At 36.0% G+C, this 72,089-nt stretch overlaps 5 protein-coding genes and 1 long non-coding RNA gene across 6 annotated transcripts in view; 5 read left to right on the top strand and 1 right to left on the bottom strand.

Moving 5' to 3' along the window:
• Positions 1–32,581: 32,581 nt before the first annotated feature.
• LOC130054169 (uncharacterized) lies at positions 32,582–34,156 on the bottom strand. Its single transcript, XR_008802450.1, has 2 exons — positions 33,276–34,156; positions 32,582–32,663 (listed from the first exon to the last, which is right to left on the bottom strand). It is a non-coding gene; the product is annotated as an uncharacterized LOC130054169 (long non-coding RNA).
• A 3,366-nt stretch (positions 34,157–37,522) lies between these two features.
• Positions 37,523–38,476, top strand: LOC130053806 (uncharacterized). Its single transcript, XM_056161388.1, has one exon. The coding sequence runs from the start codon at positions 37,523–37,525 to the stop codon at positions 38,474–38,476; it is 954 nt and encodes a 317-aa protein (XP_056017363.1).
• An 8,307-nt stretch (positions 38,477–46,783) lies between these two features.
• LOC130054168 (neuronal acetylcholine receptor subunit beta-2-like) lies at positions 46,784–48,553 on the top strand. Its single transcript, XM_056162771.1, has one exon. The coding sequence runs from the start codon at positions 46,876–46,878 to the stop codon at positions 48,268–48,270; it is 1,395 nt and encodes a 464-aa protein (XP_056018746.1). The 5' UTR covers positions 46,784–46,875; the 3' UTR covers positions 48,271–48,553.
• A 276-nt stretch (positions 48,554–48,829) lies between these two features.
• Positions 48,830–50,320, top strand: LOC130054167 (acetylcholine receptor subunit alpha-1-B-like). Its single transcript, XM_056162770.1, has one exon. It carries the CDS (start codon positions 48,880–48,882, stop codon positions 50,158–50,160), a length of 1,281 nt encoding a protein of 426 aa, XP_056018745.1. The 5' UTR covers positions 48,830–48,879; the 3' UTR covers positions 50,161–50,320.
• An 805-nt stretch (positions 50,321–51,125) lies between these two features.
• On the top strand, positions 51,126–64,200 carry LOC130054166 (uncharacterized). Its single transcript, XM_056162769.1, has 2 exons — positions 51,126–52,479; positions 62,777–64,200. The coding sequence occupies exons 1-2, from the start codon at positions 51,165–51,167 to the stop codon at positions 64,057–64,059; spliced, it is 2,598 nt and encodes an 865-aa protein (XP_056018744.1). The 5' UTR covers positions 51,126–51,164; the 3' UTR covers positions 64,060–64,200.
• Positions 64,201–70,253: 6,053 nt separating this feature from the next.
• The window catches only part of LOC130054164 (neuronal acetylcholine receptor subunit beta-3-like), a 14,016-nt gene continuing 12,180 nt past the window's right edge, over positions 70,254–72,089 (top strand). The window contains exons 1-2 of the mRNA XM_056162768.1: positions 70,254–70,998; positions 71,120–71,863. Of these exons, the coding sequence (XP_056018743.1) occupies positions 70,465–70,998; positions 71,120–71,863 (1,278 nt within the window). The 5' untranslated portion in view covers positions 70,254–70,464. The remainder of the gene's footprint in view (positions 70,999–71,119; positions 71,864–72,089) is intronic.

Raw genomic sequence — 72,089 nt, 5'->3', positions numbered from 1 at the left:
TGCTCATTGTGTGTTGGTTTCTGCGTACTATTCATTGTGTGTTTGTTTCTGAGTACTGTTCATTATAATGTTTCTTTCTGAGTACTGTTCATTATATGCTTCTTTCTGAGTACTGTTCATTATGTGCTGGTTGTCATGCTGCTTATTGTGTTCTGATTTTGGAGTACTTTTCATTATGTACTGGTTTCTGAGTGCTGCTTATTTTGTGCTGGTTTGTGAGTTGTGTTCATTTTGTGCTGTTATCTAAGTGCTGATCATTGTGAGCTTCTTTCTTAGTAATGTTCATTGTGTGCTGAACTCTGAGTACTGTTTAATATGTGTTGGATTCTGAGTACTATTTATTCTGTGCTGGTATCCGAGTGCTGCTTATTGTGTACTCGTTTCTGAGTACTATTCATTGTGTGCTTGTTTCTGAGTACTGTTTGTTGTGGGCTAGTTTCTGAGCACTGTTTATTGTGTGCTGTTTTCTGATTACTTTTCATTGTGTGTTGGTTTCTGCGTACTATTCAATATGTGCTTGTGTCTGAGTACTGTTCATTATAATGTTTCTTTCTAAGTGCTGCTTATTTTGTGCTGGTTTGTGAGTTGTGTTCAATTTGTGCTGTTATCTAAGTGCTGGTCATTGTGAGCTTCTTTCTTAGTAATGTTCATTGTGTGCTGAACTCTGAGTACTGTTTCATATGTGTTGGATTCTGAGTACTATTTATTTTGTGCTGGTATCCGAGTGCTGCTTATTGTGTACTCGTTTCTGAGTACTATTCATTGTGTGCTTGTTTCTGAGTACTATTCATTGTGTGCTTGTTTCTGAGTACTGTTTGTTGTGGGTTAATTTCTGAGCACTCTTTATTGTGTGCTGCTTTCTGATTAATGTTCATTGTGTGTTGGTTTCTGCGTACTATTCATTGTGTGTTTGTTTCTTAGTACTGTTCATTATATGCTTCTTTCTGAGTACTGTTCATTATGTGCTGGTTCTCATACTGTTTATTGTGTTCTGATTTTGGAGTACTGTTCATTATGTATTGGTTTCTGAGTGCTGCTTATTTCGTGCTGGTTTATGAGTTGTGTTCATTTTGTGCTGTTATCTAAATGCTGGTCATTGTGAGCTTCTTTCTTAGTAATGTTCATTGTGTGCTGAACTCTGAGTACTGTTTAATATGTGTTGGATTCTGAGTACTATTTATTTTGTGCTGGTATCCGAGTGCTGCTTATTGTGTACTCGTTTCTGAGTACTATTCATTGTGTGCTTGTTTTTGAGTACTTTTTATTGTGTGCTGCTTTCTCATTACTCTTCATTGTGTGTTGGTTTCTGCGTACTATTCATTGTGTGTTTGTTTCTGAGTACTGTTCATTATAATGTTTCTTTCTGAGTACTGTTCATTATATGCTTCTTTCTGAGTACTGTTCATTATGTTCTGGTTGTCATGCTGCTTATTGTGTTCTGATTTTGGAGTACTGTTCATTATGTACTGGTTTCTGAGTGCTGCTTATTTTGTGCTGGTTTGTGAGTTGTGTTCATTTTGTGCTGTTATCTACGTGCTGATCATTGTGAGCTTCTTTCTTAGTAATGTTCATTGTGTGCTGAACTCTGAGTACTGTTTAATATGTGTTGGATTCTGAGTACTATTTATTCTGTGCTGGTATCCGAGTGCTGCTTATTGTGTACTCGTTTCTGAGTACTATTCATTGTGTGCTTGTTTTTGAGTACTGTTTATTGTGTGCTGCTTTCTGATTACTGTTCATTGTGTGTTGGTTTCTGCGTACTATTCATTGTGTGCTTGTTTCTGAGTACTGTTCATTATATGCTTCTTTCTGAGTACTGTTCATTATGTGCTGGTTCTCATGCTGCTTATTGTGTTCTGATTTTGGAGTACTGTTTATTATGTACTGGTTTCTGAGTGCTTCTTATTTTGTGCTGGTTTGTGAGTTGTGTTCATTTTGTGCTGTTATCTAAATGCTGGTCATTGTGAGCTTCTTTCTTAGTAATGTTCATTGTGTGCTGAACTCTGAGAACTGTTTAATATGTGTTGGATTCTGAGTACTATTTATTTTGTGCTGGTATCCGAGTGCTTTTTATTGTGTACTCGTTTCTGAGTATTATTCATTGTGTGCTTGTTTGTGAGTACTGTTTATTGTGTGCTAGTTTCTGAGTACTATTTATTGTGTGCTGCTTTCTGATTACTGCTCATTGTGTGTTGGTTTCTGCGTACTATTCATTGTGTGTTTGTTTCTGAGTACTGTTCATTATAATGTTTCTTTCTGAGTACTGTTCATTATATGCTTCTTTCTGAGTACTGTTCATTATGTGCTGGTTGTCATGCTGCTTATTGTGTTCTGATTTTGGAGTACTTTTCATTATGTACTGGTTTCTGAGTGCTGCTTATTTTGTGCTGGTTTGTGAGTTGTGTTCATTTTGTGCTCTTATCTAAGTGCTGATCATTGTGAGCTTCTTTCTTAGTAATGTTCATTGTGTGCTGAGTACTGTTTAATATGTGTTGGATTCTGAGTACTATTTATTCTGTGCTGGTATCCGAGTGCTGCTTATTGTGTACTCGTTTCTGAGTACTATTCATTGTGTGCTTGTTTCTGAGTACTGTTTATTGTGTGCTAGTTTCTGAGTACTGTTCATTATATGCTGCTTTCTGAGTACTGTTCATTATGTGATGGTTCTCATGCTGCTTATTGTGTTCTTATTGTGTTCTTTCTTAGTAATGTTCATTGTGTGCTGAACTCTGAGTACTGTTTAATATGTGTTGGATTCTGAGTACTATTTATTCGGTGCTGGTATCCGAGTGCTGCTTATTGTGTACTCGTTTCTGAGTACTATTCATTGTGTGCTTGTTTGTGAGTACTGTTTATTGTGTGCTAGTTTCTGAGCACTCTTTATTGTGTGCTGCTTTCTGAATACTGTTCATTGTGTGTTGGTTACTGCGTACTATTCATTGTGTGTTTGTTTCTGAGTACTGTTCATTATATGCTTCTTTCTGAGTACTGTTCATTATGTGCTGGTTCTCATGCTGCTTATTGTGTTCTGATTTTGGAGTACTGTTCATTATGTACTGGTTTCTGAGTGCTGCTTATTTTGTGCTGGTTTGTGAGTTGTGTACATTTTGTGCTGTTATCTAAGTGCTGGTCATTGTGAGCTTCTTTCTTAGTAATGTTCATTGTGTGCTGAACTCTGAGTACTGTTTAATATGTGTTGGATTCTGAGTACTATTTATTCTGTGCTGGTATCCGAGTGCTGCTTATTGTGTACTCGTTTCTGAGTACTATTCATTGTGTGCTTGTTTTTGAGTAATGTTTATTGTGTGCTGCTTTCTGATTACTGTTCATTGTGTGTTGGTTTCTGCGTACTATTCATTGTGTGCTTGTTTCTGAGTACTGTTCATTATGTACTGGTTTCTGAGTACTTCTTATTTTGTGCTGGTTTGTGAGTTGTGTTCATTTTGTGCTGTTATCTAAGTGCTGGTCATTGTGAGCTTCTTTCTTAGTAATGTTCATTGTGTGCTGAACTGTTTAATATGTGTTGGATTCTGAGTACTATTTATTTTGTGCTTGTTTCTGAGTACTGTTTGTTGTGGGTTAATTTCTGAGCACTCTTTATTGTGTGCTGCTTTCTGATTACTGTTCATTGTGTGTTGGTTTCTGCGTACTATTCATTGTGTGTTTGTTTCTGAGTACTGTTCATTATATGCTTCTTTCTGAGTACTGTTCATTATGTACTGGTTCTCATGCTGCTTATTGTCTTCTGATTTTGGAGTACTTTTCATTATGTACTGGTTTCTGAGTGCTGCTTATTTTGTGCTGGTTTGTGAGTTGTGTTCATTTTGTGCTCTTATATAAGTGCTGATCATTGTGAGCTTCTTTCTTAGTAATGTTCATTGTGTGCTGAACTCTGAGTACTGTTTCATATGTGTTGGATTCTGAGTACTATTTATTCTGTGCTGGTATCCGAGTGCTGCTTATTGTGTACTCGTTTCTGAGTACTATTCATTGTGTGCTTGTTTCTGAGTACTGTTTATTGTGTGCTAGTTTCTGAGTACTGTTCATTATATGCTGCTTTCTGAGTACTGTTCATTATGTGCTGGTTCTCATGCTGCTTATTGTGTTCTTATTGTGTTCTTTCTTAGTAATGTTCATTGTGTGCTGAACTCTGAGTACTGTTTAATATGTGTTGGATTCTGAGTACTATTTATTCAGTGCTGGTATCCGAGTGCTGTTTATTGTGTACTCGTTTCTGAGTACTATTCATTGTGTGCTTGTTTGTGAGTACTGTTTATTGTGTGCTAGTTTCTGAGCACTCTTTATTGTGTGCTGCTTTCTGAATACTGTTCATTGTGTGTTGGTTACTGCGTACTATTCATTGTGTGTTTGTTTCTGAGTACTGTTCATTATATGCTTCTTTCTGAGTACTGTTCATTATGTGCTGGTTCTCATGCTGCTTATTGTGTTCTGATTTTGGAGTACTGTTCATTATGTACTGGTTTCTGAGTGCTTCTTATTTTGTGCTGGTTTGTGAGTTGTGTTCATTTTGTGCTGTTATCTAAGTGCTGGTCATTGTGAGCTTCTTTCTTAGTAATGTTCATTGTGTGCTGAACTCTGAGTACTGTTTCATATGTGTTGGATTCTGAGTACTATTTATTTTGTGCTGGTATCCGAGTGCTACTCATTGTGTACTCGTTTCTGTGTACTATTCATTGTGTGCTTGTTTCTGAGTACTGTTTGTTTTGGGCTAGTTTCTGAGCACTGTTTATTGTGTGCTGCTTTCTGATTACTGTTCATTGTGTGTTGGTTTCTGCGTAATATTCAATGTGTGCTTGTTTCTGAGTACTGTTCATTATAATGTTTCTTTCTGAGTACTGTTCATTATATGCTTCTTTCTGAGTACTGTTCATTATGTGCTGGTTCTCATGCTGCTTATTGTGTTCTGATTTTGGAGTACTGTTCATTATGTACTGGTTTCTGAGTTCTGCTTATTTTGTGCTGGTTTATGAGTTGTGTTCATTTTTTGCTGTTATCTAAGTGCTGATCATTGTGAGCTTCTTTCTTAGTAATGTTCATTGTGTGCTGAACTCTGAGTACTGATTAATATGTGTTGGATTCTGAGTACTATTTATTCTGTGCTGGTATCCCAGTGCTGCTTATTGTGTACTTGTTTCTGAGTACTATTCATTGTGTGCTTGTTTTTGAGTACTGTTTATTGTGTGCTGCTTTCTGATTACTGTTCATTGTGTGTTGGTTTCTGCGTACTATTCATTGTGTGCTTGTTTCTGAGTACTGTTCATTATGTACTGGTTTCTGAGTACTTCTTATTTTGTGCTGTTTTGTGAGTTGTGTTCATTTTGTGCTGTTATCTAAATGCTGGTCATTGTGAGCTTCTTTCTTAGTAATGTTCATTGTGTGCTGAACTGTTTAATATGTGATGGATTCTGAGTACTATTTATTTTGTGCTTGTTTCTGAGTACTGTTTGTTGTGGGTTAATTTCTGAGCACTCTTTATTGTGTGCTGCTTTCTGATTACTGTTCATTGTGTGTTGGTTTCTGCGTACTATTCATTGTGTGTTTGTTTCTGAGTACTGTTCATTATATGCTTCTTTCTGAGTACTGTTCATTATGTACTGGTTCTCATGCTGCTTATTGTCTTCTGATTTTGGAGTACTTTTCATTATGTACTGGTTTCTGAGTGCTGCTTATTTTGTGCTGGCTTGTGAGTTGTGTTCATTTTGTGCTGTTATCTAAGTGCTGGTCATTATGAGCTTCTTTCTTAGTAATGTTCATTGTGTGCTGAACTCTGAGTACTGTTTAATATGTGTTGGATTCTGAGTACTATTTATTTTGTGCTGGTATCCGAGTGCTTTTCATTGTGTACTCGTTTCTGAGTACTATTCATTGTGTTCTTGTTTCTGAGTACTATTCATTGTGTGCTTGTTTCTGAGTACTGTTTGTTGTGGGTTAATTTCTGAGCACTCTTTATTGTGTGCTGCTTTCTGATTACTGTTCATTGTGTGTTGGTTTCTGCGTACTATTCATTGTGTTTGTTTCTTAGTACTGTTCATTATATGCTTCTTTCTGAGTACTGTTCATTATGTGCTGGTTCTCATACTGTTTATTGTGTTATGATTTTGGAGTACTGTTCATTATGTACTGGTTTCTGAGTGCTGCTTATTTCGTGCTGGTTTATGAGTTGTGTTCATTTTGTGCTGTTATCTAAATGCTGGTCATTGTGAGCTTCTTTCTTAGTAATGTTCATTGTGTGCTGAACTCTGAGTACTGTTTAATATGTGTTGGATTCTGAGTACTATTTATTTTCTGCTGGTATCCGAGTGCTTCTAATTGTGTACTCGTTTCTGAGTATTATTCATTGTGTGCTTGTTTGTGAGTACTGTTTATTGTGTGCTAGTTTCCGAGTACTATTTATTGTGTGCTGCTTTCTGATTACTGCTTATTGTGTGTTGGTTTCTGCGTACTATTCATTGTGTGTTTGTTTCTGAGTAGTGTTCATTATAATGTTTCTTTCTGAGTACTGTTCATTATATGCTTCTTTCTGAGTACTGTTCATTATGTGCTGGTTCTCATGATACTTATTGTGTTCTGATTTTGGAGTACTGTTCACTATGTACTGGTTTCTGAGTGCTGCTTATTTTGTGCTGGTTTGTGAGTTGTGTTCATTTTGTGCTGTTATCTAAGTGCTGATCATTGTGAGCTTCTTTCTTAGTAATGTTCATTGTGGACTGTTGAATATGTGTTGGATTCTGAGTACTATTTATTTTGTGCTGGTATCCGAGTGCTGCTTATTATGTACTCGTTTCTGAGTACTATTCATTGTGTGCTTGTTTTTTAGTACTGTTTTTTGTGTGCTAGTTTCTGAGTACTGTTTATTGTGTGCTGCTTTCTGATTACTCTTCATTGTGTGTTGGTTTCTGGGTACTATTCATTGTGTGTTTGTTTCTGAGTACTGTTCATTATATGCTTCTTTCTGAGTACTGTTCATTATGTGCTGGTTCTCATGCTGCTTATTATGTTCTGATTTTGGAGTACTGTTTATTATGTACTGGTTTCTGAGTGCTGCTTATTTTGTGCTGGTTTGTGAGTTGTGTTCATTTTGTGCTGTTATCTAAGTGCTGGTCATTGTGAGCTTCTTTCTTAGTAATGTTCATTGTGTGCTGAACTCTGAGTACTGTTTAATATGTGTTGTATTCTGAGTACTATTTATTCTGTGCTGGTATCCGAGTGCTGCTTATTGTGTACTCGTTTCTGAGTACTATTCATTGTGTGCTTGTTTTTGAGTACTGTTTATTGTGTGCTGCTTTCTGATTACTGTTCATTGTGTGTTGGTTTCTGCGTACTATTCATTGTGTGCTTGTTTCTGAGTACTGTTCATTATGTACTGGTTTCTGAGTACTTCTTATTTTGTGCTGGTTTGTGAGTTGTGTTCATTTTGTGCTGTTATCTAAGTGCTGGTCATTGTGAGCTTCTTTCTTAGTAATGTTCATTGTGTGCTGAACTGTTTAATATGTGTTGGATTCTGAGTACTATTTATTTTGTGCTTGTTTCTGAGTACTGTTTGTTGTGGGTTAATTTCTGAGCACTCTTTATTGTGTGCTGCTTTCTGATTACTGTTCATTGTGTGTTGGTTTCTGCGTACTATTCATTGTGTGTTTGTTTCTGAGTACTGTTCATTATATGCTTCTTTCTGAGTACTGTTCATTATGTACTGGTTCTCATGCTGCTTATTGTCTTCTGATTTTGGAGTACTTTTCATTATGTACTGGTTTCTGAGTGCTTCTTATTTTGTGATGGTTTGTGAGTTGTGTTCATTTTGTGCTGTTGTCTAAGTGCTGGTCATTGTGAGCTTCTTTCTTAGTAATGTTCATTGTGTGCTGAACTCTGAGTACTGTTTAATATGTGTTGGATTCTGAGTACTATTTATTTTGTGCTGGTATCCGAGTGCTTTTCATTGTGTACTCGTTTCTGAGTACTATTCATTGTGTGCTTTTTTCTGAGTACTGTTTGTTGTGGGCTAGTTTCTGAGCACTGTTTATTGTGTGCTGCTTTCTGATTACTGTTCATTGTGTGTTGGTTTCTGCGTACTATTCAATATGTGCTTGTGTCTGAGTACTGTTCATTATAATGTTTCTTTCTAAGTGCTGCTTATTTTGTGCTGGTTTGTGAGTTGTGTTCATTTTGTGCTGTTATCTAAGTGCTGGTCATTGTGAGCTTCTTTCTTAGTAATGTTCATTGTGTGCTGAACTCTGAGTACTGTTTAATATGTGTTGGATTCTGAGTACTATTTATTTTGTGCTGGTATCCGAGTGCTGCTTATTGTGTACTCGTTTCTGAGTACTATTCATTGTGTGCTTGTTTTTGAGTACTTTCTATTGTGTGCTGCTTTCTCATTACTCTTCATTGTGTGTTGGTTTCTGCGTACTATTCATTGTGTGTTTGTTTCTGAGTACTGTTCATTATAATGTTTCTTTCTGAGTACTGTTCATTATATGCTTCTTTCTGAGTACTGTTCATTATGTGCTGGTTGTCATGCTGCTTATTGTGTTCTGATTTTGGAGTACTGTTCATTATGTACTGGTTTCTGAGTGCTGCTTATTTTGTGCTGGTTTGTGAGTTGTGTTCATTTTGTGCTGTTATCTAAGTGCTGATCATTGTGAGCTTCTTTCTTAGTAATGTTCATTGTGTGCTGAACTCTGAGTACTGTTTAATATGTGTTGGATTCTGAGTACTATTTATTCTGTGCTGGTATCCGAGTGCTGCTTATTGTGTACTCGTTTCTGAGTACTATTCATTGTGTGCTTGTTTTTGAGTACTGTTTATTGTGTGCTGCTTTCTGATTACTGTTCATTGTGTGTTGGTTTCTGCATACTATTCAATGTGTGCTTGTTTCTGAGTACTGTTCATTATATGCTTCTTTCTGAGTACTGTTCATTATGTGCTGGTTCTCATGCTGCTTATTGTCTTCTGATTTTGGAGTAGTGTTTATTATGTACTGGTTTCTGAGTGCTGCTTATTTTGTGCTGGTTTGTGAGTTGTGTTCATTTTGTGCTGTTATCTAAATGCTGGTCATTGTGAGCTTCTTTCTTAGTAATGTTCATTGTGTGCTGAACTCTGAGAACTGTTTAATATGTGTTGGATTCTGAGTACTATTTATTTTGTGCTGGTATCCGAGTGCTTTTTATTGTGTACTCGTTTCTGAGTATTATTCATTGTGTGCTTGTTTGTGAGTACTGTTTATTGTGTGCTAGTTTCTGAGTACTATTTATTGTGTGCTGCTTTCTGATTACTGCTCATTGTGTGTTGGTTTCTGCGTACTATTCATTGTGTGTTTGTTTCTGAGTACTGTTCATTATAATGTTTCTTTCTGAGTACTGTTCATTATATGCTTCTTTCTGAGTACTGTTCATTATGTGCTGGTTGTCATGCTGCTTATTGTCTTCTGATTTTGGAGTACTTTTCATTATGTACTGGTTTCTGAGTGCTGCTTATTTTGTGCTGGTTTGTGAGTTGTGTTCATTTTGTGCTCTTATATAAGTGCTGATCATTGTGAGCTTCTTTCTTAGTAATGTTCATTGTGTGCTGAACTCTGAGTTCTTTTTAATATGTGTTGGATTCTGAGTACTATTTATTCTGTGCTGGTATCCGAGTGCTGCTTATTGTGTACTCGTTTCTGAGTACTATTCATTGTGTGCTTGTTCCTGAGTACTGTTTATTGTGTGCTAGTTTCTGAGTACTGTTCATTATATGCTGCTTTCTGAGTACTGTTCATTATGTGCTGGTTCTCATGCTGCTTATTGTGTTCTTATTGTGTTCTTTCTTAGTAATGTTCATTGTGTGCTGAACTCTGAGTACTGTTTAATATGTGTTGGATTCTGAGTACTATTTATTCAGTGCTGGTATCCGAGTGCTGCTTATTGTGTACTCGTTTCTGAGTACTATTCATTGTGTGCTTGTTTGTGAGTACTGTTTATTGTGTGCTAGTTTCTGAGCACTCTTTATTGTGTGCTGCTTTCTGAATACTGTTCATTGTGTGTTGGTTACTGCGTACTATTCATTGTGTGTTTGTTTCTGAGTACTGTTCATTATATGCTTCTTTCTGAGTACTGTTCATTATGTGCTGGTTGTCATACTGCTTATTGTGTTCTGATTTTGGAGCACTGTTCATTATGTACTGGTTTCTGAGTGCTGCTTATTTTGTGCTGGTTTATGAGTTGTGTTCATTTTTTACTGTTATCTAAGTGCTGATCATTGTGAGTTTCTTTCTTAGTAATGTTCATTGTGTGTTGAACTCTGAGTACTGTTTAATATGTGTTGGATTCTGAGTACTATTTATTCTGTGCTGGTATCCGAGTGCTGCTTATTGTGTACTCGTTTCTGAGTACTATTCATTGTGTGCTTGTTTCTGAGTACTGTTTGTTGTGGGTTAATTTCTGAGCACTCTTTATTGTGTGCTGCTTTCTGAATACTGTTCATTGTGTGTTGGTTTCTGCGTACTATTCATTGTGTGTTTGTTTCTGAGTACTGTTCATTATATGCTTCTTTCTGAGTACTGTTCATTATGTGCTGGTTCTCATGCTGCTTATTGTGTTCTGATTTTGGAGTACTGTTCATAATGTACTGGTTTCTGAGTGCTGCTTATTTTGTGCTGGTTTGTGAGTTGTGTTCATTTTGTGCTGTTATCTTAGTGCTGGTCATTGTGAGCTTCTTTCTTAGTAATGTTCATTGTGTGCTGAACTCTGAGTACTGTTTAATATGTGTTGGATTCTGAGTACTATTTATTTTGTGTTGGTATCCGAGTGCTGCTTATTGTGTACTCGTTTCTGAGTACTATTCATTGTGTGCTTGTTTCTGAGTATTGTTTTTTGTGTGCTAGTTTCTGAGTACTGTTTATTGTGTGCTGCTTTCTGATTACTGTTCATTGTGTGTTGGTTTCTACGTACTATTCATTGTGTGTTTGTTTCTGAGTACTGTTCATTATATGCTTCTTTCTGAGTACTGTTCATTATGTGCTGGTTCTCATACTGTTTATTGTGTTCTGATTTTGGAGTACTGTTCATTATGTACTGGTTTCTGAGTGCTGCTTATTTCGTGCTGGTTTATGAGTTGTGTTCATTTTGTGCTGTTATCTAAATGCTGGTCATTGTGAGCTTCTTTCTTAGTAATGTTCATTGTGTGCTGAACTCTGAGAACTGTTTAATATGTGTTGGATTCTGAGTACTATTTATTTTGTGCTGGTATCCGAGTGCTTTTTATTGTGTACTCGTTTCTGAGTATTATTCATTGTGTGCTTGTTTGTGAGTACTGTTTATTGTGTGCTAGTTTCTGAGTACTATTTATTGTGTGCTGCTTTCTGATTACTGCTCATTGTGTGTTGGTTTCTGCGTACTATTCATTGTGTGTTTGTTTCTGAGTACTGTTCATTATAATGTTTCTTTCTGAGTACTGTTCATTATATGCTTCTTTCTGAGTACTGTTCATTATGTGCTGGTTGTCATGCTGCTTATTGTGTTCTGATTTTGGAGTACTTTTCATTATGTACTGGTTTCTGAGTGCTGCTTATTTTGTGCTGGTTTGTGAGTTGTGTTCATTTTGTGCTGTTATCTAAGTGCTGATCATTGTGAGCTTCTTTCTTAGTAATGTTCATTGTGTGCTGAACTCTGAGTACTGTTTAATATGTGTTGGATTCTGAGTACTATTTATTCTGTGCTGGTATCCGAGTGCTGCTTATTGTGTACTCGTTTCTGAGTACTATTCATTGTGTGCTTGTTTCTGAGTACTGTTTGTTGTGGGCTAGTTTCTGAGCACTGTTTATTGTGTGCTGTTTTCTGATTACTTTTCATTGTGTGTTGGTTTCTGCGTACTATTCAATATGTGCTTGTGTCTGAGTACTGTTCATTATAATGTTTCTTTCTAAGTGCTGCTTATTTTGTGCTGGTTTGTGAGTTGTGTTCAATTTGTGCTGTTATCTAAGTGCTGGTCATTGTGAGCTTCTTTCTTAGTAATGTTCATTGTGTGCTGAACTCTGAGTACTGTTTCATATGTGTTGGATTCTGAGTACTATTTATTTTGTGCTGGTATCCGAGTGCTGCTTATTGTGTACTCGTTTCTGAGTACTATTCATTGTGTGCTTGTTTCTGAGTACTATTCATTGTGTGCTTGTTTCTGAGTACTGTTTGTTGTGGGTTAATTTCTGAGCACTCTTTATTGTGTGCTGCTTTCTGATTAATGTTCATTGTGTGTTGGTTTCTGCGTACTATTCATTGTGTGTTTGTTTCTTAGTACTGTTCATTATATGCTTCTTTCTGAGTACTGTTCATTATGTGCTGGTTCTCATACTGTTTATTGTGTTCTGATTTTGGAGTACTGTTCATTATGTATTGGTTTCTGAGTGCTGCTTATTTCGTGCTGGTTTATGAGTTGTGTTCATTTTGTGCTGTTATCTAAATGCTGGTCATTGTGAGCTTCTTTCTTAGTAATGTTCATTGTGTGCTGAACTCTGAGTACTGTTTAATATGTGTTGGATTCTGAGTACTATTTATTTTGTGCTGGTATCCGAGTGCTGCTTATTGTGTACTCGTTTCTGAGTACTATTCATTGTGTGCTTGTTTTTGAGTACTTTTTATTGTGTGCTGCTTTCTCATTACTCTTCATTGTGTGTTGGTTTCTGCGTACTATTCATTGTGTGTTTGTTTCTGAGTACTGTTCATTATAATGTTTCTTTCTGAGTACTGTTCATTATATGCTTCTTTCTGAGTACTGTTCATTATGTTCTGGTTGTCATGCTGCTTATTGTGTTCTGATTTTGGAGTACTGTTCATTATGTACTGGTTTCTGAGTGCTGCTTATTTTGTGCTGGTTTGTGAGTTGTGTTCATTTTGTGCTGTTATCTACGTGCTGATCATTGTGAGCTTCTTTCTTAGTAATGTTCATTGTGTGCTGAACTCTGAGTACTGTTTAATATGTGTTGGATTCTGAGTACTATTTATTCTGTGCTGGTATCCGAGTGCTGCTTATTGTGTACTCGTTTCTGAGTACTATTCATTGTGTGCTTGTTTTTGAGTACTGTTTATTGTGTGCTGCTTTCTGATTACTGTTCATTGTGTGTTGGTTTCTGCGTACTATTCATTGTGTGCTTGTTTCTGAGTACTGTTCATTATATGCTTCTTTCTGAGTACTGTTCATTATGTGCTGGTTCTCATGCTGCTTATTGTGTTCTGATTTTGGAGTACTGTTTATTATGTACTGGTTTCTGAGTGCTTCTTATTTTGTGCTGGTTTGTGAGTTGTGTTCATTTTGTGCTGTTATCTAAATGCTGGTCATTGTGAGCTTCTTTCTTAGTAATGTTCATTGTGTGCTGAACTCTGAGAACTGTTTAATATGTGTTGGATTCTGAGTACTATTTATTTTGTGCTGGTATCCGAGTGCTTTTTATTGTGTACTCGTTTCTGAGTATTATTCATTGTGTGCTTGTTTGTGAGTACTGTTTATTGTGTGCTAGTTTCTGAGTACTATTTATTGTGTGCTGCTTTCTGATTACTGCTCATTGTGTGTTGGTTTCTGCGTACTATTCATTGTGTGTTTGTTTCTGAGTACTGTTCATTATAATGTTTCTTTCTGAGTACTGTTCATTATATGCTTCTTTCTGAGTACTGTTCATTATGTGCTGGTTGTCATGCTGCTTATTGTGTTCTGATTTTGGAGTACTTTTCATTATGTACTGGTTTCTGAGTGCTGCTTATTTTGTGCTGGTTTGTGAGTTGTGTTCATTTTGTGCTCTTATCTAAGTGCTGATCATTGTGAGCTTCTTTCTTAGTAATGTTCATTGTGTGCTGAGTACTGTTTAATATGTGTTGGATTCTGAGTACTATTTATTCTGTGCTGGTATCCGAGTGCTGCTTATTGTGTACTCGTTTCTGAGTACTATTCATTGTGTGCTTGTTTCTGAGTACTGTTTATTGTGTGCTAGTTTCTGAGTACTGTTCATTATATGCTGCTTTCTGAGTACTGTTCATTATGTGATGGTTCTCATGCTGCTTATTGTGTTCTTATTGTGTTCTTTCTTAGTAATGTTCATTGTGTGCTGAACTCTGAGTACTGTTTAATATGTGTTGGATTCTGAGTACTATTTATTCGGTGCTGGTATCCGAGTGCTGCTTATTGTGTACTCGTTTCTGAGTACTATTCATTGTGTGCTTGTTTGTGAGTACTGTTTATTGTGTGCTAGTTTCTGAGCACTCTTTATTGTGTGCTGCTTTCTGAATACTGTTCATTGTGTGTTGGTTACTGCGTACTATTCATTGTGTGTTTGTTTCTGAGTACTGTTCATTATATGCTTCTTTCTGAGTACTGTTCATTATGTGCTGGTTCTCATGCTGCTTATTGTGTTCTGATTTTGGAGTACTGTTCATTATGTACTGGTTTCTGAGTGCTGCTTATTTTGTGCTGGTTTGTGAGTTGTGTACATTTTGTGCTGTTATCTAAGTGCTGGTCATTGTGAGCTTCTTTCTTAGTAATGTTCATTGTGTGCTGAACTCTGAGTACTGTTTAATATGTGTTGGATTCTGAGTACTATTTATTCTGTGCTGGTATCCGAGTGCTGCTTATTGTGTACTCGTTTCTGAGTACTATTCATTGTGTGCTTGTTTTTGAGTAATGTTTATTGTGTGCTGCTTTCTGATTACTGTTCATTGTGTGTTGGTTTCTGCGTACTATTCATTGTGTGCTTGTTTCTGAGTACTGTTCATTATGTACTGGTTTCTGAGTACTTCTTATTTTGTGCTGGTTTGTGAGTTGTGTTCATTTTGTGCTGTTATCTAAGTGCTGGTCATTGTGAGCTTCTTTCTTAGTAATGTTCATTGTGTGCTGAACTGTTTAATATGTGTTGGATTCTGAGTACTATTTATTTTGTGCTTGTTTCTGAGTACTGTTTGTTGTGGGTTAATTTCTGAGCACTCTTTATTGTGTGCTGCTTTCTGATTACTGTTCATTGTGTGTTGGTTTCTGCGTACTATTCATTGTGTGTTTGTTTCTGAGTACTGTTTGTTTTGGGCTAGTTTCTGAGCACTGTTTATTGTGTGCTGCTTTCTGATTACTGTTCATTGTGTGTTGGTTTCTGCGTAATATTCAATGTGTGCTTGTTTCTGAGTACTGTTCATTATAATGTTTCTTTCTGAGTACTGTTCATTATATGCTTCTTTCTGAGTACTGTTCATTATGTGCTGGTTCTCATGCTGCTTATTGTGTTCTGATTTTGGAGTACTGTTCATTATGTACTGGTTTCTGAGTTCTGCTTATTTTGTGCTGGTTTATGAGTTGTGTTCATTTTTTGCTGTTATCTAAGTGCTGATCATTGTGAGCTTCTTTCTTAGTAATGTTCATTGTGTGCTGAACTCTGAGTACTGATTAATATGTGTTGGATTCTGAGTACTATTTATTCTGTGCTGGTATCCCAGTGCTGCTTATTGTGTACTTGTTTCTGAGTACTATTCATTGTGTGCTTGTTTTTGAGTACTGTTTATTGTGTGCTGCTTTCTGATTACTGTTCATTGTGTGTTGGTTTCTGCGTACTATTCATTGTGTGCTTGTTTCTGAGTACTGTTCATTATGTACTGGTTTCTGAGTACTTCTTATTTTGTGCTGTTTTGTGAGTTGTGTTCATTTTGTGCTGTTATCTAAATGCTGGTCATTGTGAGCTTCTTTCTTAGTAATGTTCATTGTGTGCTGAACTGTTTAATATGTGATGGATTCTGAGTACTATTTATTTTGTGCTTGTTTCTGAGTACTGTTTGTTGTGGGTTAATTTCTGAGCACTCTTTATTGTGTGCTGCTTTCTGATTACTGTTCATTGTGTGTTGGTTTCTGCGTACTATTCATTGTGTGTTTGTTTCTGAGTACTGTTCATTATATGCTTCTTTCTGAGTACTGTTCATTATGTACTGGTTCTCATGCTGCTTATTGTCTTCTGATTTTGGAGTACTTTTCATTATGTACTGGTTTCTGAGTGCTGCTTATTTTGTGCTGGCTTGTGAGTTGTGTTCATTTTGTGCTGTTATCTAAGTGCTGGTCATTATGAGCTTCTTTCTTAGTAATGTTCATTGTGTGCTGAACTCTGAGTACTGTTTAATATGTGTTGGATTCTGAGTACTATTTATTTTGTGCTGGTATCCGAGTGCTTTTCATTGTGTACTCGTTTCTGAGTACTATTCATTGTGTGCTTTTTTCTGAGTACTGTTTGTTGTGGGCTAGTTTCTGAGCACTGTTTATTGTGTGCTGCTTTCTGATTACTGTTCATTGTGTGTTGGTTTCTGCGTACTATTCAATATGTGCTTGTGTCTGAGTACTGTTCATTATAATGTTTCTTTCTAAGTGCTGCTTATTTTGTGCTGGTTTGTGAGTTGTGTTCATTTTGTGCTGTTATCTAAGTGCTGGTCATTGTGAGCTTCTTTCTTAGTAATGTTCATTGTGTGCTGAACTCTGAGTACTGTTTCATATGTGTTGGATTATGAGTACTATTTATTTTGTGCTGGTATCCGAGTGCTGCTTATTGTGTACTCGTTTCTGAGTACTATTCATTGTGTTCTTGTTTCTGAGTACTATTCATTGTGTGCTTGTTTCTGAGTACTGTTTGTTGTGGGTTAATTTCTGAGCACTCTTTATTGTGTGCTGCTTTCTGATTACTGTTCATTGTGTGTTGGTTTCTGCGTACTATTCATTGTGTTTGTTTCTTAGTACTGTTCATTATATGCTTCTTTCTGAGTACTGTTCATTATGTGCTGGTTCTCATACTGTTTATTGTGTTATGATTTTGGAGTACTGTTCATTATGTACTGGTTTCTGAGTGCTGCTTATTTCGTGCTGGTTTATGAGTTGTGTTCATTTTGTGCTGTTATCTAAATGCTGGTCATTGTGAGCTTCTTTCTTAGTAATGTTCATTGTGTGCTGAACTCTGAGTACTGTTTAATATGTGTTGGATTCTGAGTACTATTTATTTTGTGCTGGTATCCGAGTGCTTCTTATTGTGTACTCGTTTCTGAGTATTATTCATTGTGTGCTTGTTTGTGAGTACTGTTTATTGTGTGCTAGTTTCCGAGTACTATTTATTGTGTGCTGCTTTCTGATTACTGCTTATTGTGTGTTGGTTTCTGCGTACTATTCATTGTGTGTTTGTTTCTGAGTAGTGTTCATTATAATGTTTCTTTCTGAGTACTGTTCATTATATGCTTCTTTCTGAGTACTGTTCATTATGTGCTGGTTCTCATGATACTTATTGTGTTCTGATTTTGGAGTACTGTTCACTATGTACTGGTTTCTGAGTGCTGCTTATTTTGTGCTGGTTTGTGAGTTGTGTTCATTTTGTGCTGTTATCTAAGTGCTGATCATTGTGAGCTTCTTTCTTAGTAATGTTCATTGTGGACTGTTGAATATGTGTTGGATTCTGAGTACTATTTATTTTGTGCTGGTATCCGAGTGCTGCTTATTATGTACTCGTTTCTGAGTACTATTCATTGTGTGCTTGTTTTTTAGTACTGTTTTTTGTGTGCTAGTTTCTGAGTACTGTTTATTGTGTGCTGCTTTCTGATTACTCTTCATTGTGTGTTGGTTTCTGGGTACTATTCATTGTGTGTTTGTTTCTGAGTACTGTTCATTATATGCTTCTTTCTGAGTACTGTTCATTATGTGCTGGTTCTCATGCTGCTTATTATGTTCTGATTTTGGAGTACTGTTTATTATGTACTGGTTTCTGAGTGCTGCTTATTTTGTGCTGGTTTGTGAGTTGTGTTCATTTTGTGCTGTTATCTAAGTGCTGGTCATTGTGAGCTTCTTTCTTAGTAATGTTCATTGTGTGCTGAACTCTGAGTACTGTTTAATATGTGTTGTATTCTGAGTACTATTTATTCTGTGCTGGTATCCGAGTGCTGCTTATTGTGTACTCGTTTCTGAGTACTATTCATTGTGTGCTTGTTTTTGAGTACTGTTTATTGTGTGCTGCTTTCTGATTACTGTTCATTGTGTGTTGGTTTCTGCGTACTATTCATTGTGTGCTTGTTTCTGAGTACTGTTCATTATGTACTGGTTTCTGAGTACTTCTTATTTTGTGCTGGTTTGTGAGTTGTGTTCATTTTGTGCTGTTATCTAAGTGCTGGTCATTGTGAGCTTCTTTCTTAGTAATGTTCATTGTGTGCTGAACTGTTTAATATGTGTTGGATTCTGAGTACTATTTATTTTGTGCTTGTTTCTGAGTACTGTTTGTTGTGGGTTAATTTCTGAGCACTCTTTATTGTGTGCTGCTTTCTGATTACTGTTCATTGTGTGTTGGTTTCTGCGTACTATTCATTGTGTGTTTGTTTCTGAGTACTGTTCATTATATGCTTCTTTCTGAGTACTGTTCATTATGTACTGGTTCTCATGCTGCTTATTGTCTTCTGATTTTGGAGTACTTTTCATTATGTACTGGTTTCTGAGTGCTTCTTATTTTGTGATGGTTTGTGAGTTGTGTTCATTTTGTGCTGTTATCTAAGTGCTGGTCATTGTGAGCTTCTTTCTTAGTAATGTTCATTGTGTGCTGAACTCTGAGTACTGTTTAATATGTGTTGGATTCTGAGTACTATTTATTTTGTGCTGGTATCCGAGTGCTTTTCATTGTGTACTCGTTTCTGAGTACTATTCATTGTGTGCTTTTTTCTGAGTACTGTTTGTTGTGGGCTAGTTTCTGAGCACTGTTTATTGTGTGCTGCTTTCTGATTACTGTTCATTGTGTGTTGGTTTCTGCGTACTATTCAATATGTGCTTGTGTCTGAGTACTGTTCATTATAATGTTTCTTTCTAAGTGCTGCTTATTTTGTGCTGGTTTGTGAGTTGTGTTCATTTTGTGCTGTTATCTAAGTGCTGGTCATTGTGAGCTTCTTTCTTAGTAATGTTCATTGTGTGCTGAACTCTGAGTACTGTTTAATATGTGTTGGATTCTGAGTACTATTTATTTTGTGCTGGTATCCGAGTGCTGCTTATTGTGTACTCGTTTCTGAGTACTATTCATTGTGTGCTTGTTTTTGAGTACTTTCTATTGTGTGCTGCTTTCTCATTACTCTTCATTGTGTGTTGGTTTCTGCGTACTATTCATTGTGTGTTTGTTTCTGAGTACTGTTCATTATAATGTTTCTTTCTGAGTACTGTTCATTATATGCTTCTTTCTGAGTACTGTTCATTATGTGCTGGTTGTCATGCTGCTTATTGTGTTCTGATTTTGGAGTACTGTTCATTATGTACTGGTTTCTGAGTGCTGCTTATTTTGTGCTGGTTTGTGAGTTGTGTTCATTTTGTGCTGTTATCTAAGTGCTGATCATTGTGAGCTTCTTTCTTAGTAATGTTCATTGTGTGCTGAACTCTGAGTACTGTTTAATATGTGTTGGATTCTGAGTACTATTTATTCTGTGCTGGTATCCGAGTGCTGCTTATTGTGTACTCGTTTCTGAGTACTATTCATTGTGTGCTTGTTTTTGAGTACTGTTTATTGTGTGCTGCTTTCTGATTACTGTTCATTGTGTGTTGGTTTCTGCGTACTATTCAATGTGTGCTTGTTTCTGAGTACTGTTCATTATATGCTTCTTTCTGAGTACTGTTCATTATGTGCTGGTTCTCATGCTGCTTATTGTCTTCTGATTTTGGAGTAGTGTTTATTATGTACTGGTTTCTGAGTGCTGCTTATTTTGTGCTGGTTTGTGAGTTGTGTTCATTTTGTGCTGTTATCTAAATGCTGGTCATTGTGAGCTTCTTTCTTAGTAATGTTCATTGTGTGCTGAACTCTGAGAACTGTTTAATATGTGTTGGATTCTGAGTACTATTTATTTTGTGCTGGTATCCGAGTGCTTTTTATTGTGTACTCGTTTCTGAGTATTATTCATTGTGTGCTTGTTTGTGAGTACTGTTTATTGTGTGCTAGTTTCTGAGTACTATTTATTGTGTGCTGCTTTCTGATTACTGCTCATTGTGTGTTGGTTTCTGCGTACTATTCATTGTGTGTTTGTTTCTGAGTACTGTTCATTATAATGTTTCTTTCTGAGTACTGTTCATTATATGCTTCTTTCTGAGTACTGTTCATTATGTGCTGGTTGTCATGCTGCTTATTGTCTTCTGATTTTGGAGTACTTTTCATTATGTACTGGTTTCTGAGTGCTGCTTATTTTGTGCTGGTTTGTGAGTTGTGTTCATTTTGTGCTCTTATATAAGTGCTGATCATTGTGAGCTTCTTTCTTAGTAATGTTCATTGTGTGCTGAACTCTGAGTTCTTTTTAATATGTGTTGGATTCTGAGTACTATTTATTCTGTGCTGGTATCCGAGTGCTGCTTATTGTGTACTCGTTTCTGAGTACTATTCATTGTGTGCTTGTTCCTGAGTACTGTTTATTGTGTGCTAGTTTCTGAGTACTGTTCATTATATGCTGCTTTCTGAGTACTGTTCATTATGTGCTGGTTCTCATGCTGCTTATTGTGTTCTTATTGTGTTCTTTCTTAGTAATGTTCATTGTGTGCTGAACTCTGAGTACTGTTTAATATGTGTTGGATTCTGAGTACTATTTATTCAGTGCTGGTATCCGAGTGCTGCTTATTGTGTACTCGTTTCTGAGTACTATTCATTGTGTGCTTGTTTGTGAGTACTGTTTATTGTGTGCTAGTTTCTGAGCACTCTTTATTGTGTGCTGCTTTCTGAATACTGTTCATTGTGTGTTGGTTACTGCGTACTATTCATTGTGTGTTTGTTTCTGAGTACTGTTCATTATATGCTTCTTTCTGAGTACTGTTCATTATGTGCTGGTTCTCATGCTGCTTATTGTGTTCTGATTTTGGAGTACTGTTCATTATGTACTGGTTTCTGAGTTCTGCTTATTTTGTGCTGGTTTATGAGTTGTGTTCATTTTGTGCTGTTATCTAAGTGCTGATCATTGTGAGCTTCTTTCTTAGTAATGTTCATTGTGTGCTGAACTCTGAGTACTGATTAATATGTGTTGGATTCTGAGTACTATTTATTCTGTGCTGGTATCCGAGTGCTGCTTATTGTGTACTTGTTTCTGAGTACTATTCATTGTGTGCTTGTTTTTGAGTACTGTTTATTGTGTGCTGCTTTTTGATTACTGTTCATTGTGTGTTGGTTTCTGCGTACTATTCATTGTGTGCTTGTTTCTGAGTACTGTTCATTATGTACTGGTTTCTGAGGACTTCTTATTTTGTGCTGTTTTGTGAGTTGTGTTCATTTTGTGCTGTTATCTAAATGCTGGTCATTGTGAGCTTCTTTCTTAGTAATGTTCATTGTGTGATGAACTGTTTAATATGTGTTGGATTCTGAGTACTATTTATTTTGTGCTTGTTTCTGAGTACTGTTTGTTGTGGGTTAATTTCTGAGCACTCTTTATTGTGTGCTGCTTTCTGATTACTGTTCATTGTGTGTTGGTTTCTGTGTACTATTCATTGTGTGTTTGTTTCTGAGTACTGTTCATTATATGCTTCTTTCTGAGTACTGTTCATTATGTACTGGTTCTCATGCTGCTTATTGTCTTCTGATTTTGGAGTACTTTTCATTATGTACTGGTTTCTGAGTGCTGCTTATTTTGTGCTGGCTTGTGAGTTGTGTTCATTTTGTGCTGTTATCTAAGTGCTGGTCATTGTGAGCTTCTTTCTTAGTAATGTTCATTGTGTGCTGAACTCTGAGTACTGTTTCATATGTGTTGGATTCTGAGTACTATTTATTTTGTGCTGGTATCCGAGTGCTTTTCATTGTGTACTCGTTTCTGAGTACTATTCATTGTGTGCTTTTTTCTGAGTACTGTTTGTTGTGGGCTAGTTTCTGAGCACTGTTTATTGTGTGCTGCTTTCTGATTACTGTTCATTGTGTGTTGGTTTCTGCGTACTATTCAATATGTGCTTGTGTCTGAGTACTGTTCATTATAATGTTTCTTTCTAAGTGCTGCTTATTTTGTGCTGGTTTGTGAGTTGTGTTCATTTTGTGCTGTTATCTAAGTGCTGGTCATTGTGAGCTTCTTTCTTAGTAATGTTCATTGTGTGCTGAACTCTGAGTACTGTTTCATATGTGTTGGATTATGAGTACTATTTATTTTGTGCTGGTATCCGAGTGCTGCTTATTGTGTACTCGTTTCTGAGTACTATTCATTGTGTTCTTGTTTCTGAGTACTATTCATTGTGTGCTTGTTTCTGAGTACTGTTTGTTGTGGGTTAATTTCTGAGCACTCTTTATTGTGTGCTGCTTTCTGATTACTGTTCATTGTGTGTTGGTTTCTGCGTACTATTCATTGTGTTTGTTTCTTAGTACTGTTCATTATATGCTTCTTTCTGAGTACTGTTCATTATGTGCTGGTTCTCATACTGTTTATTGTGTTCTGATTTTGGAGTACTGTTCATTATGTACTGGTTTCTGAGTGCTGCTTATTTCGTGCTGGTTTATGAGTTGTGTTCATTTTGTGCTGTTATCTAAATGCTGGTCATTGTGAGCTTCTTTCTTAGTAATGTTCATTGTGTGCTGAACTCTGAGTACTGTTTAATATGTGTTGGATTCTGAGTACTATTTATTTTCTGCTGGTATCCGAGTGCTTCTTATTGTGTACTCGTTTCTGAGTATTATTCATTGTGTGCTTGTTTGTGAGTACTGTTTATTGTGTGCTAGTTTCCGAGTACTATTTATTGTGTGCTGCTTTCTGATTACTGCTTATTGTGTGTTGGTTTCTGCGTACTATTCATTGTGTGTTTGTTTCTGAGTACTGTTCATTATAATGTTTCTTTCTGAGTACTGTTCATTATATGCTTCTTTCTGAGTACTGTTCATTATGTGCTGGTTCTCATGATACTTATTGTGTTCTGATTTTGGAGTACTGTTCACTATGTACTGGTTTCTGAGTGCTGCTTATTTTGTGCTGGTTTGTGAGTTGTGTTCATTTTGTGCTGTTATCTAAGTGCTGATCATTGTGAGCTTCTTTCTTAGTAATGTTCATTGTGGACTGTTGAATATGTGTTGGATTCTGAGTACTATTTATTTTGTGCTGGTATCCGAGTGCTGCTTATTATGTACTCGTTTCTGAGTACTATTCATTGTGTGCTTGTTTTTTAGTACTGTTTTTTGTGTGCTAGTTTCTGAGTACTGTTTATTGTGTGCTGCTTTCTGATTACTCTTCATTGTGTGTTGGTTTCTGGGTACTATTCATTGTGTGTTTGTTTCTGAGTACTGTTCATTATATGCTTCTTTCTGAGTACTGTTCATTATGTGCTGGTTCTCATGCTGCTTATTATGTTCTGATTTTGGAGTACTGTTTATTATGTACTGGTTTCTGAGTGCTGCTTATTTTGTGCTGGTTTGTGAGTTGTGTTCATTTTGTGCTGTTATCTAAGTGCTGGTCATTGTGAGCTTCTTTCTTAGTAATGTTCATTGTGTGCTGAACTCTGAGTACTGTTTAATATGTGTTGGATTCTGAGTACTATTTATTCTGTGCTGGTATCCGAGTGCTGCTTATTGTGTACTCGTTTCTGAGTACTATTCATTGTGTGCTTGTTTTTGAGTACTGTTTATTGTGTGCTGCTTTCTGATTACTGTTCATTGTGTGTTGGTTTCTGCGTACTATTCATTGTGTGCTTGTTTCTGAGTACTGTTCATTATGTACTGGTTTCTGAGTACTTCTTATTTTGTGCTGGTTTGTGAGTTGTGTTCATTTTGTGCTGTTATCTAAGTGCTGGTCATTGTGAGCTTCTTTCTTAGTAATGTTCAGTGTGTGCTGAACTGTTTAATATGTGTTGGATTCTGAGTACTATTTATTTTGTGCTTGTTTCTGAGTACTGTTTGTTGTGGGTTAATTTCTGAGCACTCTTTATTGTGTGCTGCTTTCTGATTACTGTTCATTGTGTGTTGGTTTCTGCGTACTATTCATTGTGTGTTTGTTTCTGAGTACTGTTCATTATATGCTTCTTTCTGAGTACTGTTCATTATGTACTGGTTCTCATGCTGCTTATTGTCTTCTGATTTTGGAGTACTTTTCATTATGTACTGGTTTCTGAGTGCTTCTTATTTTGTGATGGTTTGTGAGTTGTGTTCATTTTGTGCTGTTATCTAAGTGCTGGTCATTGTGAGCTTCTTTCTTAGTAATGTTCATTGTGTGCTGAACTCTGAGTACTGTTTAATATGTGTTGGATTCTGAGTACTATTTATTTTGTGCTGGTATCCGAGTGCTGCTTATTGTGTACTCGTTTCTGAGTACTATTCATTGTGTGCTTGTTTTTGAGTACTTTTTATTGTGTGCTGCTTTCTCATTACTCTTCATTGTGTGTTGGTTTCTGCGTACTATTCATTGTGTGTTTGTTTCTGAGTACTGTTCATTATAATGTTTCTTTCTGAGTACTGTTCATTATATGCTTCTTTCTGAGTACTGTTCATTATGTGCTGGTTGTCATGCTGCTTATTGTGTTCTGATTTTGGAGTACTGTTCATTATGTACTGGTTTCTGAGTGCTGCTTATTTTGTGCTGGTTTGTGAGTTGTGTTCATTTTGTGCTGTTATCTAAGTGCTGATCATTGTGAGCTTCTTTCTTAGTAATGTTCATTGTGTGCTGAACTCTGAGTACTGTTTAATATGTGTTGGATTCTGAGTACTATTTATTCTGTGCTGGTATCCGAGTGCTGCTTATTGTGTACTCGTTTCTGAGTACTATTCATTGTGTGCTTGTTTTTGAGTACTGTTTATTGTGTGCTGCTTTCTGATTACTGTTCATTGTGTGTTGGTTTCTGCGTACTATTCATTGTGTGCTTGTTTCTGAGTACTGTTCATTATATGCTTCTTTCTGAGTACTGTTCATTATGTGCTGGTTCTCATGCTGCTTATTGTCTTCTGATTTTGGAGTAGTGTTTATTATGTACTGGTTTCTGAGTGCTTCTTATTTTGTGCTGGTTTGTGAGTTGTGTTCATTTTGTGCTGTTATCTAAATGCTGGTCATTGTGAGCTTCTTTCTTAGTAATGTTCATTGTGTGCTGAACTCTGAGAACTGTTTAATATGTGTTGGATTCTGAGTACTATTTATTTTGTGCTGGTATCCGAGTGCTTTTTATTGTGTACTCGTTTCTGAGTATTATTCATTGTGTGCTTGTTTGTGAGTACTGTTTATTGTGTGCTAGTTTCCGAGTACTATTTATTGTGTGCTGCTTTCTGATTACTGCTCATTGTGTGTTGGTTTCTGCGTACTATTCATTGTGTGTTTGTTTCTGAGTACTGTTCATTATAATGTTTCTTTCTGAGTACTGTTCATTATATGCTTCTTTCTGAGTACTGTTCATTATGTGCTGGTTGTCATGCTGCTTATTGTCTTCTGATTTTGGAGTACTTTTCATTATGTACTGGTTTCTGAGTGCTGCTTATTTTGTGCTGGTTTGTGAGTTGTGTTCATTTTGTGCTGTTATCTAAGTGCTGATCATTGTGAGCTTCTTTCTTAGTAATGTTCATTGTGTGCTGAACTCTGAGTACTGTTTAATATGTGTTGGATTCTGAGTACTATTTATTCTGTGCTGGTATCCGAGTGCTGCTTATTGTGTACTCGTTTCTGAGTACTATTCATTGTGTGCTTGTTTCTGAGTACTGTTTATTGTGTGCTAGTTTCTGAGTACTGTTCATTATATGCTGCTTTCTGAGTACTGTTCATTATGTGCTGGTTCTCATGCTGCTTATTGTGTTCTTATTGTGTTCTTTCTTAGTAATGTTCATTGTGTGCTGAACTCTGAGTACTGTTTCATATGTGTTGGATTCTGAGTACTATTTATTTTGTGCTGGTATCCGAGTGCTACTCATTGTGTACTCGTTTCTGTGTACTATTCATTGTGTGCTTGTTTCTGAGTACTGTTTGTTTTGGGCTAGTTTCTGAGCACTGTTTATTGTGTGCTGCTTTCTGATTACTGTTCATTGTGTGTTGGTTTCTGCGTAATATTCAATGTGTGCTTGTTTCTGAGTACTGTTCATTATAATGTTTCTTTCTGAGTACTGTTCATTATATGCTTCTTTCTGAGTACTGTTCATTATGTGCTGGTTCTCATGCTGCTTATTGTGTTCTGATTTTGGAGCACTGTTCATTATGTACTGGTTTCTGAGTTCTGCTTATTTTGTGCTGGTTTATGAGTTGTGTTCATTTTTTGCTGTTATCTAAGTGCTGATCATTGTGAGCTTCTTTCTTAGTAATGTTCATTGTGTGCTGAACTCTGAGTACTGATTAATATGTGTTGGATTCTGAGTACTATTTATTCTGTGCTGGTATCCAAGTGCTGCTTATTGTGTACTTGTTTCTGAGTACTATTCATTGTGTGCTTGTTTTTGAGTACTGTTTATTGTGTGCTGCTTTCTGATTACTGTTCATTGTGTGTTGGTTTCTGCGTACTATTCATTGTGTGCTTGTTTCTGAGTACTGTTCATTATGTACTGGTTTCTGAGTACTTCTTATTTTGTGCTGTTTTGTGAGTTGTGTTCATTTTGTGCTGTTATTTAAATGCTGGTCATTGTGAGCTTCTTTCTTAGTAATGTTCATTGTGTGATGAACTGTTTAATATGTGTTGGATTCTGAGTACTATTTATTTTGTGCTTGTTTCTGAGTACTGTTTGTTGTGGGTTAATTTCTGAGCACTCTTTATTGTGTGCTGCTTTCTGATTACTGTTCATTGTGTGTTGGTTTCTGCGTACTATTCATTGTGTGTTTGTTTCTGAGTACTGTTCATTATATGCTTCTTTCTGAGTACTGTTCATTATGTACTGGTTCTCATGCTGCTTATTGTGTTCTGATTTTGGAGTACTTTTCATTATGTACTGGTTTCTGAGTGCTGCTTATTTTGTGCTGGCTTGTGAGTTGTGTTCATTTTGTGCTGTTATCTAAGTGCTGGTCATTGTGAGCTTCTTTCTTAGTAATGTTCATTGTGTGCTGAACTCTGAGTACTGTTTCATATGTGTTGGATTCTGAGTACTATTTATTTTGTGCTGGTATCCGAGTGCTGCTTATTGTGTACTCGTTTCTGAGTACTATTCATTGTGTTCTTGTTTCTGAGTACTATTCATTGTGTGCTTGTTTCTGAGTACTGTTTGTTGTGGGTTAATTTCTGAGCACTCTTTATTGTGTGCTGCTTTCTGATTACTGTTCATTGTGTGTTGGTTTCTGCGTACTATTCATTGTGTGTTTGTTTCTTAGTACTGTTCATTATATGCTTCTTTCTGAGTACTGTTCATTATGTGCTGGTTCTCATACTGTTTATTGTGTTCTGATTTTGGAGTACTGTTCATTATGTACTGGTTTCTGAGTGCTGCTTATTTCGTGCTGGTTTATGAGTTGTGTTCATTTTGTGCTGTTATCTAAATGCTGGTCATTGTGAGCTTCTTTCTTAGTAATGTTCATTGTGTGCTGAACTCTGAGTACTGTTTAATATGTGTTGGATTCTGAGTACTATTTATTTTCTGCTGGTATCCGAGTGCTTCTTATTGTGTACTCGTTTCTGAGTATTATTCATTGTGTGCTTGTTTGTGAGTACTGTTTATTGTGTGCTAGTTTCCGAGTACTATTTATTGTGTGCTGCTTTCTGATTACTGCTTATTGTGTGTTGGTTTCTGCGTACTATTCATTGTGTGTTTGTTTCTGAGTACTGTTCATTATAATGTTTCTTTCTGAGTACTGTTCATTATATGCTTCTTTCTGAGTACTGTTCATTATGTGCTGGTTCTCATGATACTTATTGTGTTCTGATTTTGGAGTACTGTTCACTATGTACTGGTTTCTGAGTGCTGCTTATTTTGTGCTGGTTTGTGAGTTGTGTTCATTTTGTGCTGTTATCTAAGTGCTGATCATTGTGAGCTTCTTTCTTAGTAATGTTCATTGTGGACTGTTGAATATGTGTTGGATTCTGAGTACTATTTATTTTGTGCTGGTATCCGAGTGCTGCTTATTATGTACTCGTTTCTGAGTACTATTCATTGTGTGCTTGTTTTTTAGTACTGTTTTTTGTGTGCTAGTTTCTGAGTACTGTTTATTGTGTGCTGCTTTCTGATTACTCTTCATTGTGTGTTGGTTTCTGGGTACTATTCATTGTGTGTTTGTTTCTGAGTACTGTTCATTATATGCTTCTTTCTGAGTACTGTTCATTATGTGCTGGTTCTCATGCTGCTTATTATGTTCTGATTTTGGAGTACTGTTTATTATGTACTGGTTTCTGAGTGCTGCTTATTTTGTGCTGGTTTGTGAGTTGTGTTCATTTTGTGCTGTTATCTAAGTGCTGGTCATTGTGAGCTTCTTTCTTAGTAATGTTCATTGTGTGCTGAACTCTGAGTACTGTTTAATATGTGTTGGATTCTGAGTACTATTTATTCTGTGCTGGTATCCGAGTGCTGCTTATTGTGTACTCGTTTCTGAGTACTATTCATTGTGTGCTTGTTTTTGAGTACTGTTTATTGTGTGCTGCTTTCTGATTACTGTTCATTGTGTGTTGGTTTCTGCGTACTATTCATTGTGTGCTTGTTTCTGAGTACTGTTCATTATGTACTGGTTTCTGAGTACTTCTTATTTTGTGCTGGTTTGTGAGTTGTGTTCATTTTGTGCTGTTATCTAAGTGATGGTCATTGTGAGCTTCTTTCTTAGTAATGTTCATTGTGTGCTGAACTGTTTAATATGTGTTGGATTCTGAGTACTATTTATTTTGTGCTTGTTTCTGAGTACTGTTTGTTGTGGGTTAATTTCTGAGCACTCTTTATTGTGTGCTGCTTTCTGATTACTGTTCATTGTGTGTTGGTTTCTGCGTACTATTCATTGTGTGTTTGTTTCTGAGTACTGTTCATTATATGCTTCTTTCTGAGTACTGTTCATTATGTACTGGTTCTCATGCTGCTTATTGTCTTCTGATTTTGGAGTACTTTTCATTATGTACTGGTTTCTGAGTGCTGCTTATTTTGTGCTGGTTTGTGAGTTGTGTTCATTTTGTGCTGTTATCTAAGTGCTGGTCATTGTGAGCTTCTTTCTTAGTAATGTTCATTGTGTGCTGAACTCTGAGTACTGTTTAATATGTGTTGGATTCTGAGTACTATTTATTTTGTGCTGGTATCCGAGTGCTTTTCATTGTGTACTCGTTTCTGAGTACTATTCATTGTGTGCTTTTTTCTGAGTACTGTTTGTTGTGGGCTAGTTTCTGAGCACTGTTTATTGTGTGCTGCTTTCTGATTACTGTTCATTGTGTGTTGGTTTCTGCGTACTATTCAATATGTGCTTGTGTCTGAGTACTGTTCATTATAATGTTTCTTTCTAAGTGCTGCTTATTTTGTGCTGGTTTGTGAGTTGTGTTCATTTTGTGCTGTTATCTAAGTGCTGGTCATTGTGAGCTTCTTTCTTAGTAATGTTCATTGTGTGCTGAACTCTGAGTACTGTTTAATATGTGTTGGATTCTGAGTACTATTTATTTTGTGCTGGTATCCGAGTGCTGCTTATTGTGTACTCGTTTCTGAGTACTATTCATTGTGTGCTTGTTTTTGAGTACTTTTTATTGTGTGCTGCTTTCTCATTACTCTTCATTGTGTGTTGGTTTCTGCGTACTATTCATTGTGTGTTTGTTTCTGAGTACTGTTCATTATAATGTTTATTTCTGAGTACTGTTCATTATATGCTTCTTTCTGAGTACTGTTCATTATGTGCTGGTTGTCATGCTGCTTATTGTGTTCTGATTTTGGAGTACTGTTCATTATGTACTGGTTTCTGAGTGCTGCTTATTTTGTGCTGGTTTGTGAGTTGTGTTCATTTTGTGCTGTTATCTAAGTGCTGATCATTGTGAGCTTCTTTCTTAGTAATGTTCATTGTGTGCTGAACTCTGAGTACTGTTTAATATGTGTTGGATTCTGAGTACTATTTATTTTGTGCTGGTATCCGAGTGCTGCTTATTGTGTACTCGTTTCTGAGTACTATTCATTGTGTGCTTGTTTTTGAGTACTGTTTATTGTGTGCTGCTTTCTGATTACTGTTCATTGTGTGTTGGTTTCTGCGTACTATTCATTGTGTGCTTGTTTCTGAGTACTGTTCATTATATGCTTCTTTCTGAGTACTGTTCATTATGTGCTGGTTCTCATGCTGCTTATTGTGTTCTGATTTTGGAGTACTGTTTATTATGTACTGGTTTCTGAGTGCTTCTTATTTTGTGCTGGCTTGTGAGTTGTGTTCATTTTGTGCTGTTATCTAAGTGCTGGTCATTGTGAGCTTCTTTCTTAGTAATGTTCATTGTGTGCTGAACTCTGAGTACTGTTTAATATGTGTTGGATTCTGAGTACTATTTATTTTGTGCTGGTATCCGAGTGCTGCTTATTGTGTACTCGTTTCTGAGTACTATTCATTGTGTGCTTGTTTGTGAGTACTGTTTTTTGTGTGCTAGTTTCTGAGTACTGTTTATTGTGTGCTGCTTTCTGATTACTGTTCATTGTGTGTTGGTTTCTGCGTACTATTCATTGTGTGTTGGTTTCTGAGTACTGTTCATTATATGCTTCTTTCTGAGTACTGTTCATTATATGCTGGTTCTCATGCTGTTTATTGTGTTCTGATTTTGGAGTACTGTTAATTATGTACTGGTTACAGTATACAGAGACAAGCACACGATAAATAGTCATCAGAAACCAGGCAACAGTAAAAAGTATTGGACTCAGAAAGCAGCGGAGAAAAAACAGTACGCAGAAACCAGCACACAATAAATAGTTCTCAGCAATCAGAACACAATAAACAGAATTCAGGAACCAGTACACAATAAATAGTACTCAGGAGGACAAATAAAATAAACAGTACTCAGAAACCAGCACACAATGAACAAGTACTCAGAAACCAACACACACGGACCAGTACTCAGAAACCAGCACACAATAAACAGGACTCGAAACCAGCATACTTTAAACAGTACTCAAAATAATAAACACATAATAAACAGTATTCAGCAGTGATCATACAATAAACAGTACTAAGAAACCAACACACTGTAAATAGTACTCAGAAACAAGTAAACAATATACAGTACTGAAAAAACCAGTACACAGAAACAGAAACAGAAACAAATACAGTAAACAATAAACAGAGACCTGCACACAAGAAATAGTAGTCAGAAACCAGCAAACAAGAAACGGTACTCAGAAACCAGCACACAATAAACAGTACTCAAAAATAAATAGTACTCAGGAAGACAAATACAATATACAGTACCCAGAGATCTGCACAATATAAAGTGTAGTCATAGAGTACACACATTAAACAGTACTCAGAAAATAGCACATAATAGACTACTCAAACACCAGCAATGAATAAACAGTAATCAGGAACCAGAACACAATAAATAGTACGCAAAAGAACAAATACAATAAACATTACACAGAGACAAGAACACAATAAACAGTACTCAGAAAACAGTACACAATAAACACTACTAAAAAACCAATGCATCATAAATTGTAGTAAGAAACCAGCACACAATAAAGAGTACTCAGAAACCAGCACAGAAAAAAGGGTACTCAGAAACCAGCACACAAAAAACAGTACTCATAAATCAGAACAGTTATCAGAAACCAGCACACAATAAAGAACACTCAAAAGGATAAATAAAATAAACAGTACTCAGAAACCAGCACACAATGAACAGTACTCAGAAACCAGCACACAATATTGTGCCAAAACGATGCCACCATCAGTTATTCTTTACAATTGATGTTGCAAAATCATAACGACATCACTTAATTCAATGGAAATACCAATTTTAATAGAAATATAACGTAGACAAGCAAATTTTTTTACCAAATGTGTCTTTTCTTCTGAATTTGTTAAGTTGCAATAAATGTGCGATTAAAACAAAAGTAAAAGATTGATGTTTCGCTATTTAAATGCTCATGATTCTTATAGAAATAACAGACACATGTTTTGAAACCTGGATTGCTCTTTGCTATAATAAACAATGAAAGTAACGTATGTTTCTTATTTTTCCTTTCATTACTATAAACACATCATTTCTATTCAAAAAGTGGAGAGAATCATATGTACCCATTTCTAACAATCTGTTTACAATAATAATATAAAGAAAATGTTTAATTTCGCAACATTTTGATTAAATGCATACCGAATCTTATGTTTTTGTTGCTTATTTTGGAATACCTTTCCATAGAAACTGTCAGTATAATCCACCACGCGGTGTTATGAATGAATAATTAACGTGAACCTTAAGACATAGATGTCCCCTATTAATTTTGAGGTCAAAAGGACAACGGTTAAACTACTCTGGACATACGCTATTGTCCGTTGAGAAATCTTTCCTTGATAGACATCAAACTTGAAACACTGGTGCCCCTTATGAATAGATGACCCCCATTGGATTCCAAGTCACAAGGTCAAAGGTCATACAAAATTACTCAAATGACCAGTTGCTTATAAGTATTTTGAGAGACAAAACTTACATGTATCATTATGGTAGCCTTTGACTGGTAGTTAAACCTTTATTTTCACTGTCTATACAGACATTCTACCTTTTCAGTATTGCCACAAGGGGAGCATATAATATTATTTCTAACACATTTTTTCATGGTTGTTCTTATGTTTTAATACATTTTTTTTCATGGTAGTTATTCTGTACTTCTACTCTCACAAGCGCCATTTCTGAAAAAAAAAAAATTAAAAATTAAAAACAAGTAGAATAATATTACGTAACGGAATTTCTGGTAACATATGTTACACTCAGATAAAATATTTTTGAATGATTTCTCTATAAGATTGCATAGAACAATCATCAGAGATTAGTCCCTTCATTTCTAAGATATATTATGAAAAGATGCTGAATTCTAGCAAATTGATAAATGTAGAGTTGCATAGTTACATGTATCATAAATAGAACAGGAGCAGAGGAAAACATGGCCTGTATTTCTTGCAGAGGATATCTGTATATGCTAGTGAATACGGGAACAATAACACATTTGTTTCTTCATAACATAGTTGATATTCAACAAATATATCATTAATGATGATATTTTGTCAATATGTAGTTCAATATTTGATGTCGAATCAAGCATTTCATTAAGTAGCATACGTTACTTTGAGTAACGTATGTTACCAGCATTCTACTCAATGTAATTCTTACACCAGAAGAATTTCGAGATATTTGGAATACGATATACATTCTTTGATATCAGAAGAACAAATTCAGACCAAAACATTTCATCTGCTTAATCAATATTGTATATCAAACATTGCAATTGTTGTAACAGTACTTACCGTAAGAGAAAATTAATCCTAATTCTCAAAGTTTAACACGTATTGACTTTCAAACTCAAATGTTCATAGTAGACGTTCATGTCGTATACCACATCATGCAGAGAGAGAGCAAAAATACGCCGGAAATTGTTCTATCATTCCCTTTAATTAATTTCTCGGTAACGAATGTTACATCACGAATGTTACATCTTGACACGTTTGTCAAATTTCAGACCAACCAATGACTTCTGCAAAAGAAATGTTTATATTTTCATTCTCTGTACACTACGAGATTTTCATAAAAGGGGTAACATTTGCTCTGCAAATACGTTTTCATAAAAAAAAAAATAGTGTATCGTATGTTACATTTCTAAAATCAGAATTCAAAATTTTGAGAATATGATGACTTCTTCTCAATGCCACATCCAAATATCGCTTGATGAATATTTTCACACAGTTTTTGAATATTTTAGCGCCAAAATAGATCAAAAACATAAAGATAATACGAAATCTTTGTCCATACATTGGGTGTTTAATTGACCCTATGATCACATAATATAATCTGGCGACATGAAGTAATATATTCACCACTGCTTAAAATCATATGCAAAAGTTGTTAAACTTTTATTGAATGAAAATTTAGGAAATACAAATGATATTAACGCAAAGAAAATTTAAAAACACGCTCTCAGATTTTTATATTTGCTTGTTCAATTTTAAAAATTGAGTCGGCGACAGTCACGTACGTTACAAAATTAGGGTATCTACGCTTCCTACCAAGTTTATAAGTAAAGGGGAAATAAAAAGTATACCATGCCTAGGGAGGCTATGGGTCCATGAATGTATAGCACACAAAATATATGATTTGGTATAGCTTATTTTCTAATAAAGTGCCGGCGACATCGATTGCACACTTTTATTGACTTTGAGTGGAAAGCGATGATGATTTTTACATTGACAGTATTGATTCAGAAGTAAATGCCAGTAATACCCCTAGCCTAAACCCAGATCAGGCATTCAGGGATTTAAACATAGGCCCAGGTAGGATCCCTATTAAGTTTAAGCTTGACACAGGTTCTCAGGTAAACATTTTACCTGTAAAATACTTCAAGGATATTGGTTCTGTTAGTAGTCTCAAACAAGCCAATAAGCATCTGTACGATTACAGCAAGTCCCGTTTAGAGGTTTTTTGGAAGAAGTGGTATGAAAGGGGTATTTTATATATTGGAGATATTGTAGATAGAGATAAAGACTTTCTTAGCCATGAAAAATTAAGTGAAACACACAATTTAAACATATCTTTTTTTGAATACTATTGTTTAAGAAATGCAATACCCTACAGTTGGAGAAAGCATATTCGACAAAATGATAATTCTTTTATAAATAGAAATACGCTTATACTGAGTTTCAATGGTAATAGGAGTCCCATATCAAACATGACTTGTAAAGATTTTTACTGGATTTTGATGGAAAGTATAGCAGAATTACCAACATGTATACCAAAATGGGAAAATATTTTTGATTCAAAATTAACACAGCAAGAGTTAGAGAGTATTTACAAGTTACCTTTCACAATATCAATGGAAACATCATTACAATCTTTTCAATATAAATTAATTCACAGATTTTTAGCACACAACAAATTGCTGTATGCAATGAAAATTAAAACATCACCTTCTTGTATATTATGTGGAAATTTAGATACAATAGAGCACAGGTTTTACTTTTGTGAATATGTTGGTACTTATTGGAAGCATTTCCAAACTTGGTGGAATAGATTAAACATTACTTATATAAATGATATCTCTTATCAAGACATAATATTTGGATTTTATGAAGAAAAGTGTGAAAGTCTGAATTATTGTATACTGCTTTCTAAATATTATATACAGTTTGTGTTTAATTCAGATACAGGGCACAGTGGTCCTTCTTTATATATTTTTTTTGCAATTTTTGAGAAGAAAACTGTTTGTTAAAAAATCAATTTATTGTGGCAGAAGAAATCTTGATTATTATAACCAAGTATGGAAAAAGATAGAAGACAAAATAATTTCAATGTAAGATGTATCTTCCTTAAATGAATTAGTTATGCATATTTCATATACTAGTCTCTCTTTATCTTCAAAGTAATTGTACAATATTGCTATTAATTTTCACACAGTGTTTAACATGTTTGTTGAAATATTGAAGTTGCATGTAACATCCTGTTTATATGATAATATATGTCCAAAAAGAGCCAATAAAAAAAATAAAAAAAAAAAAAAAATAAAAAAAAAGTCCCGTTTAGAAACAGTTGGCGAGCAAATAATTCAATGTGCATATAGGAACAAAGTCAAGGATATTAACTTCTTCATCGTCAAAACTGACGCAATACCCATCTTGGGATTGAAGTCCTGTGTAGATTTGAACTTAATACAGCTAGTTATGGCAATTGAATCTCAAAGTCAGGTGTCTGTTACGCGCACACAATTAAGCAACGAAGCAATTCTTTCGGAATACAAAGATGTATTTGAGGACATCGGGCTCTTTCCCGGCGAATGCGACATTCGCATAGACGAAAACGCTGCACCAGCAATAAATCCCCCGAGGCGAATTTCGTTCGCACTGCGTGAGAAACTACAGGTAGAGCTAGAGCGCATGGTGTGAGGTTATCACCAGGGTAACTGAACCCACGAAATGGGTCAACTCTCTTGCCATTACCGAGAAACCGGGTTCTGGTAAGCTGCGAGTATGCCTTGACCCCCGCGATCTCAACAATGCTATACGTAGGCCTCATTACCCCATGAAGACGTTAGAGGACATCATTCCGAACCTGACCGGTGCGCATTACTTCTCTAAACTCAATGCGAGCTCAGGGTATTGGGCTATTAAACTGACTGAAAAATCCTCATATCTAACTACTTTTAACACATCGTTTGGTAGATTTAAATTTCTACGCATACCCTTTGGCATCAGGTCAGCTCAGGACGAGTTTCAGCGCAAAATAGATGAAATCTACGAGGGTTTACTGGGTGTTACAACGCTTGTCGACGACATTCTCGTATATGGGAAAACGCGCGGGGAGCATGATGAGAACCTCCGCAAAGTCTTGACGCGATCCCGCGAGAAAGGTGTCAAACTCAACCCAGATAAACTCGCTGTTGGGTTCACCGAAGTTCCTTATTTTGGACACGTTTTGTCCTCAAATGGCCTCAAGCCAGACCCTATCAAAATTTCCGCTATTCGCGATATGGATCCCCCTCTTGATCGCAAGGAACTTGAAACGGTTCTAGGGATGATCAACTATCTTGCTAAGTTCTCACCAAACCTATCCGAAATCACTCATCCCATGCGACAACTCTTGAACGGTACTTCCGAGTTTTTGTGGGACGAACCACAAGCTAGCGCATTTCGGAAGGTCAAAGAAATTTTGATTAGATCACCTGGTCCTGTACTAGCGTACTATGATCCCTCAAAAGCCCTCACACTACAGGCTGACGCATCCAAGTATGGACTTGGAGTGGTTCTACTTCAGAACTCTAGACCTGTCGCATACCCATCTAAAACTTTGACAGCAAGCGAGATCAATTACGCACAGATCGAGAAGGAAATGCTGGTGATCCTGTTTGGATGTAAACGTTTCCACCAATACGTCAACGGCAGACGCTTTACGGTCGAGACTGATCATCGACCCCTCATATTCATAATGAAAAAACCGTTGGCATCAGCCCCTCCGAGGCTTCAGCGTATGCTACTGCAGTTACACAAGTACGATATTAACATAGTACATAAGCCGGGTAAAGATATACCCTTAGCTGACGCACTTTCGCGCAAGTTTTTACGCGATACTTACCCAGAGCTATCAGATAGCATGGATGCTTTAGTGCATAACATGATGTCAAGCATTCCAATCCATGACACGCGTTTGGATGAGACTCGTGCTATCATGGCCGCAGATTCGCAAAGCCTCGAGCTTAAACGCACTATTCTGCATGGCTGGCCAGACAGTCAAAGCGACTGCTCTCCACAGGTCAAAGAATTCTGGAACTTCCGCGACGAACTTGCCGTGGCTAGTGACCTCATAGTCAAGGGCAATCGTATATTCATACCTAAAGGTCAAAGACCATTAATGCTCGAACGCATACATACAGGACATATGGGCGTTACCAAATGTATTAAGAGAGACTGTGATATATTGTTCTGGCCGAAAATGTCCAAAGACATCGAGGATATGGTTCTTGAGTGCCACATGTCTGGAGAAGCGCAACGCTAATCCCAAGGAACCACTTATGCCGCATGAGGTTCCCGAGGGACAAGACTTTGTCGCTATTGTAGATTACTACAGTCGATATTTCGAGATATACTCTATTCGTAACACGCTAGCTGCCACCGTCATTCACTATATGAAATTAACATTCTCCCACCATGGGATACCAGAGAAACTGATATCTGACAACGGTCCGCAGTATGCGAGCGACGAATTTGCAAAGTTCAGCAAGCAATACGGTTTCGTACATGCAACGTCAAGCCCCACACATTCTCAGTCTAACGGGCTACCTGAGAAAACGGTGCAGACTGCTAAGCATATTTTAGCTAAATGCAAATCTGACCACAAAGACCTTTATTTAGGCATCCTCGAGTACCTAAACACTCCGTTGGAAGGCGACACTTCCCCAGCACGAGCTCTGATGAGTCGTCGACTTCATTCTATCATACCATCAACTCATGGTCAACTTCAACCCAAACTCGTGCACCATAAACAATATCGCAATTGGCTTGTCCGTAGCCGCGAAAAACAAGCTACATACTATTCGCGGCAGTCCTCACCACTTAAACCCCTCGAGAAGGGAGAAACTGTAAGAATCAAGAAGCAAGGTATTTGGGTTCCGTCGACAGTAACTAACCAAATTGACCCGCGATCTTACACTGTACAGACAACCGATGGTCGTGAGTACCGCAGGAATCGCCGCGACTTGCTCAAGTCCCGTGAAGCCACTTTGCAGGAGTTAGATCCACTAAATGTCTTGAGTCGCCAACATCGATCCGCCATTCCGTTAGCTAATCAGCGTACCCCTTCAGCCCAGAGCTCATCCCTGATGGCTAATTCCAGCAACATGGGAAACCTGCCCACTCATTCTCCAAAACCTGAAACAATTACAGCCCCCATTGCTACCCCTAAGTTAGAACCCCACGTAACACGATCTGGTCGTGTGGTCAAACCTCGCACTATCCTTTCTATGTAGTTTGGTAAAAATATGTGTTTGTTCGTAAGGTAAAATATGTGTTTGTATATTTGTTAACTATATGCATGGACTTGTGATAATTTCAAAATGCTTCGTTGAGATTGAAAAGGGAGATGTAATATTATCTTTTGACATTCGCCCTCTATATGTGTCGTCATACGTTTGAAACTACCCCTATCATTTGCATCGTCATCATTCTGCGATTCAGTCTGTAAACCCCGTCTCTGTGGCTGTCTGTGTTATATTATGTTTGTATGTGAATACACGTGGTTGTAGAACTCAGCGTTCTAGTTTTCATTTACAATAACCGCTCCGCATCACAGGCACCTGAAGTATGGATACTGCTCTCCCCCCCCCCCCACCCCCACCCCTTGATATTTTTTGCGGCGATAATTTCTTCGAAATGTGCCGATTCCCTGCCTATCTCATCCCTCTTTCGATTTATGTAATCGTTTCACGCTTTTTGTAAGCTATAGAGATAGATTGGCCCTCTACCGGTATACACATTTCAGAGAAATCATCACCGCAAAGAAAATATATATAGAAAAAGGAGGGGGGGGGGGGTAGTATCCATACTTAAGGTGCCTGTGATCCCAGAGTCAGAACTCTGGGGTTTAAATTTAAAAATTTGGTTCATTCCTTTCTGTTTTCTATATATGCATAACTTTTGTCAAAGTTTCATATGTCTCTGCTTCATTTCATGCAGTATCAGAATAATTAAAGAAGTCCTTCAAATGATAAAGACATTTAATTACTATTACAATTTTGGTCCCACCCTGGTACCAATTTTAAAAGCCCTACTCTAGGATCATGAAATTTACAATTTTGGCAAAGGGTTTCCTGCTTCAATCAGTTTCAATTTCACACCATTGGCATTAAGAAGACGTTACTCTTGCATCACCGGATACTTTCGTTATTTCCAACCAATGAAAATTGTCCTTACTGTAATAGAACGCTCTTTAGTCATATTACCCACACTGCAATTATTGCACATACATCACAAAATTATCGAACATACATCACAAGATTATAGAATATACATCACAAGATTATAGAATATAAATAACAAGATATAGAATATACATCACATGATTATCGAATATAGCAACGTTTTACACGCCATGCTTATTCGACAACTTTCTCAAGCATAAAAAAATGGTAGGAAAATGTGGATTATTAATAAGATTCACGCATTGTGTTGTGTAAATATCAGCAGTCTCTAAGACTACACAAGATTAGATCGGGGGGGGGGGGGGTTACATATACATTTGTATTTTATTACTGTTTAAAATGATAAGTTGAGGGGGTATTGGTCCATTGAGAAATGAAGTACAAAATGATGCAATCATAAGACATTTTAGAGGATTATCATACCACAACAATGAATTTCCAAATCCAAACCCAAAGAATGGACAAAATCTCTGCTTACGTGAAATTCATTTTGATATGCTCAGGCCTGGACCAGGACTCGAAATTAGCGAGAAATACTCGCAAAATGCGAGTACATTTGAAAAATTGCGAGTAAAAATAGTGGACACTCGCAATTCTTAGCGAGTAGTGATTTACAAACCATGATCGTATCGTGTCCGTTTTATACGGTGATGCGCTATTCGCTTTTCTTATTAAAACTTGCACTCGGAATCATCACCCAGGCCGCCTGGATTTCTCGAATATCGTATGTCAATTACAGTACTTTCTATGGAATTAAGAATCTAAAATATACAGAACCAATATTTTCATGCTCCCCATTTTTTTCGGGGGAGCAAATACCGTCGTGTCTGTCCGTCCGTCCGATATCATATCTCCTAAATCTTTCATCAGAAATTCATCATAATTTGATCACAAATACTCCTTGGAATAGAGACTTTTGGACCTAGGTCATTTTGGAAAGTTCAGAGTCACTCAAAAATATACCTTATATATAAGGAAAAAGTTCCGTATTTCAACAGTTTTTGAACAGGTACATGTGTATTGATCATATATCACACAAATGATGGCTTTCAGACAAAGGCCACAAAAGGTCATTTTGGAAAAGTCAAGGTAACTCTGAACATATACATTATCTAACAAAAATGTTCCTTATTTTGTTCCCCAAACGGAGTTTGGGAACATATTGGTTTTACTCTATTTCTTTTTATTACATGTATTATTATTCCTTCTTTCTTCTTGTGACTTTTTTGTCTACGAGTGTTCTCAAAAACTACTCAAGGGATCAATATGACACCTCTTTAGGATGATAGTATAGCATATGTAGATGTGCGGAACGAATGTCATTTTGTCTGAAAATGCATGCATATGCATGCACGTGCATTGCATTTTTTGTTTACAAACTTTGGAAGCAATCTAACTGTTTTATTTTTCAATGAAATCGTTTGATATTTTATATCGTAGAGACCCTTAACTGTTTGGCATGGTTGAAATTACAATTTTTCACGCGCATGCACGTGTGCTTTAATTTGATTGGATACTACAAAAACGACATCTATAACTTTCATGTTATTAAAGGAAATCTAATGATATTTACAGGATAGGTAGACATGCCAAATATCTACAGATCGATGTAATAAAAATTGCAAACGCGCATGTGCACGCACGTGCATTGTCTTTTGAAGGTTCAATTCTTTCAATGACCATAACATTTTTGTTTTTTGTCAAAATCTTTTGAAACTTAGGTTATAAATGTATTTTGATGTTCTAAACTCAAATCTATGGTCAAAATTACTTTCCAGCACATGCATGCACGTGTGCTAGATTCTGATTGGACGATTTTCAAATCACCATAACTTTCTTATAAATGATGGAAACAATATGAATTTTATACTGTAAGTATATCTATCAAATGTCTATTGAATGACATCAACATTGATGCGCAGTCATACTCACGTGTGCGTGTATGCACGTGCATATCTTTTCTTTCAGGTACTAAAATAGCCATAACTTTTAAATTAAAGACCCAAATGATTTCAAACTTACCCTGTAGATCTATGATATGAATGCCTATTGAATGGTGTCAACAAACATTTCATTATCAAAATTTCGTGCGCGTGAATGCGCGTGCATTGTAATTTTTTACGTCTAAATTCAAGTATTGGTTTATAACATTTTTAGATTGCAATGAATAGTTTTGAAATTCAGGTTGCAGATATGTTTTGGGCCTCTCCATTTATTGGTAGTGTCAAAATAAATTTCCCGCACGCGCATGCACGTGCGCTAAATTCTAATTGGATGATCACAATAACTTTCTTATAAATGAAGCAATCGATATCAAATTCATACAGTAAGTATATCATTCAATTGTCTATTGGAGAGCATTGGAGAGCATCAACAAAAATGCTGTGTCGTACTCACGCGCGTGTGTATGCACGTGCATTGATTTTGGTCTTCGTAGTTTTGAGTTGCTATTCATTTCTCGTTTTTCATTGAACTGTTGTGAAACTTCTCTTGTAGTCATATATTTAGACTAGTAATGTATAAACATGGTTAAATTACTCACCAGCACGTGCGTGCACCTGCCCCGTATTTTCAGATGTCTATAACTGATTTGTTTTAGCATGAAATGGACTGAACGTTATAAAATAGTTATATATTCAGACACTTCACATATTGATATGGTCAAAACCAGTTGTACTGAAACAAATGACACACTTCTCTAAATGGGGGAATGTTTGGGGAACATCTGTAACGGTCCCCGTTACAATAAGTACTAGTTTCAATAGTTTTTGAACAGGTATTGATCACACAAATAAGTAACAGGCAAATGGCTTTCAGATAAAGGTCACTCAAGGTCATTTCACAGAACATATACCTTATATATGAATAAACCTTCATTTACACAATATTTCAAGTTATTGATGTTTTCGACCAAGATTGTTTTGGAAAGGTTAAAGTCACTCAGAGCATATACCTTATGAAAGGGTGAGGATAACGAACAGTGATCAATCTTATAACTCCTATAAGGAATATAGAATAGAGAGTTTGGCAAACACGTATCCCTGGATATACCAGAGGTGGGATCAGGTGCGTAAGAGGAGTGAGTATCCCCTGTCGATTGGTCACACTCGCCGTGAGCCCTATATCTTGATCAGGTAATTGAGTAATCCGTAGTCAGAATCAGTGTACCAAAAACGGCCTAACAATTAGTATGAAACACGTCAGACAGTATTTGACCAAATGACAAGTTGTAATGGCAAACTAGATCGTTATAACGACCATAGAATTTGCGCAATGCTGACTTTAAACGAGACTGTTGAAACACCTGTAACCTGTAACATCAACTTGTTTGTCAGTAGCATTCCTCTATTTAAAAACAGACAATACCATACGCCACAAGCTCTTGCGTATCGAATCCCTTGAGAGATATAAACACCATGTGCAGATGATAATGCAATGTTGCTACACAAATATGGAAAGTTGACGATGGAGAAGTTGAAATCATCCAGTTTGTCATAAAGTTGAGTTGTCAGTTTGCCGTTAATATCTAATTTCAATAAAATATCGAAGTACGAATCAGATGTGGAGGACTTTTTGGTGTCTTTTATTTCGAGATCACTGGGATATATCGAATCGACATATGATTGAAAATGATTATTACTAATAGATAAAATATCGTCGATATATCTAAATATCGAGCTGAAGGCTCCAGCGAGAGATTTTTTCCTTCTCATGTAGAAACTTTTGAATAAATTCTTCGTCATAAGAATATAAACAGGTCTGCTAACAAAGGAGCACAATTCGTGCCCATGGGAATTCCAACAGACTGTTGGAAGACTTGATCACCGAAGACTACGAAGCTATTGTCAACGAGGAACTCCAGCATATTCTAAATTTCAACTTCAGAGTACTTGTGCGTGGAATCAGAGTTTTGTTTAACAAAGTAATTTTTTGAATGATTGATCACTGGATATGAATATTTCCTTTTTTCCGTTTTTGTTGAAATTGAATTTCATCAATTTTCAATTGCATACTCTAGAACTCCTCATTTTCTCTTTTGAGATATGTCTGAATTAAAATACAACAAAACAAATTTTTAGTCATCATACCTTTTGAATCATTTCAGGAAAAAGGGGGTTTTATAACATCAAACTTCAATCTCTTAAAAACTGACGGTTAAATCTTTACCAACATCTATAAATAGAAAATACACATGTTTATAAATGATATGCAAAGGTCAAATTGGGGAAAAAAAGTTTTGATACAGCTGTACATAAAATGATATTCTAAAAAAAAGTTGGTTCAGAAATTTCGGATGGAAGGGTTATCTTTCCTAATATAGCAAGACCAAATCAACTTCGTACATGTACTTTATTATACAACTGGAACATTTGTTTTTGTTCAAAGGCCTTAACATGTGAAAAACTGTACAGAAAGAAAAAGTATGTAATGCTAATGTCAGAATATACTCTCTTTCTTTTTAAAAAGAAATTTAGTGCAGACTAAAGAAATTATAGCCGGATTAATTTATACATGTATTTGCATATGGGCAAAGCATTAAAATAAAATGCAGGTGCTGTTATGAAGCATAATGTTGCCAACATAGCAGGCTACAACAGTAGGTTAAATATTTTTAAAACAATTTGAGGAAAAAGAAAAGTATACACAAGAAAACCATTTAAAATAAAACAAAGACCACATATTGAATTAGAATGGATGAGTGTTAACACGCACAAATAAATACTACACACAGCAATACACAAAGACACAAGTGAATACCACACACAACAATACACACACAAATATATACTACACATGGCAATACACACAGGTGTTTAGGTTTAATTTGACTTATATACTTTAATGGTGTTTCTGTCAAACATCTTACAGCATATTCAAGTTATTGATAGGATAATGATATTTCCATTTGATTTGTTATCTTGACAACTTTGTCTAGTTCTTCTGCCAAAATGCCAAGTTCAACAATGTACATCCCTTCCACATATTGTTACTCTGCACATAACTCTTTAACGCCATCATACAAATCTTCATCTACATCAGGCACTACTTCGGGACTAACCAGGCTCACAATCTGATCTAGATTAAAGTAATTCAGTTCCTGTTAAGGAAGAAATAATACAGTCTACTAAAATTTATGGTACTTTCCCTGCTCTTCTTAACCCTTTATTTATGAAAAAATTAACTTAGCGCTCTTATCTCTGTCAAATATCTACCCTTCTAAAGAGCGTTGAAAAGAACTTCAACTAAATTTACTTTCATCCAAATAAGAGTTCTGTTTACGGGTTTCTAAGCTATTTGCTACGTGGGTAGAATAAATTTCATTGGAAGACTATGGATTTTCACAGGAATTTCCACCATTATGACGATGGCATATTCCCCCTTAAATATATAACAATATTATTGCTGCGCAAATCCCGTCCATGACCTTGTTCGATTGTTAAGAAAATAAAAGCGGTCTGTGCATTACCTGTCTTTACTTTTTATAGATTATTACACTTGAAAATTTGAATTAATCCATGATGCAGAAAGGATGAGAAACAGTAACCTACGCAGTGCATGTCACACACAACCATTACTTACATAAACATGGAAAGTTTTAATGAATACTATGCATTTAAATCATCTTATTTGCATAGAATCACTTATAATTAGTCGTAACTCACATGTGCACACGACAACATTTCATATTCCATGCGTCTCAGACATGTCTGTTATCCTTCAGGTATCTGATAAGAATAGTCTAATATTCAAATTTGTTTCTCGTATTGCGTAAAGCATGCCTAGCCTACCTTACGATGCACGCAACAGGGCAGTGCAATTACTGCTGACTGAAAACACCGAAAACATTGTGGCAAGAGCTCTGAATATCCACAAAAGCATAATATCTCGTCTCTACAAATGCCTTAGACCGACTGGTACAGACTTCCCTCGAAGGATACGACGTCTTCGTCAGGATCGTTTCATGAGACTGTAGCACTTGCGTAACCGGTTTAGAAGTGCACTAAAACTGCAGATGAGATACCAGGGACACATAATCCAAGTATAAACCGAAATACTGTACTGACACATCTCCGTTCTTACTATGGCATCAAACCGCTTTGCGTTGCAGTGGGAATGCTCTATCATAGTAATCAACGTGACATTGAACTCCAATGGTTGCGACGACACCGCCCAAATGTGTTTTCTATACAAAGATGACACCGTGTACTCTTCTCTGACGAATCAAGATTCATGCTTTACAACTCAGGCGTCGGCGTGTTTTTAGACGTTACGGTATAATACCGATAACTGCATGATGGAATGTGACAGATTTGGCGGTAGTGGGGGTATGGGGTGTGGGGCGGAATTTGTAGTGGCCGCAAAACCCGCTCGGCCATCATTGAAAGCTCAACGATAAATTGACACTGTTTTGCAACCTGTCGTTGTGCCGTTTGTCCACCATTACAACTTAATGTTTCAACAAGACAATGACGGGTATCATGCGGTGCGATGTGCAAGGAACCATCTTCATCAAAACAATATCAACACATTACCTTAGTCAACACACAGTCCCGATCTCTCACCAACAGAGCATGCGTGGGACATGTTGGATTGACATTCATTGTTTCCAAAATAAAATGGCAATTTAAGGTAATTGGTTGTTGGAAAAGCATATGTAATAACTAGAAATTAACTTCACCGGCCGATTAATTGTAATTGTTAAAAGGGCATGGACACGATTTTGGTACTAAATATCTAATTTATAATAAGATAGTACATGTATTTGATTCGTGTAAAACAGCAGCAAACATAACTTTCAAAAACTGACGCAAAGATGTATTTGAGGCATCTAAACTTTTTATTTTCAAAACAAGGCACAAGCCCTGTTTATATTTACGTGCCACGTGACTCATCCATCACTTGGCGGCTTCGGTGAAGAAAAGCTTTTACAATGAACGTTTTCTGTTCTTTCTTATATGTGCTTACTCTCTAAATTGATTTATCATGAATGTATGTGAAATGCTTTTGACATACTTTTTAGAAATCTTGGTGTTCTCACATCTGTGTGTGGTTTCCTGGCTATGACCAGCTCGTTGACAAACACGATTTTGGAAGCCGAAATTTATATAGATACCATAGGTAAAAATATTTTTAATCCATTTATTTGTAAGACATTTTTATTTCTCTAACAAAAAACCCTGTCAATTTCAATTAATCAAAAATCGTATTGATGTCCCTTTAACTTCTTTTTAGTAAATCAGTGACAATTCCGTATATACATGTACTTGTTATAATTGTAAATATCAAATTGGGTGTTGAATTCACTTGTATACCACTTGAACGAATACATATATAAATCTTTCCACTGAAAAGCAGTGGGCAAAACTTACTGAGTGCATTTAAATATCCTATTGTGTTCACTTCTGATTTCGTATTAGCAAAAGTGAACATTTGTGCATTCGGCGGAAATGAAGATTTTCGAAAAAAATTTGTATCTGTCATTGACCTTCCTATCTTATGTTATCGAAGGAACATTATATCAAGAAAATTTTGAATCTTTTATGAAAACTTCGGTGTACAGTTACTATGAGAAGAGAATTCGACCCATTACCGACCAATCTAAAGCTTTGGACGTGAATATATCGTACAGCGCAATAGCGATCAACGGGTTGGACTCTGCCAGCGGTACTTTGGAAATTGTTGGAATACTAACTGCAACATGGTACAACGAACTTTTGATCTTCAATACCTCCACACAATGGAACAGTTTAGGAGGACTTCTTTTCCCACAGAACACGTTTTGGCGGCCATCGCTAGTTCTGGACAACTCTGCAACCTCACTGGCTGAGGTTGGTGACAGTTCATACCGTATTAGAATTGACGGAAATGGAAAACATGAATGGATCATCGGATTAGTTGCGACAGCTGCCTGCTCTGTTGATATAACCAACTTTCCTTTCGATAGCCAATCGTGTGAGCTAATTTTTACGCCATGGGGGACAACAAACACAGAAGTAACCTTGTCGCCAATGGTGACAACAGTGGATCAAACGCATTATTCAGAGAGTACAGAGTGGGTATTCGTATCATCATCCATTGCATCTAGCTCAAAGAATAGTATCTCATATCTCACCATCACTATCAACCTCAAAAGAAGTCCCGGTTATTTCTTTGTCAACCTCGTAATGCCCGTTGTCGTCGTTGCTCTACTAAATATTTTGGTTTTCTTGCTGCCTTCTGAGTGTGGCGAGAGAGTGGGCTATGCTGTAACCATATTTTTAACATTCGCAGTTTACCTTGATATCATAACGGCTACACTTCCAAAATCAACCGACTTCAACGCCAAACTATCTAATTATTTGATATCGATGGTGGTTTTGGGAGCAATGACAACCCTCATGATCATAATTTCTCTATATGTTTACCACAAAGATGAAGCCACACGAATACCGCAATGGCTCAAAAAGCTCTCCAACTGTCTACAGTGTAAGTGTGGAAAGGGGGAAGTTAAAGCTAGCTCGGTGGCTCCTTCCATCACAACGAGGCTTGATGACAACACCAAAAAGCCTCTCGGTCCTGCAGCCACAAAAGTCGGAATAGGATCGCGACAGAACACATTACTTGAATTTGAATTACAAGAGCTTGACGTTGGAAAGGAGAGACATCACATCGCTTTTTCCGAAAAGTCTCCCATAGTAAGCTTTTCAAACGAAAGCGTTTCCGAAGATGATGATGATGACGAAGAAGATGTAATTGACTGGCACTTCGTTGCAGTTTCTCTGGATTATCTTTTCTGTTTTGTCACTTTCTGGATAACATTAGGATTGTCGTGCTTCTTCCTACTGCCTTTGGCATTTGTGTGACAAATATTTTAATTCACTTTGATATTTTTTATGGAAGTAGGTTTTTTTTTGTGCTTGCATATTTTATTCTACTGTAAAAACTGGTAAATAACCTATTTACATAGATATTGCTATTTTTCGGCTTATTTTACTCTATATGTTACAGTTATTACTTTATGTTCATTGTATAGAACATTGTGGATACAGTTTACTTTCTTATGAATATTCTAATGAATTGTGTGTTTCAAGAAACATGACCATTATTTTGTTCGAGTATAATTCAAAATAAAGTTTTTTGTAGATACACATGTATTGTTCTGTCAATTTGGATCTAAATAATATCAGTAAAACACTGAAGATTGGATTACGTGAAATGGTTTAAACTTTGACTTAGTCCCAACTATTTTTCTATCATTGTTCTAAAGCAAAACAAAATCTAGTCAGCTGCTTCACTAAAATTCAAAGCGAAAATTAATATAATGGACGCCTAAAGTGTAACGTTATGAAAATGAAATTGATCCACTAGTGTAGTGATACATGCTCTACTAGTCCTTTTGTAATGAGGAGAAAGTAAATTGCTTGAAATCGTCACCGAAATTCAGAAAATACATTGCAAGAAATGCGGAGACAATGTTGAAAGAAAACGTTCTTGTGTTTTTTTCTTGCATGATGACTCTTAGCTCAGCAACTTGGACTGCCATAGATGTTAGCACTCTTTTATCTTCATCTTCGTTCACCAGCTATGACAAGCGTATTCGTCCACGGGTAACACAAACGGACGTTGTAGATGTGTATATTAAGTTAGGACTGACAGCCATAACTGGGTTAGATGAGATTGGTGGGACTCTTTATTTAGTGGGTTATCTTGATGCGACATGGAGAGATGATCTTATTGCGTGGAACACCGGGAATGTTGATCAAACTATACTATCACACAACGATATATGGACACCAGCCATGACGTTATACACGTCAGTCAGCTCCCTCTCTGAACTCGGCGCCTCTGACGATCCCGTTACAATCCTTAAAGATGGAACCGTGAATTGGAAACCAGGCCTGATTATAGAGAGTGGTTGTGCTATTGACGTGAGCTACTATCCATTTGATACACAAACATGCTCCGTGACTTTCCTTCCTTGGCAGTACACCAGTGACCTTGTGCATCTAATGCCAAATGCTACAACAGTTGATACGTCGCTACTACAGGAAAGTTCAGAGTGGGATTTGACAGAAACAACAGTGACAAATACGTCAGGGGTTTTCACAGAAGTTACATTTAAACTGACACTAAAGCGACGTCCTCAATATTTCATCCTTAACATGGTCCTTCCTATAATTCTCATTGGCCTCCTGAACGGGTTTGTCTTTGTGATGCCTTTTGACCAGGGAAGAATCGGTTTTATTATTACAGGATTCCTCTCCATTGGAGTCTTTTTAACCGTTATAGCTAACACTCTTCCAAAATCGTCAAATCCCATGTCTCTGTTGGCCTACTTCATCATCTGGCAGCTCATGCTTGGCGCGCTTTGCACGCTCGAGGCTATTCTCACTTTAAAGATCTACCATCGCCATGGTAAGATGCCTCTTCCTTCTCCTCTGAAGAAATTTCTGTCCATCCTCTGGTGCTATCCATGCCGTGGTAAAAGCGTGGAAGATGAGAAACCACCAAAAGGCTACACCTTCTACAGAAAACGCTACCAGCTTCATTCCGTATCGGTATTCGTCAAGGAATTCAAAATGAAAAGAAAAGCAGATGATAAAGATAACGCAGAACTAAAAGAGAAACCAGAACCGAAAGTTTCATGGAAGACACTCGGGAGTACCCTAGACATATTCTTTTTCCTTGTATTTATCGTCCTCAACATTGCTATCTATATGATGTTCCTGGTTCCTTTGGCTAATGCGGCATAAGATGACAATACCAAAATGGCATACATGTTTTCATATTTTGGAAATGATAGATGTTTTTATATATAACTTTCGCATTATGAATTTTAAATGCTCATCTTTGATTTTGTGATATTCTCTTCATAAATATTGTTAAGAATGAAATAAAATCTGTCATAGTCAACAGAGTTCATAATCGACTATGATACGTGATTATCCTTTCTTGCACATCTACATGTACTGTGAAATTTCATGACATGTACATTGTAGATACTGAGACAATACATTATAACGTATTAATATATATATATATATATATATATATATATATATATATATATATATATATATATATTACAATGAAATTCTATTTGATGGCTCGTTTAAGCACCTTGTATGAAGCATAATTTCACCATCGAAAAAGTAATACAAGCTCTCAATTATCTTATATGATTTTTCCGGAATGATAAAACATGTGTTTTGTTTGCAAATAAGAGAGTCTAGAGTAAATCTGGGATATATATATATCTTATTTCACATTTTCCATTTCATTTTGTTGGATATTGTTTTCTTTAAATGAGGAAAATTTAGAAAAACAGCAGGGTTTTCATTAAAAATATCAGCTAATGAAATGTCCTGTATTGTTTGTATCACGAGCGGTAAATCGTTTTAATGGATTTGTTCTCCAAGACCTTTACCTCACGAAACTAGAGTATTGTTGAAATATACATAGAATAGTAAATTACTATCTTCAGTAACCATCACACAATAAAACTATGTACTTGCTTATGCCCTCAAAAGAGATCGTGTGTGAAACGATATATTATCTGAGACATTGTATTTGAAAAAAATATCGAAGGATAGATGTGATGGGAAAGACCGATTTTAAATTGACAACTGCTAACTTAACATCTATTCATACATTTTATGATGAATTCTGATTAGATGTCTGATATTAATTAAAGGTACCAATGTAAACCACGACGCAATAAAATAATTTGCTCAAAAGAGAACAGTAAACTCAAGTAATGGCGGTAACAAACCTTTTGGTAGTGTTTTGTGTGTTTTTCTCTTTTCAATATGTTTACGGAGATGTGGCATCTGACTGGATTTTGTTTTACAGAAACATTTTTAATTCCTACAATAAAAACATTTTTCCAAGGAATGCTCAAAGTGACACGATTACTGTGACACTTTCATATTACCTGAACGCCATCAACAATTTTGATGAGGTAGGAGGAGTACTGAAGACGGTCGGTTTTTTGTCAGTAGAGTGGAAAAGTGATCTTGCCAAATGGAGCGAGAAACCACGTGGAATGTCTGCTGCTATTCCTGACACTATGATTCCACTCTCAGAACTTTGGCACCCTCCAATAACGCTCGCCAACTCCGTTACCTCTCTAGCCGAGCTCGGATCAACAGCGGACCTGGTCTGGGCAAAATATGATGGGACTCAAATTTGGCGACCTGCTGTTATTTTGTCTTCTTCGTGTTCCACGGAGCCTCTTTACTTTCCCTTCGATACACAGAAGTGTAATTTGACTTTTAGGGCTTGGGATCATATCGGCTCAGAAATTTCCCTAACATCTTCGGATACTAAAGTAAATCTGGACTTCTTCAGCGATAATGAACAATGGGAATTACTTGACACGGAAGTTTTACCCTGGTCAAGGGATGGCATATCTTTTGTTACATATACCTTGAAAATACGAAGGATTCCACTTTGGTTTATCATCAACATGGCAGCACCTATTGGGCTGTTGGGACTTCTCTCTACTTTCGTTTTTTTGCTCCCAATCGAGGAAGGGCGTGTAGGATATGCATTGGGATCATTCTTGACATTTGCTGTCTATCTGTCGTATATCATCGACAGTTTACCAAAGGCCTCGGATCCTATGTCCTACCTGACAATATACATTGTCACTCAAGTCATCATGAGCGGAAGTATTGCGTGCATCTCCGTTTTTACTGTGAGATTGTACCTTAAAGACGAGGACGCCAGAGTTCCAACATGCATGGCGATATTCATTGGTTTCATCTGCTGCAGATTCTGTGCCAAAGATGAGTTTGAAGAAGTTTATAAACCGGATGTACCTCAGATTAGAGAGAATGATAGCGGCACGGGATTCCCTGCAGACAACGAGAACGAGCCGCCGCAGAGAGAAACCTTGAAACCAGAAAGTCTGCCACCAAGTATCAAATTCGGCGTACCCAACGTTAAGTGGAGGCCACTTGATGCAGACAGAGAGGACGAGGTAGATGAAGAAAAACTCGGTTGTATGAATATTCCTAGGGTTGGATGGAAGATGGTCGCCAGATCCCTTGATTATTTCTTTTTTGCAGGCACTGTTGCTACTCATACTGTTCTTGCGTTTATATTTCTGTTGCCAATTTACGTACAGTATTGAAATGCTGTTCCGTGATTAGAATTCAAAGTATGTGTCCAATAAGGTAATTTTCGTATTATTTTCATTTAAGGTGGCTCATTACAATGAAATTCTATTTGATGGCTCGTTTAAGCACCTTGTATGAAGCATAATTTCACCATCGAAAAAGTAATACAAGCTCTCAATTATCTTATATGATTTTTCCGGAATGATAAAACATGTGTTTTGTTTGCAAATAAGAGAGTCTAGAGTCCAAATTTCGCTGTGATTTGGTGCATATATGAATATCTCATAAAACGTACCTCAAAGACTCGTATAGAATTTCTTTTCTTTCTTTTTTTGAAAAAAAAAATTTATGAAAATATTGTGGATATTTTTGTCAACTAGAAAAAAAAAGAAGATATATTAGACAAATATATTTTAAAAAGAAATTGAAATGGAATGACCAAATTTCAGATTAACTGCAGAACTGTAGCTCTCAGAAAATTTTGGGACAGATCAAAGAGCTCAAGATCCATCCTTTATAGGTAGCCAGTCAATCGAAGGTTTTTATAAGGGGTGGGTCTGTAGCTCTCTGATCTGTTTCAATATTTTCTCAGACAGCTACAGTTCTGGAGCTAATTTAAGATATATCGCTGTATTTTAAATTTGAATCAAACGAGAGAAAAAAGTACCGATCCCGATCAAAATTGATAGAAAGAACGAAATAACCATGACTTTTATGACTTTTTATCAATAAATTGTTTTTCATTTAATTTGTAACCCTTTTTACATCAAGGAAATGCACACGATGTAATTTTCTGATTACAATGTTCTCTATGACTAATTTTTATTTATAATTCCGATCGGGCTTGGTTCAAATATGAGAAATCAAAATATTTCTGAATTTTGACCATTCTAATTGACATGTTTTTATGAAGATTGTGTCCGTAGATTTAAGAAATGTTAACATATAACGTTTTCAATTTTCATAAATATTTTTATTTAAAGAATTAGAACGTCTATTTGAGTTGTAAAGGCATGTTTTATTAGATTTTCATATCATGCATCAAATCACAGCAAAATTTGGACTCTAGAATCTCTTACACCTTTTGTATCATTCCGGAAAAAATCATATAAGATAATTGAGAGCTTGTATCACTTTTTCGATGGTGAAATCATACTTCATAAGACGTGTTTTAACGAGCCATCAAATAAAATTTTGGTGTAATGAGCTATCTTAATATAATGTTTATGCAATTAGTAAATATACATTAGATTGTCGTTTCGTATAGTACATTAAAAATCATACTTTTGCTTTGTGACTTTTATCATAATATATCGGGATAATTTTGTCACCCAAACATCATTTATAACATTCCCTTTATCTATTCACTTTAAGAATGCTGGTTCGTGCTATGTGATCAAATAAAAGGTGGAAAATTCAACGTTTGAAATGTCTTATTTCATCTAAATGTAAAAAGAAATAAAGAGAAAGGGGGAAAAAATGATATAGAGCAATATCTTATCATGGACGAAAAGGGGGCAAAAACCAAACAAACCAAGTACAAAAAAATAGATTTTCGTTTTGATTTAAATGCAAATAAATACTAGTCGTGTAGGGTTTTAGAAATATTTTTCCTTTCATATTTTATGTAAGACTTGGAACCCTGTTATCTACCCCATCTCTGCCCTTGGTCTGACATTTTAGTGTGGTGAATCTACACTGAGGATGCCTGAAAATTAATTTGAAGGTTCCTATACACACTTATGTATATTTTGCTCCTCCCGGTTTTGGGGTGATAGTTTGAACAATTTTGAATCTACACTACAGATATATTTGCAATTTAATTAAGGTATTCATTATATAACGAAGGCAGACTGAACAATTTTGAATGATTCAATCAAGACAAATATTCATTGTTAACTAATGATGAATGTGAAATAGACCAAATTCACAATGATTAGAAGCTTTTTTCCACTTTCAATATTTTTGAAGAGTTATCCGCCCTTGATAAAGATAAATTTTCGAAACATACCTGCGGTAAATGATTAATTTTTTTTTTATAAAGGGAAGGTTTATGTAACTTTTGTTACCAAGAGATTTGTAAGAAAACAGAATTTTTGATAAAAAAAAACCAAACCAAAACCCAACCAAACAAAAAACCATGCTTTTCCTATGGACTTCAATGTAAAATTAAAGATTGGATAGATCAAACATTATACCTCTTCCTTCCCGTGATAGAACATAATGTAAATGTAATGTAATGTATATGTAAAATGCGAATCATCCAGAAATATGGCAGCCGAATGAATCTGATTGTCTTATTCTTATATCAGCAATCAATTATCTACCACGCTTTACAATCAATAGGTACATGTATAAATCTGTCAGGGATTTCTGAGACATACCGTTCTACCGTTTGGGCTGAACACATTTAGATAATAGGTCCATGTACTCTGATAGTAAATTAAATGGCAAAGTAGGATAATTGAAGTATTTTATACCTATCAATTTTACAAGTATTGCGCGATTTAAAAAACAAGATGCCCTTATTCATATGACTGGTAAATGATTAGAAGCTTTTTTTCCACTTTCGTTCTAAGTTAATTTTTTTTTTTTTTTTTTTTTTAGAGATATGGTATGTGTCACTGTTTTTACTACTGTTTTTACTACTGTAAAACATCGCTAGCTGTTAAGCAAATTTCTACTTCGTTTTCAAAGGAAGCGAATGTATTAATCAATTAAGTACAATGTCATAGTGGTATGTTTATCCGCACATTAATTGTGTATCAAAATTCAATGGGAACAATCAACACTTCATAAAACCGTTTATCAGTACCAGTTATGTAAATGAACGGATAAATGACGGGATCAATATTGTAAAATGTTTCAGACATATTTACTTTACTATCTACATTCTGAATAAAGCGCTGTTGAAAAAATAAAAAGAAACAACATATCTCCGTTGTTGCCATATGTAAAACAAGTCAATACTTTTCCAACAATAGATATACCAATTCGAAAATCACTGTACACTGTCCAAGATGGCTGTAGTCTCGTTTCCGATTCGAACGTAATTTTTTAACCCGCACCCGATCGTAGTTTGATGATATAAGTCAATGTGATGACTTTATGATAACAAATAATTTTAAAAAATATTTCCAACACTTAAGGGGATATGATATGATACTGAGATGAATGTAATTAGATTCTTCAAAAAATCATTTATCATAGAAAGGAAGTTTCTCCTGTTTGAAAAATGACAATTTGAGTTCGTTTCCATGGACCTAACAATGTTGAAAAAACACAAAAGGCTAAAATTTAGCAGTTGTAGATCCAAAAATATGCACAACAAACAAACAGGTTGTAATATGAATATATTTAATGGCCATTATACAAACAGTCTATGTGCAGACAATATTTTCCACGTAACACAAAAATAAATTACCCAAAATGCAGTCCGAAATTCAACGCCTCTAAAAAAATATCTTTTTGAGGATAGAGTTTTCAAGGAAAATTATCAAAAACATTTACTGAATGTAATTAGATTTTAATTATTTTACTATGATGAAAGGTGAAGATAACGAACAGTGATCAATCTCATTTAAAGATGGTATCCATAGCTAAAGGACTAACCTAAAATATTGGCATGTTAATGAATTGGATAAAAAGATACATCTGAGGTAATTGAAAATTGCTACAAACAAATCAGGCTGATTTTTTTCTTTCTCTAAAACAATTTTAAAAAATATCAAATACAACGTTTAAATATTATGCTCTTACAAGTACTATGTTAGATTTAAAGCATACAATCATTATTTGATGAGAGCAGCCACAGGATGATAAAGTAAGTTTTGATTTTGCCTATTCCACATTTCCTCCGCTTTATGACATAGGGGTTTTGACACGTATCGGCCGATCTAATTTCAAATCCAAACATTCAACAACATAGAATTTTGATTCAAATAAGCAATTAAGTCGGTGGCCTAGTGGTTAGGCTGTCAGACTCTCGGTTCGAGTCCTGGCCGCGGTAGGTCCGACGTTGTGTCCTTGGGAAAGGCACTTTACATGAATTTCCTCACTCCACCCAAGTGTAAAAGGGGTACCTGGCTATAGACAGTGAAAGATATTGTTAGAATGTTAGTGCTCTAGCGCCTGTAACGGCATCTTGCACTGTATGCTTCACAGGAAGCTGAGAAAGTTCTAGATTGATATAAGGTCTGCCGAGGTGATAATGTATTGTAAAGCGCTTTGAGCAGCATACGCTGGAAAAAGTGCAATATAAAACCAATCATTATTATTATTATTAAACTTACGTACATGCACACCTCATTTGGAGCCATTTTCTCTAATGAGTGTTAAATCGATCGGTAATAAATTCCGCCATGCATATGCAGAAATCAGTGCTAAATAATTCGTAGCCTGCTTTGTATTTCTCTAGTTCTTGTGATACTTGAGGTTACATGTATCATAAATGAACCAATGGATTGCATTAAGTACTAGCTACATGTACAGGTAGAGGTATATACGTGAGCGGTACCACGTTTACCTATATGCCGACAAAATGTTTAGTCCTCGGGTAAAAATATTTTTCAATCATTTTTATTATTTACGTAATCTCGGAATATAATACTAAATTTTTATTGATACTCTGGCATGATAAAACTTTTGCAGAAGCATCCAACATCCAACCCCATTCGTTCAATGTAAACTCAACATAAGTAAGCTGTAGTGCTTCATTATGGCGACAGGAGAAGCACGATGTATCAGAAACGTACTAAAACCTTTCGGGGCTCCTCTATGCTTATATGCTTGAGTATTTTCCATTCTGCAGGTTTGACATATACACGTATATTGCAGTAACACTGTCCTGGGGGTACATCCAATCCCATCTTTATGATTATTATCAATAATAATTATATATGTATATATATTCACATATATTTATAGTATATATGAATGAGTGGATCCATGATTTCAGTTTATGGAGGCGTGGAAAAAATCTGAGAGATAGGATATCTGGGGCCACGTTTAGGCCCCCCATTTGTTCCAGGACGAAGCCGTGATGGGGTCGAGGGTGCAAAGCCCCTGGAAGCTCCCGCGTTTTGTTGTATTTTGATAATGAAATCAGACTTATTTACAAAAATAATATTTACAAAACTAATATTTTTAATGCACATGCTGCAATCTATGTTGGGAATGACCAATGCATTCTAGCTTCATCAAATCATTTTTGATAATGCTGCTTGGCTACCGCAAACATTCCCCCATGCATAACAGTTCACCCCCTCTCTGATATTTTGCTATAAAGTAAAGCCTCCTCCTTTAATCCAGATATCACATATGATTTCGGGAGTATGCAAATTGGCGGTGTTCATTTTTAATTATCACATACTGGGCTTTATAAATCAGTTTATTGTTTTAATTAAACAAGGGGAAAATTCTATTACATACAAATGTAGTATACTATAGTAATTATCCCTAACCCTTCGCTTCACAGCTCGCCATTGGGAAATCAGTAACCGATATATATATTTTGTATGTTTATCAAACTTGATACATGTATATTGCGTGAGTCAAATAACAAGTATATACTGTTTCAGTAAAATGTACTCAAGTTTTCGAATACAGGTAGACACTTTCTGTATATTCATTATATAGCAACCCCCCACCTTTTGTATTGTTATTGCTGATAATGTGTAAATTCGAACCATTTAAGGTTAAGTTGAAATATCTACTATGCATACACTAAGCGCACGGTACTGGTGTCACTTTACGTTACACTTATAACGTCATAAATTGTGGTAAAATATAATCACGAAAGCAACGTCACATTTTAAACAAATTCATTATCTCCAAGCTGTAATATCATAACTAAAGCACATGCATGATTTAATGTTTAAAAATTTAAAATAAATCTTTGTACGTGTATATGAAATAAGGGTACCCGTTTCGGTAGGTTTCGTTTTGCTTCGGTAGATTTCGTTTCCTTTCGATTTCGTTTCGCATTTTACAGGTAACCATCCCATGAAATAAGGTTTGCAATTCTTATGAATATGACTTTGAAAATTTTAGGGGAGGGGGGGGGGGGGGTCTGTGCCCCCGATTTGGGATTTTGTTTAGCAAAAAACTACATGATTTCTTTTTTTTTTTGTGTACAATGTCATTTCACAGAAGGACAGTAAGTTGATCACTGATATACATGTAAATGTAAGGTTACAAACATTCATAAATGTCAACTATTTAAAAAATTTGGATTGAAAATATAGTGGAAAAAGAAGAGGGGAGGGGGGGGGGGGAGGGCGGAGAAGTTCACTTCCCCATTGTCTTAAAATTCTTGACAAGCAAGACAAAATCGATTTGGGGTACTTCTGTCCAAACCTCAAAATCCTCAATCGTAGGAGGGGGCGACAAAAGCTTGATTCACTACACGTATTCTTCAATTCAGCACTTCAAACATCAACTACCTTTCACAACGACTTTGAAATGGGTACGGACAGCCCATCAATCGAACTTTGAATATAGAAAATACAGGCTTTGGTAAAATAACGAACGAAGTAAATTGTCAAAAAGGAAGGGGGAGGAGAGACTTGGACCCTCCCCACGGGTGACCGAACGTGCCAAGGCGACCAAACGTGCCGTAACATGGCCTGATATTCTGCCCCATTTACAATGGAAAATAGGTTGATTTTTTTTCATTTGATGGAAAAAATCAAAATACCGAACCTTTTTTTTCTTTAAAGAAAATTATGCAGATTAAGGATGATCATAGGTGCGATTGAAGGGGAAATATCTTTAAGTAAAAAACTTTATAGCTTTTTAATGGAGAGGGAAAATTCCTGCACACTTTTTCATTCACCTTATCATAAATTAGAAGAGAAATGCAGAGTTTTCACAATAGGGAATACACTTTGTTGTGTTAGTATCAGGATTTAAACCTTTTGTGAACTTAGTCTGGTGTGGTGCTAGCCTTTAAAAAGGAAATCTGAGTTGTGTCCAAGGCATCACAAATGAATACAATATAAAGAGAACCTTTGAAGTACTGTTGTCTATTGTTATTAAAATTCTCAGTTGTTTACAAGTCACATAAAAAAGGAAAACCTTTCTAACACTCTTCCTTATCAATCTCATTCATTATGTCTATGGCAAAGTGAAGTGTTGTAATAAAAAAAAATGTCACCTTTTTTCAAAATGTTTTTATCTTTAAACTATCTAACTCAAGTATCACCCATTCATTTCACTCTGAATATTATTCAAATTTACCAAAATTTTAAGAAAAATGCTATAAAGATAAATAGCAAATTTGCACTGGATAAATGTTGCCTAGCTATCAAAAGAAAGGTTATCATTATTCAAAATTACTTCTAACAAAAGAAAAAAAATTTAATATACTCGCATGAAATACTGATCCTCATTTACATACATGGATGAAAGGTGAAGATGGATATCAAACTGGCATGACAAACACCAATTTAATTAAAATTTGACTTGTAAATCTGCTCCTCTACTATATACCCTGGCCATATTCAGAAAGGGACAAAAATTCTTCATTAATTGCTTTGAAACTGAGCTAAACACCAAAATAGGAAATAGTGAGGTCAAGGTAACAGGGAAGGTCAAGGTCATGAAAAAATACCATAGTTGAATAGCTACCACTAATATGTATCAGTGTACGAGTTTTCATAAAAATATTGTCAATAGTTGCTTTGAAACTGAGCTAAACATCAAATATGGAAAAGAGAGGTCACAGGAATGGCCAAGGTAAAACATATTGATGCAGGTGAATAGATGATACCAATATGTATCAGCATGTAAGGTTTGGTGAAAATATCTTGAATAGTTTCTTTGAAACTGAGCTAAACACAGAGCTAAACGCAAAATGATAAACACTATATGCCCAGGCCATGTTCATGGCGGGGCACAAGAATTACGCACGTTGATTTTTTTCAAAGTGCGTTAAATTTGGGGCGAAGTCAACGCACTTTGAATTTTTTTTTTTCAAGTGCGTTGTGAGCATACATCAGCATTTTTTTTTCATGGAGACACTTAATGCACTTTGAAAATATATAGAAAACAAAAAATGAGAGGAATTGATCTAACGTTGTCGGAAACGTGGAAAGGGAAACGAAAGATACTTGCCAATCTTTATGCTTTTTTTTTTTTTTTTTTTTTTTTACCGGTAAATCATTCAAATTGATTGCATGTAGACGAGCCCCCTCCCTCCCCCCATTCAAATCAAAATTTGATTTTAGATCCGCTCACATACTCGCTATACTAGCATCTAGAAAGTCTTGTCAGAGGTCAAATTCAAAATGGTGATCATCTCAAAGGATCCCGGTTTTAGCAAAGTAAATGCCAGTTAGTTCTAAAATATTGTTTTCGGAGAGGACCATTCTGTACCCATCAAAGGTTTATGTGTGAAGTTGAGCCTGGTGAAGCCAAGGGGAGAGAAATATGCTCCAGGCAAGGATTTTACACAGAGAAGTTAGTTCGCCTTTGACCCTTGATCTAGGAAATTGGTTCATGGCCACTGCACATCCTCCACACTTGGGCACCCTATGGGTGAAGTTTGAGCCCGAGTGGACCAAAGATTGAGAAAATATGCTCAAGACGAAGATAGGTTTATCTACCGGTACAGTGACCTTGATCTAGGGAATTGGATAAAGGCCAGTGCACACCCTCTACCCGTGGGCACTATGGGTAAAGTCTGGCAAGACTTGCTCAAGGAAAAGTAATATTGTTCAAAACAAATTAAATCGAACGGACGGTCGCAGGGACGGACAGTCTAATCATTGTAGGGACTCTCAAAGAGCCAGGCCCTTATTTAGTCCCAAAAAAACGAACTTTGAAATATTTTTTCAAAGTGCGTAATTTTTCAAAATGCGTTGTAAAAGTGGACAAATCTCATATTCGGAAGTGACATCATCATCATCAAAATATTAAAATTCAAATGATTATCTATCATTTTTGAAAGCTTCAGGAAAATCGACCAGGCCGTGCAAAATGTATATGTTGCAAAGTGCGTTAATATGGCCGATATCAACGCACTTTGAAAAATAATATACAGTGTATTTTTTTCAAAGTGCGTTGACTTAGTCCCAAAAGGAAGAGACGCCATTGCTGAGGTCTGATGAACTGAAATTAGAAACAATGAGAAAGAGGTCGGGGATTTTGGTTCCATATTGAGGAAATTGCGGGTAATTCCAGTGATGTCGACTGGAAACTTGTGGTGGGCACACTGGACATTTTCTTCTTTTCTTGCTATTCTGGGTTCCATTACCGTAGCTGCTCAAATGTAATATCACAAATTTCTGTATACATTTAAGGTTTTGTACATGTATGTATTGAGTTATTCCCCCTATACTATAAACATATGCTGTAAACACGTGTCATGTTTGGGTGCTAAAACTGAAAAAGTTAAATAAATGATTATTGGTCAAATTCAAACCACATTTTGTTGTTGGACTTGGCTTTATAGGGTGTTTACTGTATATTATAATAATCAATTGATTATTTGTCAAATTTTTATTACATAACGTCGAACAAATATTGTACAATATGCATTGGCTTGACATAGTAGAAAACCCCAGAAATGTATTCCTTAAATGCAACTATATTTGATAAAAATATTGTTATACTGATTCTTTAACTAAGAATAACTGATAATTAATGTATATACTTCAGAGAAAAGTCAAATTTGCGATTTAAGGAAATTCGCCGCACAAATCATGTAAATGGTACAGAAAAAATACTTCCACATTTGCTAATTCTATGTTGCAATTTTCTAAAGTGTCCTCCGAGTTGAAATTGTATTAAAGCGTATGCTTTGCTGTAAAGAAGTTGTGATTTTCATTGTAATGAGCCAAAAAGCGTGACTCCGCGGGAGTAGTCGTAATTATGACCAAGTTCCCAGGTTTAAAAGATGGGGGTATGATATATAAGATAAAGACTTCAAATTAAAATGACAGAACAATACTCAATTGATTTTAAAGCGTATTTGTTCATATGTGACCCTAACAGTATGACAATGTAATTGGCACTTTGTCGACAATTTAGTCCTAAAAGACTTTAATTTGAAACAATTAATACCTAGTCTGAGCAATGGCTGCTCCAGTGTAGAGTGAAGTGAGTATATTGACCAAATCCATAAAATCACCGAATTATTTGACAAAAACAACTAGTATGGACCAGTTTGGAATAATCGTAATATTTGTTTTGCTGACTTTATTCACTGTGAAAACACAGTCTTCCTCCTCTGGAGGACAGCAAGTGAAAACATCTTGCTTAGTCTGTGAATCCATGCCTGTTCCTAATCTTGACCATGTCAAATTGCTCTTTAATGACTTATTTACGAACAACAAAGAATACAGCAATCTGGTTTTCCCCCATGAAGACCAGTTGGAAACGATCAAAGTGAATATGAAATTTGCGCTATATTCTATTCCAGAATTTGATGAAGTTGGAGGAACGCTTAGTTTAATAGGACGATTAAAAATGGCTTGGTTTGACAGTTTCGTTATTGAAAAATACACACCCCAAAAACATGTTCTCGAGGCGTTGGATATTCCTCAAGACGACATCTGGCTCCCTCCAATCACTGTTTTCAATTCCGTAGATTCACTGACGCCAGTTGGTAACGCTGGATATGAGGTGACTGTTACTCTCACTAATGGGTATGTACAATGGGAGATAGGTGTAGTAACGAAAACTGGTTGTACAGTTGTGGCCACAGATTACCCGTTCGATACCCAGTATTGCACAATTACTTTTACTCCCTGGGGATACTCTAGTAATGAAGTGTCTATCCAGACGGATGAAGACAATATCAATATTGAAGATTTTATTGAAAATGAGGAATGGGCCGTTCTAGAAACTACTCAAGAGGTGTATGTGGCCGCCAATCGCTCTCTGATTACCTATAACCTGACATTAAAGCGAAGGCCTGTGTTTTTCATTGTCAATATGATGGTCCCTATTGTTTTATTGGGCATGCTCAACAGCCTCTGCTTTGTTCTCCCTATTGATTCTGGTGAACGAGTTGGCTTTGCAACAAACGTTTTCCTCACTTTCGCTGTGTATTTGACAATACTTTCTGGAGAACTTCCGGTCTCGAACCCACTTTCGATTATGAGTTACTATGTGGCCGCCATGTTGTCTGTCAGCAGTATAACAACTCTTATCGCCATTTTTACGATTCAAGTCTCCATCTACGACCCCAATGAGAAAGTTCCAGCCTTAGTAGTGTACATCGTAGCTTTTGTCACGTGCCGGGTATGTCGAAGACGATACCGAAGAATGGGGCAGCGTCACGAAACCTTCGAAAAGACACCCTTGGAGGACAATAGTACCGATTCGGGGATATCTGGCGTGAATAATGAGGAACCAGGGGAAGAGAACGATAACATTGAAAAATATAAGTTCGGGGTGTCGTGGCGGGTGGTGGGAAAGACACTTGATAAGTTCTTTTTTCTTCTCTTCTCTTCTGGAACTTTGGCAGTTTCAGGCTATTATCTGGTTCCTCTCTTTATGAAACTAGACACATCTATTGCATGAATGATGATTATTTTTTCCCCACTTTATATGGAGGCAGGTCATCTATGAGAGAGGTCATTATCCTTTAGATAAAATGAATAGCTTTATTTTGATGAAACTTGGTACATTTTATACTGTTAATGAGTACTGGTCATTCTATGCGCTTTATGTCAAATGGAATTTTGCTCTTAAAGTGGTACATTAAAACTATTTATAATAAAATGATTAAACTCAAAAACTGTGTTATTACATGTATTACCAATAATATTGATGTGAATGTTGATGAATATTAACGGTATGCAAGTGCATTTAACCAAAACAATCAATGGTTTCAACAGCCTCTCTATATAACCTGAAAACAAATGCGGTGCTGAGTTGCTGTTAGACAACCAACTCATCTAAATCTCTATTACTTTTTTTCGCTCCGTTTCTCTCTCTCTCTCTCTCTCTCTCTCTCTCTCTCTCTCTCTCTCTCCGTTTTAATCTGAAAACCAAGTTGTTCAGAATATGAACTCGGGTGTCTTATAAGTGAACATCAATTTACTAAAGTTTAATGCATAGTGTAAATGTTTCCTGGAATAGATATGAAAATGGCTTAAATGTGTAATTTGTGGTTTTAAAAAAGGCAAAGACCGGCCGACCGACCGTGTACCTACTCACTACTGAGTTATGACACAACAAATCAACATTACTTTTTAAAAAGAGATATTGCCTAACTAGACCTGTCCAAACAGGACTAAAAGCGCCTCATGATTTATCTAAACTTGGACTTATGAGTAATCTAAATGCACCATAGCTGAATAACATATACAAACTCCTATAATTCCTGCAATCCATAGTTATAGGAGAGACTACAATGACCTAGACCTGTAACAAATAAACAATGGTGGGGCCATGGTATGATTATTCCAAAGCAACCTTCTGATCAAGCAAGAATTGTATAATTTCTCTATTACATATAGGGTGTTTCAGAAAATATAAAACCATTCTATGTGCCTATATTTGTATTACACTTTATTCGATTAAAAAAAAAAAAACATGTACCAGTATCATTCGAAATAATCTCGGTTGAGATTCGGCTCGGCTGAATATTTTGACTGACGCCTTCACCGAGTCTCGGAGCAGTCCTTCATAATTCATGTCTGGAAATTTACTTTCAGCTTCATCCAGTTCTAGCAATTAATGTGCACTTAGGTGACACTGCTGTTCGCTTCAAATAAGTGATTTGACTGTTAAACTAACTCTCTATCACTATTAATGCTGTATTACTTACCATTTTGGTATAAAAATCCCAAAATGAAAACAGGCATTACATTTTCCGTTCGAATGAAGATTTCCATGGCACAATATTTTATCTCCTGGAATTGAAGAGTTCCTATAGTCTGCTTTATCTAGTTACTGATACATCGTATCTCTACATACTTACTTGCATTTCGCTAATTCAAAAAACAAACTATAGGAACTCTTCAATTTTGGGAGATAAAATATTGCTCCATAGAAGTCTTCATTGAACGGAAAAATTAGTGATGGTTTATTCTATGGAATTTACATATTTAAACGGTAAGTAATACAGCATTAATAGTGATAGAGAGCTAGTTTATAATTAAAGCGAACAGCAGTGTCACCTAAGTGCACATTAATTGCTAGAACTGGCTGAAGCTGAAAGTAAATTTCCAGACATGAATTATGAAGGACTGCTCCGAGATTCGGTGAAGGCGTCAGTCCATATATTCAGCCAAGCCGAATCTCAGCCGAGATTACATTTGAAAGAGTGTGAATTCAAAAAATCATATAGATTTAGAATTGTTTGTTGAATTGACACTGAAAATAGAAAAAGTAATATTTTTACAAACTACGCTTAAGATGTCATTGTGATACATCAATTCAAAGTTCATACATGTAACTTGAGCATTTGTCTTGACAAATCTAATCACTTTGGACTTGTGGGGAGCACAAAATCTGATAAACACTGTTTTGTATTACATGTATACGACTGCATAGCTGTCGGTTGTTATACTATTATATTTACATTCACTGAATCTTTTCTCTTATCTTTCTTTTGAAATTGATATCGATTTCATCTGCGACAATGAATGCATGTTTGTTGCAAGCTAGTTCGATTCGATTTTTTAGTACCACCTGTCAGTATAATCATTACCAAATATGGAGCGTCATCAAGGTCAAAGGGTACAATGGCTTAACGTGACGAATGGGACAACCATATGGTATTTTAGTACTTAAATCTAGTTTATATTTTGAAATAATACATAAGAATATTTAATATAAATATAAATCAACTTGTGTACCCTACATGTATATTTAGAGTTCTATACCTTTACTTTTTAATAGTAAATTCGAACCCAAGCGATATAATTGATATAATCAAAAGATCGATAACGGATAAAAATCTAAATTCAAATAGTTAGGGGGAGGTGGTATAAAATCTCCCGAAAGTTTCTGTCATCCGACATCAATTACACTTTAGTGGAATGACTGTTAATAACCACATAATAATATTACATTTTAATAAACATTTGATAGTTTTAATGTTCACTTTTATTTGTGAATGTAATAAATGTATTACTGTGTGATATTCATATAAAATGTTTTGTGTGAGACGAAAACTACCCATGTGATGATGTGAGATAGCCGTAAGATATTTTTTTGTCTTGCACGTCATTGATTATGACAAATATTTTCTCTGATTCAAGTCGCATGGTGAAAAAATAAATTGTAATGTTTTCTTCAAAGTATTTGATAATAGCCTTCTGAGGGACAGTCTTGGGCTTTTTTTTTTTAGTTCACACATAAAGTGTAAACCATTTCCGGATGAACTCTTTCGGGCTGTCTAATTATCGGCCGTGGGAGCGGTCCATCTATCTGTGAGTGTGTTAGAAAGTGCAAATTGGAAATGAGAAATTTTTTTTTATTGTTTCGGCAGAATAATTCCTTATTAATGACATATATAAAAGTTCTGAATCATATATATTTTTGAAATAATTAAATATGCATGTACATGTATAAAGTATAACATCTGAAATCGAGATGAAAAATGTAATTTCTGGCATACTACACAGCGGTAATTCTCCCAGAGGTCATGTTCTTCACCTAAGCATTTTATGCTAAATTTGAACAGGGCTTCTTTTCTACATGTAGTTGCGCATGCATTTAAAGACAAGCAGTTGCATACGGATATTACTGTCTTATGACAGCATCTAGTTTCTTCCTTGTCCTTGTAGCTGCTTTGTAGATGCGACACTTTAGATACTGGGTTGTTTGTTTGTTTTACGTCCCGTCGAGAATTTTTCACTCATATTGAGACGTCACCAGTTGTAGGTGAAGTACGACAAATCTAGACCTATGCTTGGCGCTTACGGTCGTAGCAGTGAGGGTGCCGCGACACGGGACCTCTATTTTAAAGTCATGTCTCACTTCTAAATGCTGAGCGTTTGACGAAGGAGCAATACTACCCATGTTTACGTCTTAGATTTGACGCGGCAATGAACTCACGACCTCTCGGTTACCACTAAGCTATCGCTACTTAAATGTATTCTTAGTATCAAAAGTGTGTGGTGAATTGAATTTTCTCGGAAATATAGTTTTAGTATTTCAAAGAAGGCGATTAATGAAATACCCGTTTTTATTAATCAAAGTATTGCTTAACATTCGCAAATATCATCCATCGTCTTATATGTGCACACAATTATTAAAATATTGAAAAATGTAAGCAGTTGCAAAATTTCAAAGTTTTGGTTCAGATCAGGTCACCTATTGCAATTGGTTGTCATCCGTCGTGGTGCAGAGATGACCTTAAAAACGGATGTCCCGTGTCACAGTAGGCGTGGCTACACCATCTGCGCGTTCAAGCCGCTCTCGATTTCGTGATGCCAGAGTTAAGCGCTTGAGAGCTGAACAACAGATCATAGCATTGGCTAGGAAACAGGAACTGGAACGTGCGCGCAGAGAAATCGAAGACAATGAGAAGATTATTGGAACTTGAGATTGCGAGATTATAGGAATCAGTCTGGCAGGAGGCGGTGGTAGAAGACGAAGGTGCACGTGAGACGCAAGAAGTGAGCGAATCAATGACGCACCAAAGAACCGAGGATCGCAGAGATGTGAGGTGTAGGCCGCCGTACGCAACGGAACCGGAAGTCGGAAACTCGATGCGTATGATGAACACGGTGACACAAACGGGTACTCAAGGGAGTTCGCAAGGTCGGATAATGCCAAAGATGGCTATGTTCATGAAAATATTCATTCGTTATCATCAGTTTCTAAGTCATTGAGTATTTGATGCTATTCTCGAAAATATCTAATATAATATCAATAAAATGTGTATTATCATTTTTTTCTTCTTTTCCCTTTTCTTTGTGTTTCGAAATGTGCAAGTCTTTGAGCAATTACCCATAAAAAGTGTTGTTATGATTTTGAATCGGGTAGTAAATATTTTATGTTCGTTTGAGACTGGTCGAATAAGAACATAAACATATTTATTGCAGGTTGATAAATCTAACCTGTTACGTCGAACACGTGGTTGCTATTTATAGTTTGTAAAGGGATTCAGACGTGTCATACCAGTAAGACCGGTTATGTAGAGCATGATTAGCAGGTTCTGTTTCTCAGTCATTCGAGCTCAAGACTTTGCGCTATTCACACGCTGTACAGCCACCCACCCACCCTCTACATACACATTGCTATTGTGGTGTAATGTATATTATCATACAGGTATATAATGTACATGATACAAATATGTGTTACAAAGAAGGTATATGTATATATATATATATATATATATATATATATATATATATATATATATATGTCATTGTAGATATTGAAGATATTCAATCCTCAAGGCAGTGAGGCAGATCGCGTGATATATATACTTATCATGAATAAATGTGCAAGTCTTGGAGCAATTACCCATAAGAAGTGTTGTTATAATTTTGAATCGGGTAGTAAATATTTTATGTTCGTTTGAGACTGGTCGAATAACATAAAATAATGTATGATATGTCATACAGCCTCATAACTACATACGTGCGATGATTTAATAGCGTTTTTACGAGATGGAAAAAAATATTGTAATTCGGACCATACAGCTTTAAGTATATTTTATTTATTTATTTATTTTTCAATTTACTCTACCGATGTAACATTCTCAATAGGTGCTTTATGAAGTTACAATTCATAATACATGTAGGTTGTGTAACTGTTATATACCAATAATGGTTTTATACTTTTTTTTAAAAAGCAGAGAATAACTGCCTGATTATTTCATACCTGTGTGTATATTGTTTTAGTGTATCAAAAAGCATTCAATTTACCTATAGAGGACAATACAAAAGTGTTCACTACTTTATTGTGCGACGCGCGTCGATTACATGTACTTTCAGACGACGTTTTGTCGCTAATTTTAAAGAAAACCGCGCAGCATGTCCCAATTTTATTTCCTCGTAGTATAAAAACTACCGAGAATTATAACACGATTAAGGGCCCATCAAAAAGGAAATGTCCTCTACTTTTACAGGCTGTATTTACTTTCCCCTATTTTCATATATGAATATAGGTAAAACGTCGATCTGTTTAAACATTGAGAAATAAAATCGTAAAATTGCTATTTTATTATAACTTTTCAAGGCCTTAAAAATAATTTTTATATGTACTGAAAGCAGGGAATATATGCTTTTCAAATATATTTTTAAAAATATTGCATTCATAGGGAAAATAAAAAAAAAATCATATCGAGGGGGAAAATGGCCTTGTGAGTTGTGATAAAGCGTTGCGTCATATTCAGACGAAACCAACTTTCACTTTAAATGGTTGTTTTTAATTTAATGACTTTATTTACTTATTGATTTTTACATAGTTAGAAAATAGAGAAAATCGGTACGGTAGAGAAAGGGTTAAGGAAATCAGCATTGACCTCAGAATATCCTAATCGCAACTCCTGCGTCTAAATGCATTAAAATTAAAAACATGCGCTTTTTTATTTTACAGTTTTATTTTTTAAGATTCATGAGTCTTTGGCTGATGGAGAACAGAAAACCGGTCATAACTAAATAGCGATGGTATGACTATTGATGATTTATTTCAAACGTGTGTAATTCGGACCATTGAGGGACATACAAATAATTGCAGAACATTTAATGCATCTCATATATTGTTTTTAATAAAGGTAACACCGAGAAAAATGGTTCCACTGCATGGGTCTCATCATAAAAGAAGTACGAGACTGTTCAGAATTAATGAAGTATTTAAATCTGGCTTTTATCTGTATGAATCTGGACACCTCTGTATCAAGATCAACATTTGTTCAAATATCAGACTGGAATCATTCTTACAAAACATTAAACCCCCATTGCGCCAAGCAATTAAATCGACTTCTCAAAAATAGAGGCACTTTGGAGATTGTAATATGAAATGGCGGATAAGTGTTTCTTTTTCGTCGTTTTCACTGCCTTCTGCTGCCTTTCTGCTGTTTTCGCCAATACTCCAGGAAATTTCAAAACTTGGATGAGCAGTGAGCCATACAAGTCTTACAACAAGCGCATTTTCCCACGAACTAATCAAAATGACAATGTCACGGTGGACATCAAATACTACCTTATTGCCATTACTGGCTTTGACGAAGTGGCCGGAAAGATGGAAACCGTGGGTTACCTAAAGGTCAAATGGAACACGGAACTTCTGACATGGACCTCTACTACTATTCAATCCATTATTCTGCCCCAAGATAATTTTTGGCTGCCATCTTTGGTGGTATCTAATTCCATGAGCTCGCTCTTTGAGTTGGGGCATAAGAGTTATCCTGTCCGGATCAAGAAAAATGGGGACTGTGAGTGGACGGTGGGGATTGTAGCGAAGACAGCTTGTGCAGTTGATGTTTCCTATTATCCTTTTGATGAACAAAACTGTAAAGTTACTCTGAATCCGTGGGGATTCAATGATAATCAGGTATGTTAACAGTATCGTATAACACTGTCCAATACTTGTATGAACTCGTGGCAAAAGTGAAATAATCCTGTTCAATAGTATCCATGTAAAAGAAATATAAACAAGTCCCATTCTGTTTCAGATTTATTTGATGTCTTCTGAGAGCGAGATTGACCTGACTCATTACATGGAAAACGTCCAATGGGATATTGCTGAAACATCCATCGAATCAAAATCCGTTAGCAGTACCTCCTTTCTTCACTTCAAAATCAACATGAAGAGACGACCAGGCTACTTCGTTGTTAATATGGTCATCCCTATCCTTATCCTCGGTCTACTAAATGGTCTTGTCTTCCTCTTACCTGCAGACTCTGGAGAAAGGGTCGGTTTTGCTATCACGGCTTTCCTCACCTTTGCTGTATTCTTGACGTTGGTTTCTGCAAATTTGCCAAAGGCTTCGGAACCCATGTCACTTCTATGTTATTTCCTGACACTAATGCTAGTGATGAGTGCCCTGTCTACCGTCATCACAATCATGACGCTCAGAGTTTATCACCAAGATGATGGTTCTGTGGTCCCGAAATGGCTCAGACATGTTGTTTGTTTTCTAAATTTTGAAAAGTGTAAGAAGTGGTGCTGTTCAGCAAAAAGAAATAAAAATTCGGTCCATGCCAACACTGATGACTTTGAAGATGACGAGGACGAAGAAATTGCCCCTCCACTCAAAAAGAAGATAGGATATGATGATAAGAAGTCTGAAGTATCCTCGGAGGAGGAGGAAGATGACACTGCACATGTCACATGGAGGAAAGTTGGAAAAACCCTTGACATTTTCTTTTTTACATTATTCGTGCTTGGTACTGTCATCATCGCAGTTTTCTTCTTAGTGCCACTGGCAACAGGATCATAATCTCAATCAGTTTCTTTTTATTTCAGTTTTGTGCACTACTTTGCATAAAATACTGGTAAAGTGCATGTGTTTTTCTTAAAATCGAAATTATCATGGTGATAATATTAATTAATCATCAGCGAAAAATTGAATTAAATCGATTCATGCTCCTATTACCTGCAAAGGGCCCTGATATGAAGATAACATATAATGTAAAACTTAA

The sequence above is a fragment of the Ostrea edulis genome, chromosome 4, assembly GCF_947568905.1.
Source record: "Ostrea edulis chromosome 4, xbOstEdul1.1, whole genome shotgun sequence".
Taxonomy (NCBI): Eukaryota; Metazoa; Mollusca; class Bivalvia; order Ostreida; family Ostreidae; genus Ostrea; species Ostrea edulis.
This window is presented reverse-complemented; position numbering and strand designations above follow the sequence as displayed.

Bases quoted from the DNA above. Each gene is read 5' to 3' on its own strand.
- LOC130054166 (XM_056162769.1), top strand. From the start codon at position 51,165: ATGGCGGTAACAAACCTTTTGGTAGTGTTTTGTGTGTTTTTCTCTTTT. The intron at 52,480-62,776 runs GCACTGTTGCTA...GAGGACAGCAAG, and splicing joins TGATTATTTCTTTTTTGCAG to TGAAAACATCTTGCTTAGTC.
- LOC130054168 (XM_056162771.1), top strand. From the start codon at position 46,876: ATGAAGATTTTCGAAAAAAATTTGTATCTGTCATTGACCTTCCTATCT.
- LOC130054167 (XM_056162770.1), top strand. From the start codon at position 48,880: ATGTTGAAAGAAAACGTTCTTGTGTTTTTTTCTTGCATGATGACTCTT.
- LOC130053806 (XM_056161388.1), top strand. From the start codon at position 37,523: ATGCCGCATGAGGTTCCCGAGGGACAAGACTTTGTCGCTATTGTAGAT.